The 52252-nt window shown below is 31.6% G+C and overlaps 5 protein-coding genes across 11 annotated transcripts; 3 read left to right on the top strand and 2 right to left on the bottom strand.

Moving 5' to 3' along the window:
- The first annotated feature begins 1590 nt into the window (after window positions 1–1590).
- Window positions 1591–14591, top strand: LOC109800099 (protein SWOLLEN 1). Of its 4 annotated transcripts, XM_029271818.2 has the most exons (18): window positions 1591–1774; window positions 1865–1963; window positions 2993–5040; window positions 5501–5968; window positions 7637–8022; window positions 8246–8542; window positions 8663–8724; window positions 9096–9148; window positions 9241–9348; window positions 9428–11094; window positions 11318–11426; window positions 11891–12065; window positions 12738–12805; window positions 12922–13037; window positions 13112–13547; window positions 13644–13948; window positions 14092–14164; window positions 14282–14591. In XM_029271818.2, exons 3-18 carry the CDS (start codon window positions 3003–3005, stop codon window positions 14284–14286), a joined length of 6366 nt encoding a protein of 2121 aa, XP_029127651.2. In that variant the 5' UTR covers window positions 1591–1774; window positions 1865–1963; window positions 2993–3002; the 3' UTR covers window positions 14287–14591. The 4 variants fall into 4 exon arrangements, with proteins under 4 accessions (XP_029127651.2, XP_029127650.2, XP_082922315.1 ...); XM_029271817.2 differs by having other exon boundaries at window positions 8246–8724; XM_083066189.1 differs by having other exon boundaries at window positions 2993–4974; window positions 8246–8724.
- A 520-nt stretch (window positions 14592–15111) lies between these two features.
- LOC109801111 (O-fucosyltransferase 29) lies at window positions 15112–20294 on the bottom strand. 2 transcript variants are annotated; one of them, XM_020362104.3, is made up of 9 exons: window positions 19675–20294; window positions 19478–19568; window positions 18898–18974; window positions 18525–18613; window positions 18251–18440; window positions 17904–18085; window positions 17549–17651; window positions 17035–17363; window positions 15112–15729 (listed from the first exon to the last, which is right to left on the bottom strand). In XM_020362104.3, exons 1-9 carry the CDS (start codon window positions 19885–19887, stop codon window positions 15417–15419), a joined length of 1587 nt encoding a protein of 528 aa, XP_020217693.1. In that variant the 5' UTR covers window positions 19888–20294; the 3' UTR covers window positions 15112–15416. The 2 variants fall into 2 exon arrangements, with proteins under 2 accessions (XP_020217693.1, XP_020217692.1); XM_020362103.3 differs by having other exon boundaries at window positions 19648–20290.
- A 15363-nt stretch (window positions 20295–35657) lies between these two features.
- Window positions 35658–37349, top strand: LOC109801243 (Matrixin family protein). The gene has a single exon (XM_083066619.1). The coding sequence runs from the start codon at window positions 36167–36169 to the stop codon at window positions 37238–37240; it is 1074 nt and encodes a 357-aa protein (XP_082922745.1). The 5' UTR covers window positions 35658–36166; the 3' UTR covers window positions 37241–37349.
- An 875-nt stretch (window positions 37350–38224) lies between these two features.
- On the bottom strand, window positions 38225–40608 carry LOC109800540 (Pentatricopeptide repeat (PPR) superfamily protein). Its single transcript, XM_020361320.3, has one exon. It carries the CDS (start codon window positions 40293–40295, stop codon window positions 38505–38507), a length of 1791 nt encoding a protein of 596 aa, XP_020216909.2. The 5' UTR covers window positions 40296–40608; the 3' UTR covers window positions 38225–38504.
- Window positions 40609–42076: 1468 nt separating this feature from the next.
- Window positions 42077–45937, top strand: LOC109799932 (WAT1-related protein At5g47470). Of its 3 annotated transcripts, none has more exons than XR_014430793.1 (8): window positions 42077–42606; window positions 42931–42996; window positions 43253–43366; window positions 43516–43759; window positions 43851–44012; window positions 44533–44684; window positions 45171–45360; window positions 45622–45937. XR_014430793.1 is itself a non-coding variant. In XM_029271943.2 (8 exons), exons 1-8 carry the CDS (start codon window positions 42404–42406, stop codon window positions 45627–45629), a joined length of 1041 nt encoding a protein of 346 aa, XP_029127776.1. In that variant the 5' UTR covers window positions 42077–42403; the 3' UTR covers window positions 45630–45937. The 3 variants fall into 3 exon arrangements, 2 of the variants coding, with proteins under 2 accessions (XP_029127776.1, XP_082923257.1); XM_029271943.2 differs by having other exon boundaries at window positions 45171–45262; XM_083067131.1 differs by lacking the exon at window positions 45171–45360.
- The last annotated feature ends 6315 nt before the right edge of the window (window positions 45938–52252 follow it).

Consider the following 52252-nt stretch of genomic DNA (forward strand, 5'->3'; position numbering starts at 1 on the left):
AATATACAATTATATCATTAATTTGAATATTCAAATAATGAAAATCATATTAATCTATTATCTTAATTTAAATAAAAGTTAAGAAAGTAACATTTTGTTTTGAAGCTTTTGAGAACGTGATAAAACGGATGAATGAAATACCAATTATTTTCAAAATCACATCCATTCAATAGAAGTGATCAAAGAGTAAAGAATGTAAAATATAGTTGGTATCACTTGAAAAGGGTTAATAGTGATTTCTTTCCACTTGTGCTTTCTATTGAAACTTGCAGAACCTAATGAGAATTGTTGAATTATCTTCTTCCTTCCACACAACCTATTCCATTATTGATAAGAAGTTCCTGTTATATTTATTTGTTAATTTATGGTTAGTGCTCTTAAGAATGTGAAAAATGCTTGCATGTACATATTTGTGTCAGATTCATATTATTTCGTTGTAGATGTGTGCTTATAATATGATGTTATTACCGTTTTTGTTTTAAAACCTCTAGCTATGTTGAAAGGTGTTGTTTATGACACACTTGGTAACATTTCAACATATTAAAATGTTTGTTATAATAGACAATTAATTAATATTATAACTGCGTAATTGTGATTTATGGTTAAATAGTTTGATTTTAATTTAATCTTATATGCATGTTTTTTTTAGATTAGTGTGCATATAACGGATTAAAATTATGATTTTAATCAATAAAATTTAACAATAAATTGTTTAAATTTTAAGATTGTCTATTCATACTTAGTATTTAATCATTTCAATTAATTGAAAAATTTAACTAATCAATTAAAACATATGACAGTGTATTCATGATCCATTATTTTTTATTTTAATTCATTTAAAGTACTTAGTAATTGATTCTTTTATACATAATTCATGATTTGTCATTTTAATTGATTGATTCTTTTTAGATATTGTCATTTTAATAGCTTAAAATTTATCAATAATTTATTGAATTGTTTTAATGTTCCTCAAACACTTTAAAACATGTCATTGTCCACTGAATTATGATTTAAAAAAATAAAAATAAAAATAAAATATGCTTATTCCCTTAATTTATTTTCTCGCATTCAATTTCACCAAAAACAACTTTACAACATTATTTATTTTATCTCTTACTTCTATTCCGTCTAAGCCAAATAATTGAAAATTATATTTTATATCATTTATTTCTTTTTAATCTATTTTTTTTCTTTACGGAGTGTAAAATCAAGTGCATTGCAAATTAAAATAATAAAAATATGTTTCAGTTTCAGTTTCAGCATTATTTTTATTCACCTCTAATGACAGAGAAAAGTGATAAAACCAATGTGAGCGGTCCCGATTTGCGATTCATTTATCTAAACCTTTCGGAAGCGTTGGATGAGAGCAATCTGAATTTGACGAGACACCTTTTCACCCAAACAACCAATCAGCCGTGCACACGTGACACTGTTTCGCACAGATACCGGTTCCCTGCTTAACCCTAGAAAGCAGATACTTTCCGTGAGCGAATCAGAACCGTCCACGTGTAACCTTTCACCCTCTTTGCCCGTTGGATCTCGACTATTTACGAACAAACCCACTTTTTTCAATTTTGATTCCCGTCGCTGACACTCATTTTCTCTTCCTTAGGAAAAAAACAAAATTCCCCACTCACTCACAGCCACAACCCAACGAACAACGAAACAAATCCACTCTCAGTCTTTCAGTTTCGCACTTCTTCGCGTTTTTCTTCCTCGTTACTCTCACCGTCACTGGAACCCTAATTCGATCCGTAGGAACTCGAATCTACTGGTGAGGTTCAATTGTCTTTGTCTTCGTTCTATTTATTTGGTTTTTTCTGCGCTCAAATTACGCTGACGGTGACCTTTTTTTGTGTTGGAGGGAATAAATGACTGTACGATTGAGGAATAGGTGAGATCAAACGGGTTGGATTTCCTCGCCGGATGGAGGGAGGTAGCGTCTCTAGACTTACTTATTCTGGTACTGTTCATGTCCAACTTTGGGTTCTTAATCTTTTCCTTGCTATGATTTGGTTAAGAGTTTTGCTTCCTTTCGTTTTAAATGGTGAGTTTTGGTTGAAAAATGTTTACTTTCTGCGTAACTACTCTGACTGGCCAATTCAGGCACAGAATATCTGTTCAACTACTCTTTTAAATTCAGAAGGTTGTTAATCTCTGTGTGGAAACCGTAAACTGTTATTTTTTTTTTCCCTCTCAGTTGAGTCAGAACTATTGAATTTGTATTTCTCGATTATTTAAAGGAATTGCTTATGTATTCATTTTTAATTCTGTCATTTTTTAACAAGACTAATAAGGAGGCTGCTGAACGCTATTATGGCAGTGTGCCTAAGAAGCTTTTCCTGTATTACAGTGAAGATTAACCTGTCTGAATAGTATATGGAATCAAAATAACTTGGATTCTTCCGAATATTTAGGTTTATCTTATGTTCTGTTTTCTCCCACGTGTTATTCTAAAATATAAAAATCAACCTTGCATATCAACAGGCAGCCTAAAAACCCCAGGGATTCTTCTCTTCTCATTATCCTTCACAGTGAACCATTTGTTGATTAGATAGATAAATTTCCATGGCGGAACCTATATTATTTGTGCCATGATATTTGTTCTTTTTATTCAGCTAAACTAGGTAGTGGCCTTAAAATCTTGAATTATGGGGTAATAATAGTTAAATGTTTCAATATATGTTGTTTTCTTGCACTATTAAATTGAGCTTCTATGTTTACCTTCTTTATATATGGGCAGTAATTTGTTACAACAAGCCAACATTTTTTTTTAAATTAATTTTTGAATTTCTATGAATTTGGGCTTCCATTTGTCTTTGTATCATGTACTTGCTGATGCTTGGATGATGGATGCATATGTCTTATGCGCATGTGGGGGATCTTGTATGCACCTCCATCTTCTTTTGTATTTCTCTCTATGCATGCATATATTTAGGCTAAGCCCACTATTATTGTTGTTTCTTTTATTCTAATGTGCTTACTGTTTTAGGGATTCACCCATGGATTATGATGACAATGATTTTCAAAACCAGAATCTCCATTTAGTTGGTGAAGGGAACACCAAATTTCCTCCAGTCTTAAGGCCATATGCTCTCCCCAAGTTTGATTTTGATGAAAGCCTTCAAGCGAATTTAAGATTTGATAGTTTAGTAGAAACGGAAGTTTTCCTTGGCATTGAAAGTAACGAAGATAACCAGTGGATTGACGCATTCTCCCGAGGGGGTAGTGGCATAGAGTTCAGTTCAACTGCAGCTGAGTCTTGCTCTATATCAAGGCATGTCAATGTTTGGTCTGAGGCCACTTCCTCGGAATCTGTTGAAATGCTTTTAAAATCTGTTGGACAGGAGGACTATATTCCTAGACAAACAGTTATTCAGGAATCAGATGCCTGTGATGAACTGGCCTGCTTAGCTAAGCAAATGGATACCAATCCAAAACTTGATGATAAAAATGAATTTAAAGATACTGTTACAGATTCCCGTCCACCTGGTGGTACCCGTGCAAGTTTTTCTGGATTGAAAGAGGATGTAGGAATGGAGAAGTCTCAGGATGGAGTGTTCCAAGGTCATGAAGATGAATTATCCATTGATGGAAGTTCAAGTAATCCTGAACTAAGTGATGTCTACAGAAATATAGACTTGCCTGTGTCTGACAGGAGTCTGACTCTATATACTGATGACAAAAATAACAATACAAACCAAAGAGAAGTTGAGACTGTTGCTGATGACTCACATCATGGCAAAACACGAGATGATTCATCTGCAGTGCAAACCAATAATGCTGAATCAGCTATGCAAAATATGGGTGATGAGAAGCAAGGTCCTTTACAAGTGCACACTAATAATCAAGATTTGGAATCTCCTGTGATGAATAAAGAAGCTGCCGTAAACACACAGACTCTGGATGGAGATGCAGTTGGAGGTGATGCACATCATCTGGATAAATCCCTTTGTTCAATCCCCAGAGCAGAAACTTTGGAAGGTAGGGGTGTAGTTGAAGGTCTTGAGACCGGGTTAAGTAATTTAGAGGGTGCCTTGAGGATGGAATCAACAGATGTTTCTGACATGCAGAAAGCTGAAAAAAACAGTGAAGATATTTGTTTCAGTGTTCTGTCTCGGAACAGTGCTAGTGAATATGTAACGTTGATTAAAGATGTGGTAATGGACGATCAGGCTGACCCAAATACACATGAATTGCCAAAAAAATCAATTAGAGATGATTCTATCTCTGAGGGGCAAGTGGTTGAGGTTAGTAATTCTAATTGTGAGATTTGTCCTAATCTGCAGCAGAATGTGGATGCCATGGAGAAAACAGCTTACAGTGGGAGCAGTGTTACTGTTACTAAGGAAGATGAGCTATTGAACACTGGTGATCATGTGGACACAGTGATTCTGTCAAGCAAATCTGAGGCATCTATGTTTACTGCAGAGGAAAATAACATTTCCACTATTAGCCAACAAAATAGTGACAATAATATAGGAGTTTTGTCAAGTAGCACTGTGACGGCTTTTTCAGCAAAATCTTCCATTTTGGAAGAGTCTACTCAAATATGTATAAACAATGAACCTGACAGGCAGAATGACAATGGAAAATGTGATCAAGTTGTCTCTGTCAATGAACAGGATGAGCTATTGAACTCTGGTGATCATGTGGATACAGTGATTTTGTCTAGAAAATCAGAGGCATCTATGTTTACTGCCAAGGAAAATAACATTTCCACTACTAGTGAAGGAAATAGTGACAATAGGGTAGGAGGTTTTTCAACAAAATCTCCCATTTTGGGTGAGTTTACACAAATATGTGTAAACAATGAATCTGACAGAGAGAATGACCATGAAAAATGCAGTCAAGTTGTCTCTGTCAATGATCAAGAGAGTAAAAGGATTCCCTCTGATTCTAGCCAGATGCACTGTGATGTTGATCAATCCCATCTTGTTGATAAGGCAGTTGTTTCATCATCTCTTAGTGAAGGTAGTATGGAAACTGAATTAACAACTTCCACAGTATCAATCCATGTCATACCTGCCAATAATTTAGGTACATTATAAAGATTTAATCTTGATACACTGACAGGCTAAATAGTTGTACACTGTTGGTGAATCATATATAATGCCACCTATTTTGAGAATTGTTTAAATTTGCACCACCATCGAAAATTCTTAGGCCTGTTTGGTTTGAGAAAATGCTATTTCCTCTTTTCACGAATTACAAAAATTGTCATTGTTTTCATATTGCTTCCAATTTTGGTGTTTCCACCATTTCTTGTACGTAATTTAAAACAGGAAACAAGGTGAGATTTGTTTAATATTTTTTTTATTTTTTTTATATTTATTAGTGAAAACAGAAAATGGAAGTAAGAATAATTTTCTAAAAACCAAACAAGCCTTTAGGTACCACATTAATATGTCACTTTCTTGTTTGCTGATATAGAATAGGGTTGTGCACTGATCTTGGTTAGCCCTCTAACTTAAAGGTTTATTTTCATCTTAATTTTCAGTTCCACAAGTTGTTTCAGAAAATATTAGTTTGATATCACATGAAATAATAGACATTTCACCTTCTAGCAAAGTTGTTTCCACCCATGAAGTTACAAGTCACAATGATTTTCAAGGGATAACTCCTGTTGGATCTTCTTCTGCCAAGGAAAAGGAAGCTTCTACAGTAAAAGAAGCTGAGGAAGCAGGCACATCTACACTTGGATCTTCTGAACAGGAAATTGCTCCTTGTCATGTCACAGCAACTGAAAAACATTATTCTTCTAATACTTCTAGTGGTGCTGTAAAGATTGGTGAACCTCAAGGAACAACAAATGAAGTTATTCAGGAATGTGCAAAAGAGACTAGTATGCCTCAAGTTCCATGTGCATTATCAGAGGAACAGAGTGATGGTGTGACAGTTTCTGTAATTAAGGATGACAAGGAGACCGTGCAGGAGAATCCTGACAAGTCTTTGTCAGAAAAATCAGGTAATCTTTAATCCAGTCTTGTCCATTTATAAATATCCCTTAAATTCTGTATTTTATTATGTCAAATTAACATATCACTTCTAGATGGAACTAACCATTCAAGTTTTGTTTAAAATTGAATGATTTTATTATCGGTTTTTTGTGGATGTACTTATTGTCAATTTACTGTCTATCTGATTATGCCACACAACTTTTAGGAAGACTATGATGCATGTTTTTGTTCATTACTTGTTATGTTAAAGAGCATCTCATGATTTATCAAAATTTCTTATTGCTATGTGAAGTGAGAATTGCTGTTTGTGTTCAGTCCTTCCTTTAGTGCAATTGGGTTATCTTAGTAAATTTTCAACTAAAAGGCATTATCTTGGTGTTCTCTCGTGAAGGGATGTTTTCCTTTTCTGTAACGATGATATTGTGGCTTTACATGATCCAGTTTCTCAGCTATCGAGCTAATTCTGTCTAATAAACTTGTACTCATATTATGTACAATCAATTGCATCAGCGAAGAAAACTTATGACTGAAATTTTAAATATAATGCAATTTAGAATATGATTGTGGACTATATGAGCTGGTTGCAACGTACAAATTACTAGTTATATGAGCAATGCAATTTTTTTCTCTCAATTCTTCTGAAGGTAATTCTCTTGTTATTGAAATTTCAATTGTTTTCCTTATGCCTAAGACCATCATGATGCACAGTAGAAAATCCCTTTGCATTATGATGCTATTATCCAAGAATCTATTAAGATAAAACTGTATATCTGGTGAGTAAAGGAGTCCTCTTAAAAAGAAGATAAACATAGCAGGTAAGAAGGTAATAAAAATGACAGAGGATTATCATGGTATTAATAGAATTATCCAATTCCTTTGATTACATGATAAAAAAAGCTCCTACCATAAACTGAAACCCAGAGAGGAATGTTTATGAACTAAAAACAATACAACATTATGTAAAAACAAGCCTATTATGTAAATTATCAGGACATAAATGTTTATTAACTAAAAACACTACAACGTTGTTCACTACTTCCTCTCCTAAAACTCAGATGAATGGATAGAAAAATAGATATCTAAATTGAGGGTAGGGCAGGTACTCCATAAATCCCAAACACCATATTCTACTGCCCAAAACATAAAGGGTATTCTGGGGAAAATAAAATTTCCTAGAGGAAAGAAGTCAAATTCGCATGGAAGGAGCTCTCTACAGAAAAGAACAGAGGAATTGGAGTTGTGTACAGGTAGAAAGGTGATAAAACTGAAATTTTTCTTGAAAGTAGATTCCCCCCTTGACTACACATCCTTTCACAAGGAAAATGAGAGCAGACTCATCCATAAAAAAATCAGATGGTGGAAAAAAGTATGTTGAAACCAAGAAATGAGTCTTCTGTGTTTCTTGTGCATAGTATTTGTGTCGGTCTTGGCAGCTCAACCCCCAACCATTCTGATGACCATATATTTTTAATCCATAGCCTTATGTTATTCATAGTTTCCTTTTAATTAACATGCCACATTGCTACCCTTATCAATGGCGATAAATAACCATGACGTGATGATAGTTTTGTTTATATTGTCTAATGCTTAGAGGTTGTTTTTTCCTGGGTGATCTGTATTGCATGTTTGAAGTTGCTTCAAATGTTTCCATACATATTATAATATGGACTTTGTAGGTGACATTTTACTTGGAAACCAAGTTTCTGTATCTTCTGCTTCTGTACCGGACTCTTGCATTGAGTTGCGTGAGACTGGAGTTGGAAGCTTTCCTGCTAACAGTGCTTGTAATCCCTCTAGTACATTTGGAAGCCCTTCCCAAACTGCGAAGGACAAAACACAAGTTACTCAGAACAAGCCAGTTTCTGAGTTCATTAATGGTGGTGCAGAAAATGTATTCTCTACTGCTCAAGATATAAAGGACAGTAATGCATCTAAAGAAGAAAGAAGGTCAACTCCTGAAGTAAATTCAGTGATTGATTTAACCAAAAAGGATGCTATAGATGAGAATACCGAAGATGTTGGCAAGATGAAATCAATTCCTGTTACTGAAACCCTCAAACCAGTAAGTCTTGTTGCAGTATATAATCCAAGCTAAGGAATTGGTATTTGTATGTTATTACTTTTAATACCTATATTTCCTGTTGAGTGTCTTCTGAATGTGCAAAGTGGCTTCTCAGGGGTTCATTATGTGAAGTGCATGGGTGATATATTCTGTTGTTTACATTATGAATGACAAATGATCTTATAGACTTCATTTTTTTTCTCCTTCCACTTCATCATTGAAGGCTGTGGAAGGATCTCCTTCAACTTCTGGACCAGGTCCTTCAAAAACCAAAACTGTAGGAAATATCTCCCGTGGAAAGCCACAAATATCAGATGTGGAGGTATCACAAAGTGCTTCTAAAGCTACGCCTGAGCGCAAAACTAGGCGAACATCTAATAAGTCAGCTGGAAAGGAATCTTCTAGAAGAGGAAGTCATGCAAAAGACACTACTCTGGCTAGACAATCTAATAGAGGTGATAAATCAGCCAAAGTTTCGCTGAGCCCATCTCCTGGTTTCCAGATGATGCAGTCAAATGAGGTGCAGCAGTATGGGAACATTGACTCAAATAGTACAAAGTCATTTACTTTTGTAAATACTTCAACATCTAGCCTTCCAGATTTGAACACTTCTGCTTCTCCACCTGTTTTGTTTCATCAGCCTTTCACAGATCTGCAGCAAGTACAATTGCGTGCACAGATATTTGTCTATGGAGCTTTGATGTGAGTTCAAATGTTTAATTTTTTTTAAAATTATTATGGATTCTACACAAATGTGATGTGTGCATGTGCTTATGAATCCTCAATCATGCATTTTTTGACTTATTCCCTACAAGATGCCTGACATAACACTCACACTCCCTGTAGTTAATTGAAAATTGGAAAATCTTGGCTCATTGTATACTTTGCCTTTCTGTTTTAATTGGTGTATAGAATTTAGACTTACTCCATACTTGTTCAATCAAAACTATTTGAGGCCAAGCTCACCCGATCCATTTATATCTGCTTTCTGCATGATATAGTTATTAATGCTCTAGATTTTGTGGCATGGTAATCAACTCTGCCAATTATTTTGTCTTTTGATGTTGCTGCAGTCAAGGCACAGTACCGGATGAGGCATATATGATATCAGCTTTTGGAGGATCAGGTTAATTTTTTGTTTATCATTATTCTCTTGCATGTTCTTTTCTGTTATTTGTGCATAATAAAATATTGAAGCCCTAGAAATTGTGTTTTTAGATGGTGGAAGGAGCATTTGGGAGAATGCTTGGCGGGCCTGCATGGAAAGGCAACATGGTCAAAAATCTCATCCTGCTAACCCAGAAACACCTCTGCAATCACGATCTGGTATCTCTTAAGATATAACTTTTTCTGTGATTTTGTTATTTGACTTGTTTGGTTAACTCCTGATAATTGAGATTTGCAGTTGCTAGAACCTCTGATTTGCCACTTAAGCAAAGTACTGTTCAAGGGAAAGGTATCTCTTCTCCTCTTGGTCGAACCAGCAGCAAGGCTACTCCAAATGTTAATCCATTAATACCTCTTTCATCCCCACTTTGGAGCCTATCAACTCTAGGTCTAGGTAGTGATTCCCTGCAACCTAGTGCCCTTGCAAGAGGCTCTGTTGTGGATTATCCACAGGCAATTACTCCATTGCATCCTTATCAAACTACTCCTGGGAGGAACTTTCTTGGACATAACACTCCTTGGATATCTCAAATTCGAGGACCATGGATTGCTTCTCCAACTCCTGCACCTGACAATAGCAACCATATATCTGCATCACCTGCCTCAGATGCAATTAAGTTAAGTTCAATCAAAGGATCTCTGCCTCCTTCCTCTGGTGTAAAGAATGTCACTTCCGGTCTCCCTACTTCCAGTGCAGGTTTGCAAAGTATCTTTGGGGGAACTGCCTCTCTGCTTGATGCAAACAATGTGACAGTACCTTCTCAAAATTCTTCAGATCCAAAGCCCAAAAAAAGAAAAAAGGTTGTGGTATCTGAGGATCTTGGCCAGAGGGCTTTGCAATCACTGTCTCCTGTGCCTACTTCTGTTGCCGTTGTGGCCCCTGTTGGGAATGTGGCAATAACTACTGTTGAAAAATCAGTTATGTCTGTATCTCCTCTCGTTGATCAATCCAAAACTGACCGGAATGTTGAGAAGAGGATTATGTCAGACGAGTCTCTTATGAAAGTTAAGGAGGCTAGGGTACATGCAGAGGAAGCGTCTGCTCTCTCTGCTGCTGCGGTGAATCATAGCCTAGAGTTATGGAATCAGTTGGATAAGCATAAAAATTCTGGATTGATGCCAGATATTGAGGCTAAATTAGCTTCTGCAGCAGTTGCAGCTGCAGCAGCTGCAGCCATTGCAAAAGCAGCAGCTGCAGCTGCCAATGTTGCATCAAATGCTGCTCTTCAAGCAAAACTAATGGCCGATGAGGCATTACTGTCATCTGGTTATGATAATTCCAGCCAAAGTAATCAAATTTCTCTTCCTGAGGGTACCAATAACTTGGGAAAAGCTACCCCTGCTTCCATCTTGAAAGGTGCTAATGGAACCAATAGTCCTGGCTCTATCATTGTTGCTGCCAAGGAAGTTGTTAAAAGGAGAGTGGAAGCTGCTTCAGCTGCCACCAAAAGAGCTGAAAATATGGATGCTATTGTTAGGGCTGCTGAGCTGGCTGCAGAGGCTGTATCTCAAGCAGGAAAGATTGTAACCATGGGTGATCCTCTGCCATTAAGTCATTTGGTAGAAGCTGGCCCAGAGGGATGTTTGAAAGCAACCCGGGAGTCTTCTCAGCAAATTGGATTATTCAAAGACATTACCAGAGATGCGGTGAACATTGACAGTGTGAGAGATATTCCTGAAACTTCTTATACACATAACAGAGACATTTTGCCTGGTGGCATTCCTGCTTCTATTAAGATCAATGAAAAGAATTCAAGAGGATCAAAGGGACGCAAAGTTTCTGATGTAGTTAAGCCTGTTGATGTGGTTCCTGAATCTGAGACTGAAATTCAGGCTCCTTTCGTTGTTAGTAATGGATCTGAAAATCTGGAGAAAAGTAACATCAAAGAGGGCTTACTCGTAGAGGTTGTTTTTATTTATTTATTTATTTTCATTTTAACTTTAACTGTTGAAAGTGGCTAGATTGATGACCATGGGTTATTTTTTCTGATGTCAACTTTGGTGAGGATTAGGTACTAGTTTTTAATTAAACTGACATGCATCCTTTTCATTTTTAAATTTTTGAATAGTAATATGTTGCTATTAAATTATATATTTCCTGGTAAACTGAAGCTATTATATGAATCAGGTTTTTAAAGACGAGGAAGGGTTTAAAGCTGCGTGGTTCACTGCCAATATTTTGAGTGTGAAGGATGATAAAGCTTATGTATGTTACACTTCACTTGTAGCTGCTGAAGGTTGGTCAAGCGTCTTTATTGTATTTGATGAGAATAGAAGTATCTTATTAATTAGTTGGCCAGAAAGAAAAATGGCATGACTGTATCTCCAATATTTGGCTATTAATGGAAATGTCAATGGACTTGAGTTCATTTGATTGTAAAGTTATGAAGATTCTTCTGAAAGGGGAACATCAGAATGCAAATGCTACACTAGGCCAAATCATATAAATTTTTATTTATTTATTTATTTTCCAAATTTGTCACAAGTTCATAAGTTAATTCATATTTTGAGCTTGAAATGATTTTTGGATAAATCATAAAAAATAGTGTTTATTAGATGGTCATGTTTTCTCGCATGGCCTGTATATATCTGTATGGATGATAATGACTTGCTGGCCATCTTTCTTTGAGTTCTTGTTCAATTGTGTATTAGTGTTTATTCATTGATTATGATAAAAAATATTGTTCTCCTTTTGGTGCAGGGCCCTTGAAGGAATGGGTTTCACTTGAATGTGAAGGAGACAAACACCCCAGAATACGTACTGCTCGGCCTATGACTACTATACAAAATGAAGGAAAAAGAAAGAGACCTAGAGCTGCTATGGGAGATTTTGCATGGTCTGTTGGGGATAAAGTTGATGCATGGATACAAGAAAGGTCTGGTTTGCTAATCTATTGAGTTTTCTTAATTAGCTATCTATTGATAGCCAGTTCTTCAATTCCCTTGAGTTGTTGTGTATGGATTATACAATATGATATGTTTATTTATTGTTGATTTTCTTCATTGTAGACATGGGTGTTTGTTGGTTTGTTTGTCTTGCAAAATCAGGATCATTTTGCACTTCCTCCTGTTCTTTAATTTAATTACATCATTTCCCATTCTTTCATGGTTCAATTAAATATCGTAGTAAAAAGTGAATTAGCAACTATTGCATTAATTTTAACAGTGTTTGGTTGGAGGGGAATGGAAGGGACAGGAGGAGAGGGATTTTTATAAACTTTTCTTATTTTGTTCAATTTTTAGGAGGATGAAGGGGAACAAAAACCCTTCTCATCTAATTTTAGCTCTCCTATATAATGTTAAAAAATCCTTATGTTTTTTAAATTATAATAATACAAAGGTAAATTGACTTTTAAAATCTCTCTTATCTCCTTGTGAACCAAGCAAGAAAAGAGATAACTCCCCCCTCCTCTCAGCCAAAAAATTTATAACTTCTCCTCTCCCCTCCTTTGAACCAAAGAGACTCTAACTTAAAAATATTATTTGTAATAATAATTGAGATAATAACGTGTTTAAAGTTCTCTCACATGGTACTTTTTTGTCATCAGCTGGCGGGAAGGAGTAGTCACAGAGAAGAATAAGGAAGATGAAACTACATTTACCATCCACTTTCCTGGTATGTGCATAATTTGAATAAACATTTTGTATTTTATGTTGTTTCTTAATCCTTACCAAGGTATAAAAAACATTAGCACCTTATTGGAAAATGCATAATATTGGTTTTCTATGCAGGTAGTGGAGAAACGTTGGTTGTTAGAGCTTGGCATCTCCGTCCGTCCCTTATATGGAAGGATGGGAAATGGATTGAATCTTCTAAAGTGGGGGCAAATAAAAGTTCTACCCATGAGGTACTTCGTTTTTAAGTTCGTTTACTGTTCCAATTTCATGGTTGTTTACGCTAACTTTTACATTTTGCATACAGGGTGATACACCACACGAAAAGCGACCTAAACGCGGTAGTCATGCGGTAGAGGTAAAAGGGAAAGACAGGATGTCAAAAAGTATTGATGCTGTGGAGTCATCAGCAAAATCTGATGAGATGAAATCACTTAATTTGACTGAAAACGATAAAGTGTTTAACATTGGTAAGAGCAGCAAGAATGAAAATAAACTGGGAGCACACAGAATGGTGAGGACGGGTCTCAAAAAACAAGGATCAAAAGTAATTTTTGGCGTTCCTAAACCTGGGAAGAAAAGGAAATTTATGGAAGTTAATGAAAGCAGTAAGATAGATAGAAATGATTCAGTTAAACTCGCAAATTTCTTGATGCCTCAAAGTTCAGGACCCAGAGGATGGAAAAATAGTTCTAAAAATGATGCCAAGGAGAAACATGGAGCTAGCTCCAAGCCTAAGACTAGTAAGTCTGGAAAAATAGTATGTGTTTTGAGTAGAGTAATCCCACCAAAAGACATTTCTTTATTAAATGCGTTTTCTCTTACCAATGCGTTGACAGGTCATACAGAAAGGATTAAGGATGCTTCCCAGAATGAAAGTAAGGTGGAGAGAGCACCCCAGTCTGCAACTGAAGGAACAACAGAAGGGCCAATCTTGTTTTCGTCGCTGGCAACTGCAGTGGATGCTCATCATCCCACTAAACGGGCAACCACAACAAGAGCAAGTAAAGGAAAACTTGCGCCTGCCCGTGATAAATTGGGTAAAGGTGAGATGGAAAAGGCTTCAAATGATAATCCCATGAAATCAGCATCTGATGTCGTTGAGCCCCGGAGATCCAATCGCAGGATCCAGCCAACGTCCAGAGTAAGTTTCTCTCGGTTGAGTCTAATGAAATATTTTCTTCATCACCGCTAAGTATGAAGCCATTTTTACTATTTGAAGATTGTATTTTGTATATATCTTTTGTTTTGAATCTGATCTGGTGTGGTGGCTTGGATCGGTGGCAGCTATTAGAAGGATTGCAGAGCTCTTTGATCATTTCAAAGATTCCTTCGGTTTCGCATAATCGTAATACCAAGGGTGAGTATCTGTAGAATTTATATTTGGGGTCAATTGGTTTTTATTTTATTTTATCAGAAATTTTTTTATTTTTTTTGTGGATAGAGTTATTATTTCATTTCAACCGTGTTATAACAGGTTAAAAATGGAAGGAGCTTCCATTGCAGTGATGCGGTACAGTTAAAAGACCGGCCTGTTATTAGATGAGAGGGACATACCTAGCTAGCATAGATGTGTATATTTATAATAGAGGGAACCTAGGAATGAAAATTCTTGCTTCCTATGTTGTAGGCAGACTGTAGCTCAGTAGACGGTCGGTCATATTGATTTTAGTATATTTTTTTCTTTAAAATGTGATTTGATCCCAGTCTTGTGCTATATGTGGAAATTATCCATGTTATCTACCTTGTTTGTTGATCAAATGATAACGTCATGCTCTACACACCAATGGCTGTCGACTAGTAGTACCTCTGCTAACCGCTCTAGTTCGCACTTTTTTAATAACTTGTTAATTATAAATTGAAAGTTTCTTTTATAGACATCGATATATTAAAATTTATATAATTGACCATTAATACATACATTCATTTGTCAATGAAGTTGAGACGAGAGCAAAAAGATTGAGTTTTAACTCTAAAATTTAAATGGGTAATTAAAATTAAGATTTTTTTAAATACACTACAAAACATGATAAAGTAATTGGTTTTATAATCATTGTACGGTAGGGTATTTTAGTGAAAATAATTTAGAAATTAGTGTATAAAATAACAAATTATGTACACTTATCTTTTAATTCTGACCATTCAAATTACAATTTAATGGTCTCTAGCAAAAAGTTCTGATTTAATGGCTTGAGCTTTTTATGGTTTTTTGAGGAGTAAAACTCGTTTGAAGTTGCACCTGACCAATGGATGGTTTTATGTATATCTGAATCTACTATTTGACTAGAATGGATTAGGCTGACAGAATGAGAGAAAAAGCGCAACTCAATTTTGTACGGAGACAATGTGGCGAAAATAGATTAAAAGCAATCTAAGCTAAGCATGTATATATCTACATTTTGCATCGGATTGACATCCTTAGGACCTAAACTGAGCCACCCACCTTAGAACTGGATCCCCTGATGATTTACAAAGATCAATCATGTGACAATGGACGCATTGCCATAGCATTCAATTTTCAATTGACGTTCAGTTGGCATCAACAGCGCAAGTGACAACTCTTTCGATTTTTTTTCCCTCACCGATAACCTAGGTGGTTCAAAGTAATTTCTTCATGTGCTGCCTCTTCTAATTCCATTCGACAAGGAATCAGCTTTTGTGAGGTTTATTGCAACGAGTTTTGGGGGACGGTATACCTCTTTGCTTAGTTCATCCGCATATGGTCTCTTGCACACGCAAGAGCTGGGAAATTCATGAAATTCACCTCGCCCAGGTCTCATCTCATCTGGCTCTCCCATGAATCCTCTCTGGCATGCCTTAACCTTTTTGGCAAAGGTGTCCCAGTCCATCTGATGCCTTGCTGAAAATAGCGTGCTAAGCTTCTTTGCATTTGGTCTAATTGTTCTTTTGTGACCCATGTATCTCCTATTGTAAACAAAATCAAAGGTTACTCTAGGAGGCACGTTAGACAAAAATAAAATAATAGAAAGATAGAGCGGTAGTCTGTAAAAGCAAGCATTACAAGCAGTAGCACATGTGCATGGAATTTACTACCGCATCAAGTTTTGAATTTTGTGTTTGTAAAAAATAGCCGAGGCAAAGACAGGCTTTACAGTAAACCTACTGAAACAAGTTATACTTTTCATGGGACCACTTTTGCTTTAGGAAAAGATAACTGAAGTGAAATCAATCAACTACATGACTGCCTAATTATTTGTAAATGAGGACGTGAAATCTCCCAAGTATTGATCCTTGGGAAAAACAAACATTGACAGAAGATTAGTACGTTAATCAAGTCTTGCTTAAATGCCTGAATAAAAAGCCTAGTAGTTGTTTTTTTGTATAATACAACTTCACAAACTTTGACATCAATGTTAATTCTAATTTCTAACATCAGCATATCAGATTTAGTGTGTGTTTGTTTTATTATTAAAATTTGACAAACGTACGTTGAACGGAAAAGATAAAAATAGTTGCTTTGTATTTTGGTGCTTTGGAAAGTGTGTTTTTTTTTCGTTAAAAAAAATGGTTTTCCAAACACGCTCTTAGCTTCTCAACAAGTTTTGCTATTTTCAGTTAAATGAAGGTGCCAAAGGTCTAAAGCATGCTAGGAGAATGGTCCTTGGCGAAGAACATAGTTGGATATGCTAAATATATTATACAACCTCTATTTATCTTGAAACTTCCCAACATTGTCACTATAGTTAGCCGGACTTTGTTAACTCCAAACAACACAAAATGCAATTTTAGTACCAAGTAGAGTAATCAACAGAAGAGGTGGTGAAGAAATAGTATATAGATCTTACCTTATTTGTCGACATTGCATCATTTTACCCTAGATCAATCTTTAACCCAATCTAATACATATCCTATACTCTGAATCTTCCAACAACGTTGAAGTTCATGTTCCAGATGATCCTAAATGTATATATTATCCCTTTACTTTCTACAAGATTACCAGTGAATAAGTATAGAGTAAAATATAACATGCTTCCCTAAGTCCAACTAAAAGCATACATCTCTCCCACCTATTTGGAATATAGTTCAAGAGCAAATATGCGACATAATTGCCACATTCCATAAGAGAACAATCATAATTATGCCTAGAATTTCCAATACTAGTTGTGGATAATCATTTATTCATTTTCTTTAGTTTAACTTTTAGAATTAAGTTCATTCACTAATGTACTAAACAAACAAAAGGAGGATTAGAGAGATTCTATATATTACCTTCGACCTGCAAGAATCTTGGCCATGTTACCATTGTTGTTAGTGGCAAATACATCACTTTCATCACAAACAATGTAGTCAATAGCAGCAAGGCGGGATGAAAATGGAAGGAAAGGTTTCAGCTCTTCTTCAGCTAGCATCTCCTTGGTATAGATGTTGGGGAAAAGATCTCTAAGAGGCTGCATAGTTTCATCCCCTCCGTATATTTCTCCTGATGCAACATAGAGGTATGTGTCATTTGAAAAGCCAAGTGCCCGCAGCATCAAACCCACTTCATGAGGGGTAAGAGGACATTTCCCTCGTCTCCGCTCTCCATCTGGGCTCAAATCCTGTTTTATCATGAGGAAATAATTCATTCATTTCATCACAGCACAAAAATAGTTATTTTCAAATCTAAGAAGTCTTGGACAGCAGAAGTTAATTTACAATTAGAATGCGTATCAGGTTCAGGAAAATGTGTTTCAATGGCTTCAGATAGTCAGCACAGTTAAGAAAGGATAGAATGTAGTCTTACAGGTAATGTTGTCCACCTTTTTCTGATTTCACCAAGCTCGTGTCTCTCTTTTTCTCCCCCACCAAAATAACAACCTGAAAATGCTAGCATATCTGATTCAAACCTGTCATAAATAAATCACAAATTCTGTCATTAGAGGCAATTACCATGGATCCTCCTTGCTTCCCTTATTCTATTTCATACTTTTGAGTGAAACAAGCTTTTATTGTTATTATTAAGTTGCGTGAGAAAGTTGAATTTGAGAGGTTCCCTGCCTTAAGACCCCAAACTAGAAGTTAAACAAATATTTCCAATTACAATGATTTTCAAATTTCAGAATGCTTTAACGTTGCAAAAAGGGAAACTTCAAACAAACCTCAAATGGACTGCTATGAAGCGGTGTGCCATCTTGTGCATTCTCATAACAATACTTTGACCAAGTTCTTGTATAGGTTTTGTAAATCTCAGAGCATGAAAATTAACACGGCAACGTAGCTTTTGTAGATCCTCATCAAGGTTATTTGCAAGTCTGTAGTCAAATTTTGTCAATTGAACAACCTGTAAAATCTCCTACATGTTAGTTAGTTGTCCGAGTCAAATTCAGAGATATTCCAAAATTGACAAAACGAGTTACTAATGTTTCATCTTGAGAGTTATTTAATGAATCAAAACATCTAGAGAATTAAGAAATTTCAAACATGTATCAGTAACAAATGACCAAACCTGTCTTCTCAAAAGTATAGGCAAAACTTGATCAAGATAATAATCGGGCTCTGATTTCCTTGGGACACGCATTGTATATGGTGGCTTCTCCATTGACCGCATGAACTTATCAGGAACTCTTCTGACAATAGTAATATCTTTTGCGAGATAAGAAATGAACCAATCAACATCGAAAATATGGACGAAGTCACTGTATTCAAACAAAAATGTTTTTATTATACGAATCAAGGAACTTGATTCTCATGGTGAATGTGTGAAAGGAACTGCAGATTACCTATCATCCTTCCAAAAAGAATGATGATCCAACTCAGGTACAACTAGTGTGGCATTAAGAATTCGCGCAACAACAACAGCATCTGTTATCTGGATGCAGGAACATGATTGTCATTTCCACAGAAAGCACTTAGTCATTATTATTTTAAGAAAATAAAATTATCTACATGACTAGGAAAGAGAACAAACCAACCATCATATTCTCTGAAAAGAACTGAATCATAGCAAATTGTTTAAGAGAAAATTGTATATAAACTCTTATCTTTTCCATGCTTTTAATCGGTAAGCATTAGGCAAGCAACTAAGAGGACAGATCTTACACGATATTCAAATGATCATGATGTACCATATCATAGAACTTATGTCCTACTCACCCCAGTTCTTTGTTGGTTCAGTCCTCCGCTAGTTCCAATAAGCAAGTACCCATTTGACATCCGCTCACTCACAGCAGCTACATTATCCGGTTACCAAAATAAGAGAGAAGTTGACACATAAAAGTTAGTATCTTCTCAACCCAATTTTATGAGTTAATTCATGCACAAACTAATCAAAACATAAAACGAAGCCCTTCAATCTGTTCACACATCCCTTAAGTCACCTCATAGAAAACATCCTAAACCCTAAAATTCACATACATAGCTTAACAATAAACAAGAGCAAGTGTTGAAAACATTGAACAACAACACAACACAACACCCCTTCACATGCATATTAAAAAGACGATTCCACTTCCCGCAATTAATTTCTTTCGCAGTGCCATCACCACGAGGGAGTAATCACGTCATATCTTAGGCCTTGTTTGCACAAACTTGTCCAAAAGAAGTTACAAAAAGAAAAATGTATCTAATTCGGGTAGAGCCAATGCAAGAAAGAAAAAAAGAAACGAATGATTGGCTTGATAACAGGTAAAATTGAGAATGGCAATTGACGAAAGAAGATGCATTGGAAACTGACGAGCATAACGGCGTCCCCTTTCACAGCATCCATAGTAGTATTGAGAATACTGGGATTTCCAAACATCGATTGGCGCACGGTAGTTGCCATCCTAACAAAGAGGTGGAAAAAGAATGACATTGAGAAGATTGCGTTTGCGAGAATGGAAAGGAGAAGGGAAAATGACGAACCAGCGTAGAGTAGAGAGTGCGACGGACCAATCGGTGAGAGTACCATTCGAGATCAGAGGCCATGTGGCCCGTGAAGAGGGAAATAAGGCCCAGCCCGAATAGCATGAAGCCGCAAAGCAGAGACCAAGGTATCTTCTTGCGGTGGTGAAACGACGTCGTGCAGACGTGCTTCCTACATTTATTGTTGGCTTGCGCTATGACGGCCAGGTTCGTCGTGAACTTTCCCACACTCACACCCATTCTTAGTTCTTACATCCACACTCACATCCTCACACAAACCCTAATTTAGTACCCTCTTTCTTTCTCACTTGTTCAGTAATAATCGATTGGACCATGGACGTGCACTGCACAAACAAAGACTTACTCACACTCACTCACTCTCCAACTATCCTAAACACAAATCTCCTCTCCTCTCCTCAATATCATAAACAAACAAACAATGCTCTCTCCCTCTTTTAAAAAAAAAAAAAATTACTAAAATAATTGTGATTATTTATTTGTACTGTTTCGCATGAACGTAGCCCTACATATCTGATCCGACTTCCCAGTCCAGAAACAACAAATTATGAAAAAACAAACAAGTTTTATTTATTTTATTAGTTAGTTAATTTGGAGTGGAATATAGGAAACACAAAGAGAAGGGACCCATGCAGGATCATCATCAAAACCATCATATTTCTTCCTCGCCGTGACCATCAAATTAACACAACGTCAATATATTTATATTTATATATAAATAATTTTAATTACACCTATTTTTTTAAATGAATTTTTGCATTTGAAGTTTTGAACATTATGAACGTAATAAAAACGGTCGGTAGAGAAAATTAAACGTCAATGGGACTGATTAATAATTTAGTCAAAATAAAAGACGGATTTTAATTATAAACAATAATTATTTATAAAAAATTCCTATCTGGAAAATTAAAATAATAATAATAATAAATAATAATAATAGAAAGTGTGTATTAAAGAGAGCAGCGAAGACGTTAAGAATGTTACTTGTTAAATTGTCTTGTAGTTGGTCTCGATATCTGTCTCCTTCCTTTTGGATCCCTCCGCTACCAAAGAACAAACTGCTTCTTTCCTTTTCACATAATACTAAATTGTCGTCATTATAAACTAAACTGCTTCTTTCCTTTTCACAAATAAGGATAGGTAAAAAAAACTGAACTAAATCGGTAGTAAACTGAATTAAACTGTATTATAAAAAATTGAATTGTTTGTAAAAAAATTGAACTGAACTGTTTAAAAAAAATTGAACTGAACGATTGGAAAGTTAATTATACTGAACTATAAAACTGAACTGAATTATAAAATTTGAACTAATTTTATAAAAGAATAAAAATTAAATATGTCTAACATGTTATGTCTTAATGAATTAACTCGATAGTCTAATAACCAAAATTTTAGGAAAAAAGTGAAAAAAAACTGTATCAATTTTATCGAACCTAATGGATCAATTGAGCTATGTTGGACTATTTATTTTTAGGCTTAAAATTCACTAAGTTTGTTTGACTTAATTTTATATTTTTTTTCTTTAAAAAATTTAAATAAAATGGAAAATAAAGTAAAGTTGGCAAATGTATCCTATTTTGATAAATTAATGAGTCAAAATTGTTCAATTCAAAATATCATAACAGTTCACTGCAGTTTAAATTGCAGCTTAGTTCAAGTTTTTATAGTATAATTAAGTTCAGTTTAATGACACAAAAAAATAGTTCAGTTCAGTTCATCTAAACTAATATTTAGTTTAGTTCAGTTCATGAGAACTACTTTTAAGTTCAGTATAATTTTTATAAATTCAGTTTAGTTCAGTTCATTTTGCCTACCCCTACTCACAAGAGTATATACACCCATGCATGCTTTCATTATTATGCCTTTCTATTTATTAATCCTCCATCGATATATAAATGCTATAGGCAACCTATTCCGTTAAACAATTCTTTTAGTCAAAACATGGCAGCACAGAGATACAAATTCATTACGTAATTTTCATAATTGGTAGTAATTTTGTTGGATTAAATCCTCTTCGTATCAGCAGCCATTTCTAAGTGTTCTCTACCACCTCCTAGCCGTAACCATAACTCCCAATAATCACAGCCAGGCGTATTCTTAATTTAAAACTTTGTATAAAATTAAAAGTAACTGAATCTTATTTTTATTTTTCATTTCTAACATATTTTTAATATATGTGTGAGAGAGAGAAAGAGAAAAGAGTCTTCAAAACATAATTATTTGTTTATTTTCTATCCATTATAAAGGTGAAGTTTTTTATATTATTATTCAATAAAAATTAAATTAATATAATTTTAAAATTATTTATTATATAAGTCAATAAATTTATAATACATAACTAAAATATTTATTATATAAATCAATAAATTTACAATATATAAGTGATTGTATGAAAGTGTAAAAATTATTCACCCTGTAATTGATCATATTTAATTATACAATGTTTATTGAATGCCATATATGCATACAAACTCGCACGGGCACGGAGATCTCATTAACCCTGATCTTGTTATTTTTATTTTTTTTTGGTACATACGTTATCCTTTTGTAGGAATAGTTTACAGCTTCAAATCTTGGAAATGGAAAATTCCTTTATCTATATAACACGTAAAATGCCTCCGATCCTTTGCTCAAAGGGATTAAAAGATGGATGTAGAAAAGAAAAGCAAATATACCACTCTCATAGCTCACTTTAAAGTTTAAACTGGAAAAGTGTACGTAATGCGTTCTAAAGTTCCATATTCTAGATTCATCACCGCGCGTTCTTGTTGCGCTTTTAAACAGAAGATGGACCCATGTTAATCGAGTACTCCGTGGTGGCGCCAAGAATGTCATTGATTACTGATTAATAACCTAAAGCCATGAATATATTAGAACACCAATAATGAGCGGAAACTAATAATAATTATTGGTCTAGTTAATCTCTTGAAGGGCACACGTGGTATGTTAGTAATTTTTTTATTCATTCAAATTTATTAAAATCATAGATGCATAAAATTCATTAAATAAGAAATACTCTTTAATGTCTTGAATATAAGTAATCAATGGTGAGTGTTTGAGGTAGTATACAAACTGTATTTGAATTTTAGTACTATAAATATAGTTTTAATGAATAAAAATAAATAAATAACTCGTATCCATGTTTCAAGTTTTGTTTTGTTGATTAGGCGGTATGTAAGAGAAAGATAATTTATAGTCTAACGGAACTGTCAAAGATATGTAGAAAAAAAAAAAATATATATATATATATATATATATATATATAATAAAATTTTATTTTTAATCAAAACAATTTTTTTATTACAGGAACAGAAACACTCAAATAAAACAAGTGATTTGAATTTATGACAGCCATATTTCCCATGGTTCGGATTAGGATTCTTAAAAAGTAACCACAGGTTACATTCTCAAGTCAATCATCGTTTAAACATATTTATCTATACTAATAAAAAAAATAGAATACTTCTTTTTTTTCATCACAATTTTAGACCATTACAATCTAAATACTAATAAAAAAAGAAAATATTTTTCTTTTAGTAATTATCGTTCACGAACTCTTTAAATAACCGCTTAATTTATTATTATTTTTTGTTTTATTTTTAAATTCTATAATATATTGAGAGACACTAAATATTTTTTGTGAATAAGATTTTATTCACACATATTTTCTACAAGTTATCCCCTCCTACATCATGAGTATTTAACTTCTCCAGAAAAACATTTGTAAGGAGCTTGAGAAAATGATGAACTCTTATTAGTGGGATTCTATGTTTGGTCAAGATAAGGGTTTGAATTGGCTTCGTTGGGATAAGTTGACTATATATGAAGAAAGAATTTGGTGGCTTGGGTTTTAGAAACCCATGAACTTTTAATCTTGCTTTGCATCTAATAAAAGGACTTAACTCCATTGTAAGCAGGCTTATTAAATCTAAATATCATTTGAAAGTGGATCTTATTAATGCTCCTCTTGGTAACAACCCTAGCTATTTGTGGAAAAATATTTGGAATTCTCTCAAGTTGGTGAAGGAAAGTCATGGTGGAAGGTGGGGAGAGGGGTTGAGATTAGTGTATGGAATGATCCTTGGTTAAGGAATTCTAAGGGCAATTGTGTGATTCAGACAAAAGTTAGTGAAGGGCTTCAAGATCTCAGAGTGGAAGATCTTATAATCAAAGATACTGGTTGTTGGAATATTGATTTGATCAATGATCTTTTTCAACATAAGGATAGGAAAGTTATTCTCAACATACCCCTCTCGAGTGTAAAAGGCAAAAATCAACACATCTAGCGTTGGAGTAAGGATGGTAGATTCTTAGAACAATCTACGTAGAATGGTTACATGAATCAAACGGTGGATTCTAATTATTCAAGAGTTGATGGTCATTAGAATAAAATTTGGAATCACCAAGTGCCTACAAAGGTTAAGACATTCCTTTGGTGGATTTGTAGAGATGTACTCCCCACGATAATTAATCTTCAGTGTAGAGGAGTGAATTGTTCTAACTTGTGTATTCCATGTGAGCATCAGTTAGAGAGTACTTGACATATTTTTTTAGATTGTAGAGTTGCGCAACAATGTTGGGCAACTTGTTCGTTCAGATTACAAGTGAATTCATTAAAGGATAAATTTGATAGTTTAATAGTTTTTGTTTTTGCATTGTTGTAGTTGTGGGATCCCAAGCTGGTGAGGGAGTTGGTTATGATCATTTGGAGTATCTAGTCTTGTAAAAACAAGAAACTCTGGGAAGGCAAGGAATGAGACTGCCATGATGCACTGTTTAAAGCGAATGATTCTTTTACTTCATGATCTCAAGCTTGTCAACTATCTAAAGATGATCTTCGTATACCCTTTCCTTCCTTGAAGCCGCAGTGGACTCTGCCTCGTCAGGGTATGTTGAAGTGTAACTTGGACGTTGGCCCTCTTCCCTTTGGATCATGGTTTCATCACTGAAGTGTGTATTTGAGACAAGGACGACTCTTTCCTAAAACTAAAACTAATATGTTTACATTTCTCCCTACTTCACATGAGTGTGAATCCATTGCACTCCAAGATGCTTTTAATTGGGCATTGGATCAACAACTGGATGACATTATTTTCAAATCAGACTATAAGCAGGTTGTTGACTGTGTTAATGGTTCAATTTTGAATATTTTTGAATTTGAGACTATTATAAGAAACTGTAAGTATCTTTTGAATAGATTAAATATTGTGAGGTCAGTTTCACTTCTAGATAAGCTAACTCGATTGCTCATATATTTTAGCCAAGTCATTCGAGCCTCAAGCTAGTCATCATGATTACAATCATATCTCTCCTAATATTGTTTACCATATTGTAGATGAAATGAGTTAACCTAATTTCTCTAAAAAAAAATTATTCACACAAAATTTATACATCTAAATTTAATAAATCTAGTGAATTTAAATATCAAAGAATATACATTTTAAACGGCAAAAAGTTATTGTTAATAATTATAAAATTAATGATCAAATTTTAACTATATTATTTATAAAAACATGTATATATATATATATAGTGGGAAATGACAAATAGGTTTATTGGTTCCATATAATGTAACGAACTAAGGTTTAAATAAAAAGATGAACATATTTAATGTAAGAGTAAATTAATCAAACAAGTATTTCTTTAAAAAAAATGTGATTTTTTTTATAGTCAACATTTATAATTATTTTGTATCATATAAAATAAAGGCTTAATTATGTTTTTGATCCCTCAAGTATTACAATCGTGCAATTTTAATCCCCAAAATTTTAATTAGGTAATTTTAGTCCATAAAAGATTGTAATTGTGTGATTTTAGTCATTTAATTTTTAATTGAACAATTTTAGTCTCTCAAATATCATAATTGTGCGATTTTAGTCTCTCCCATTAAAAATTTAATAATTTTAACATATAATATATATATATATATATATACAATATTTTAAAATTATACAATTATTTGTCTATTCAAGTTAACGTATATTATAATTTTTGTTAATATATCAAATGATATATATTTATTATTACTAAATAAATAAAATATATATTATTAGTATTTTAATATTATTGATAAATTAATATCAATAATATTTTTAGTATATTTATAGATAAACTAATAATTTGATAAATATGACTTAGTATATATTAATATATTTTTACAAAAAATATAAATATATAAGAAAAGATATGTATATTTTTAATTAATATACTTATATTTTTGTAAAAATATATTAATATATAATAATTTATATTTATCAAATTATTAGTTTATTTATAAATATATTAATAATATTATTGATATTAATTTATCAATAATATTATAAAAATAATAATATATAAATTTTATTTATTTATTAAAAATAAATATATATCATTTGATACATCGAAGAAAATTATAATATGTGTTAACTTGATTAAACAAATAATTGTATAATTTTAAAACATTATATATATATATATATATATTAAAATTATTAAATTTTTAATGAAAGAGACTAAAATTGCACAATTATGATATTTGAGGGACTAAAATTGTTCAATTAAAAATTGAAGGACCAAAATCGCACAATTACAATCTTTTAAGGACTAAAATTATCCAATTAAAACATTTGAGATTAAAATTGTACGATTGTAATACTTGAGAGATAAAAAACGTAATTAAACCTAAAATAAACATCAAACTTTATCCTTTCCGGCGATGAGATGAAAACGGTTGTAGTTAGCATTTTAAAATAGAGATATATCTGGTGAAAATAGTTTTTGTTTAAAGAATGGGAATTTTATGATAAATTTGATTCGGATTATATAACTAATGATTAAAATGAAAAATTAATTAATATTTATATGATTACTTAAAGAGATTACATTGATTTATCTTTTAATCTTATAATTCAAACATAATTTAGTAATATATATATATATATATTATTTTTATTTTTCACAATAACCAAAAACTCTCATGTGATACGTTAATCTTAATTAAAAAACCGCCTTTTTATGTTCTAAAAAAAAACTTCTCATGTATAATAATAATAATAATAATAACTTCTTGTAGTTGGTATTATTATATTATTCCTCAAATGAGTTAATTTGTTATTAATAAAGTCCAACATAATTAATAAATATGTTCAGAACTAGCTTAATTCACTTATTTTGTATATACATGTGTAAAGTCGTGGTCGTGGGTTTGGAAAAATTAATTACCCAAAAATGTCAAACTCTTCATTTGGCTATCATATTGTGAATGTTTTTCTACTAATCACTTCCACTTTATGCGCCATCTTTCTTTTAATTATTTGGAGAGCTCATAGTGAGTTGGTTTTCCAAAATGTTAGTTGGTCACCATGGTATATCCAAAACCAAGTTATGCGCATGGTTTTAAGGACAATCAGTGCTCTCCTAGATCTATCTTAAGGTTTGTCTCTTGGAAGCCCCCACATGCTATTTTAGTACAATTAAATACTAACGAGAGTTCTTTTGGAAACCTTGTAGTTCAAGTTATGAAAGTTTAGTATGTGATGGGTTTGGTAATTGGATCATTGGCTACATAGGCCACTGTGACTTTAGCACAAATATGAAAGTAGAATTTTTGTAATTTTTCATGGACTTAAAAGTTGTAAAGGAATAAAGTTTTGTAATTGTACGTTATTTGCAAGTCAGATTCATTATTAGCTTTACAATTTATAGTTGATGGAGTATATAATATTCATCCTAATTGTTAATGCCATTGACAGATTGAAGAGTGAACTTTTAACACACCTTTAGACAATGAAACATCTATGTTGATGTCTTGGTAAAGATGAGTACAAATACTTGTAGTTCATTCACGTTATTACAACAGTGCCCAGTTGTACTGCTTTGTCTGTTATTAACAGATGTAACCCTAGGCCTTAGTTTTTTCCCCCCCATTTTTTCCTTGGTTTTCATATCTTGCTTTTCTTTCTCATGAAATAAATAAATAAATAAATTATTGGTCATAATATGAAAAAAAAAAAAAAAAAAAGACAAAATTTACTTTAATAAAACATACACCTATACGTCTCGAAAGAAACTATTGATTGGAGGATATTTTTGGTGAAAAAAAAAAAGCTAATTTAATTCTTAAAAAATATTTTTTGAATGACACAAAACATAATATTTTTTGAATTATGTAAACTTTTATAAGAAAATCTTAACTTGAGAAAAAAAAAGTCTTAACCTCACTTATAGTAAATAAGAAAAAGTTAACCTTGGTCTAATTAACATTCCTCACCATTCACCAAGTCTAAGACGTTGGATTACTACAATGCTAATTTTATTATATTTAATTCTTCTAGAGATCACATGGATTTTTCACATAAAATAATTTTGTTTGAGAATAATATTTTAATTTTTTATTATTAAAAATAAACGAGCGAAAAAGAAAAACAATACATGTTTAGTGGGAAATTAACAAATGACAGGTTCCAAAAATTAGTTCGGCTCATTGTACCGAGATTAAATCCACTTAAAATCCACCAGTATTGATTATTTTTTTTCTTTCAGAAAACTGAGAAGAAGATTGCATAGAACAAGTTAATTTATATTAATTTATTGTAAAAGTGAATATCATATTTTGCAATGTATGCACATGGTATATGATGTGTGACATTAAAATGTCTAATGTCTCCAGATATAATAACAGGAAAATTATTAGTATATACAGATTTGTCAAATAAAAGGTTAAATTTTTAATTGAACTTTATAAAACAGTGCAGCTTTATCTGCGATGTTATATTTGGGCCAAATTCCAGTAGGCCAATTTCCATTGCCGAGGTTAAAATGGGCTTTCATGGCCTCAAAAGAGAAAATACTATGTTTTCCGCACTTCATAATCTTAGGTTTTTCTTCTATACATCTCCTTTTTTTAAAAATAATTAAAATTTTAATTTTTTTTAATTTTTTAATTTTGTATTTTTAATTTTTTAATTTTACATCCACAACATTTAATTTAATACTTTTTTTTTACACATCTTTTTTTTTTTTTCAATTTTTACATGCACTCTCTTACCTTTCTTTCACTCTACCTATTTTAGTAACATATAAAAACTAAAAGAAAAAAAAAATGTGTGAAAAAAAAGAAGAAAATAGCAAATTGAAAGTTAAAAGTGTAAAATTAAAAAATTAAAAAAAAACTACAATATTTTATAATTTTTTTAAAAAATAATAAAGGAGGTGTATATATCATGAGCCTTTTCTTCTTTTTCTAATGGGCCTATTGCTTTCTAATTAGTCCTTGTCAAAATAAAAGTTTTAGCATGGGGAACTGTTATTTTCATCCATTTTTATTTAAATTCATTCTCTTATTTTTGTTTACGTTTTTATCATAACAAAAAAAAAATCTACAATTAACAATGAGTTATTTAACTTGTCTTTGTAGTGGTGAAAAATTCTTTGCAGTATAGATATATAGGTTATCAAAATAAATTAGTAAAGTTAAATGTCAATTATTTTTGTTTATATAAATTTTAATCAATTTAATCTACTTTAAATGAATTTCTGATTTGTGCTTTCCATTATTTAACTTTTTACATTTTACGAAAACTATTAAGTGACGTATGTGCTAAAATTTAACACATGTATCAATTGATTTTAATATACAGATATACTATTTATGATTTTTTAATGTTAAAATACTTTTTAAAATTTATATAAATTTATTTATTTTATTTTTTAATTTTTATAATTTAAAATAAATATTTTTAGTCATATATTTATTATTTTCAATCATTTTTAGTCCGTTTAAGATTTTTTTTTTGTCCATATCGTTAATTTTTTTGGAACTTTATCTCTTTTATGCTAACATAAAATATATATTAATTTAATTTTGTATATTTGATATCAAATTCATTTTGGTAAAGTTATTTTATATTAGATCTTTTAATGTTTTGTGTGTTTTTTTTTACCATCACTTGGAAATTTCTAATGTACATTGTTGAGATATCCTTTTATCCTCACAAAATTGAAAACTTGTATCTCCTCAACACAAAATATAATTTCAAAAAAGAATTAACAATAAAGACTTGAAAAGATTACAAAATTATAAATATAGAGACTAAAAAAAATATATCTTAAACATATGAACTAAAACAATTAAAAAAACTTAAATATAAAAATTAGAAAAATGTATTTTAAACTATAAAAATAAAAAGATAAAGTAGGTGAAATTATAAACTAAAATGAAATATTGTTTTTTTTTATAATACCCAAATCCAAAGTGTAATTATTTTTTGATAAAAATAAATATAAAATGTCCTTTAGATTAACTATTTGATTAATTTCATTTGTCTTAATTTAATAAACAGTTAATGGAGTAAGTATCTCATCAATGTTAAGGAATAATTAAAAAAAGGATAAATTTAATTTAATATTATTAACTAAATTAACTAATAAACATAATGATTTGAACAATTGAATCTCATTAAAAAGAAAAGACGAAGGAGCATATAAGAATGTTAATATCAAAATAATTTAGATGGTAGTAAAAAAAAATAGAAGGAAAATGGAAATGAGTGAAAAGATGCTCCAAAAACAAATATTTCCCATTCGTAATCAACAAAACAAGCACTAGATCTTCAAATTTAATAATTACGCAATTGAATCTTACAATGTGACTTTCAAAATCATGGCAGATTTGTCACGCCCACGTTAGTGTTTCCATTATATTCTACCGATTCAATGCGTAGTGATAAAAATTAAGATTTTTTCCAGTTAAGGGTTAAGATTTATTTTTATATTATGTACCAAAAAAATATTTATTTTTAAATTGAGTCTAACATTACACGTGTCGTGTATTACGTTTTTGTTAGATTGAGATTAATTACTTCATGCTGCAAAGGATCCTGTTATGTTTTTTTACTAAGGCCGTTAGTGGGTTGTTTGTTCCGTTTGATGTGAAGGCAAGACTTTAATTAAGCTAAATTTGAAAACTGCTTTTGTACGTAGAAATAAATTAGAATATGAGAGAAAAGATAAAAAAAAAATACGGTTTATTTCAGGAAGAAAATATGAAAGAGCAAAAGATATTTTTAAAAATTCATTAGAAAACATTTATAATTTTTTTTATGTATCAAAATATCAAAATCAACAAACAGAAAATCAATTGAATCCTCTAGGGGTTTCAATTCTCATAACATTAGTTAGAAAAAATAATGTGAATTTAACTGGACAAACATCTCAAACAAGTAATAAGTTGATAAAAACATCAAATTTAACTAACCTATTGACACATTTATTATCATCTCTATATGAATGTGAAAAAGATAATGACCAATTTTATCATTAGAGAGACCTAACCTTCTATATGATAGGGATATAAGGATGTGTGAGGATGACATCCTTCTCAATCAAATTTAGAACAAACTTAGAATCAAATTCACAAATTAAATATCTAAATTCTTAACTCCAAGCCAAATTTAGACCATGATAATTGACAATAAGTTTAGCATTTTGACTAGTAGAGACACCACAACTTCATGAGAATCCTTTTATCTAATTTTTGTGATGATCCCTAAGATTGCCACCATAACCAGCAACTCTAGAGTTACCAAAAGAACTTTGGTCTGTATTTAGCTTCACCACCATTAAAGTAGGATGACACTACCAAACACTAATGTTACCTTTGACACACTTTATGTCAGTATCCTCTTGAAGAATGGATAGCAAACTATAGATATTAGTTGGGATCTGACACTTAGGCCAAATAACATCTTGAAATATTTTCATATTTCTAGCTCTCCATAACATTCAACACATAACAGTAAAGAGAATTTCATCCTTCCTTCCAGCATGAGTTCTAAGCCATGAAGTCACATTAAGATTATTATTATTATTATTATTATTATTATTATTATTATTATTATTATTATTATTGTTATTGTTGTTGTTATTATTATTATTATTATTATTATTATATATATATATATATATATATATATATATAATATTCAAGTGAGGTCTTAGCTTAAACCAAATATGTACATACTTGTGACAGTCACGAAGCACATAATAGATAGACTCCTTCAAATGGTCGCATCTATAACGAAGGGTATTTACAGAAATATGCCGTTTAAATCAACACAGGTTAGTATGAAGGGATTGTGTGTAACACAACCAAAGAAAGTGTCTAATATTTTAGGAAATTTTAAAGTCCAAATCCAAGAGACATTTTCAAATGCTTGACCTTGAATGACACACCCTCTAGACCACCAATGGTAAGCAATTTTTGATGAATAACAACTTGAAGTCGAGGGTTCTCAAGTGATTACATCATCACAAGATAGATTCAACAAAAAAAAAATTGCTTATTTTTTGTTTTATGGCAAGTGGGACATTTGTGTAAACACCTAACCATTCCCAAGTATCATTCCTCCAAATATCTTGAACTCGCATGTGAACACCATGCAGGAGGACACAATTTACATGTTGAGAATAGGGTCATCTGAAAGTCGTTTATGAAATCACAAAGAAATATTTCCTTTTCCAATCCTAATACAAAAGCCAGGTGTAATGATATTAGTTGCCTTTACAAGAGATAGCCAAATATAAGATTACCCTTGTTAAGTATTTGCTTGAAGGATACCATGAGAAAAAATGTATTTTATAAGCATGAATTTTCCTTTATAGTTTATCATAGTCATGCTAAGATTCCAAATGTGCTTCCTAAGTAAAGTTATATTTGTTTTTCGACTCATGCAACTGTCTAGATCTCCTTTATTCTTGAGAATAATTAAGGTGTTCTAATTAATTCAATGAGTAGCATTAGTCCCCTATATAAAATGTTTGACTGAAGAATCTATCGCATCATATATAAGATCATCTAGAAATCCAAAATTTTTGCATGGTATACAAAAGGAAAAAACATAACTTATGTTTTCACCTTAATACTATTAACATGGTACAAAATATAGAAATTTTTTTTCTTTCACATACTTAATAAAAAGATAAAACTCTATATATTTTCCAATATTTATTGTATGAAGCATACCAATGATAGTTAAAAATGGAATGAAATAAAACAATATTAACCTTTTTTTTCTTTCAAACTTTTTGCTTCTTTTTTAGAATTATAATATTATTTTGAAAAATAATAAATAATTTTATATTAAGAAAATTAAAATACTAAAATTATATATTTTAATTATAGTAAGAATATATTTTTACATAATTTATTTCACTCTTTTTTTCTCATTCAAACAATTAGAGAGAAATTGTCTCACTTCTTGCTTTTTTATTTATATCCATCAAAACAATATATATTTTTTTATTGATCTATTTCTCTTTCATTTCTATGATTCTTATTTATTTTCTCTTTATTTTACTCCTTATCCAAACTAAGCTCGAGACTCAGTTTGTTATTATTATTTTTTTAAATCCCGATTTAAAATAGTCTAATAACTTTTTTTCCCAGAGACTTACAAAAAGTATATGCTAACTTATCATTGTTTTTAATCATAGCAAAAAGCTAGGAATACATTATTTTTAATGCCTACATTATTATTGATTAAAATGTATTAAAATTAATATTTTAACTAGTGTAATACACATAATAAATATTTATTTCATATAACAAAAAATTGTATTAAATTAATGTTTTCAAATACATAAATAATTTATAATTAAAATTCATAAAAATAAACAATTTTTGAATTTATAAATTTTATTTTAGATGTATACAATTTATATTGTCATATAAAATTATTTTTAACCATTAATGATAACTGTTTTAAAAAATATTAAAATTCTAATTAAAATAATACAAAAAAGAGTAAAATGATATAAATAGAAAGTTAATAAATATCTCGCTAATTTGTTTCTAAAAATGTTTAAAAAATAACTCTTAAAATCTCTCATTGAATATAACTATTTTAATATATATATATATATATATATATATATATATATATATATATATAATTATTAGATACTCGATCAATAAGAAGTTTGACTAACAAAAATTATAATTACCAAAAAAAATTAGTTAATAATAAAAAAAAATGTGATTAAAACGACGTTGATAACGTTTCTCGATTTTTTTTTTAAGTAGGGTCGAGTTAGAGACTTAGAGTAATTCACCACGTCAACAAACAATATTAAAGAAGTTAGGATGAGGGAGCAACTACATCGATTTAAAAGAAAATAAAAAAATACGAGAACCAAACTCATCAATTTAAAAATATAGGATTAAGATCAAATTTAAAGAAAAAAATAGAAGGGCCTAAGATATCCCTTACCCATATTCTAGTGACGTTTATACAGATAAAGATTTTTTCTTCTTCTTTAGTTTCATGTTAATGGTTTATAATTAGGGTTAAAGGAAAACTTAGTTTCCTTATTTTGACATTTGTGCAACTTTAATCCTCATAATTTTAATTATGCCATTTTAGTTCTTGAATTTTATGAAATGATAAAATTGGGACTCTATAATTTTGAAATTAAAAAATATAACATAATTCTTTGACATGAAATATATTTTATTTTATTAATAGCCTGACGTGTAAATAATTAATGACATTGGAAAATTTCACATCGTAAACAAACATATAAACCACGTTAAAATTTATGTGTTTTAAATAATATATTAGAATGTCATTTTTTTTACAAAAATATTTACACATGTGAATGTTTTCTACATCATTGGTCAGTTATATATCACTATTAATTAAGTGAGAGGTAACTAATGTTAGTTAGTTCCGTTAGATTTTAGATATGAAATTAATAAATGGGCATTTAATACAACTTAGCAACAACAAACAAATCGCTTGATTAAAAATATATGAACCAAAATTGTACAAATACATCAAACATGCACTTAAGCCTTGTAATTATTTTTGTTTCTTGTGTACGTCCCATGTACTACGTAGTAGTTTACAATTTACATAGTAGAAGGCTAGAAGCAGCGCGTTTGGTTAAAAAATTGTGGTCAATCTTTGATTAATATAGTCAATTCGTATACCAGAAAGTGAAAGAGACCAATTCCAGAGTCTTTGGCCGGCTCAATCCTATGCTCTGCCTCGTCCACTTCGTATAAACATACAACTTCGTTTTTACATCGCTCATGTTTGTGTCTGGCTTCCGTTAATCGTTCGTCACAATAGCAACAGCGTCACACATTATTATTGCAATGAAAAAATCAAATTGAAAAAATAGGCCCAGAAAGCAACCCCAAACGAAGTGTGTGCGCGCGAGAAAAAAGTAGGACCCTCTATTAAGAAATGAAAATGGGATAAATAATTCATATATGGCTACCACCACTTCCATCATCTAGATAACCTAATGCCGTATTGAAAGCGAATATATATATACATCACTTGTTGATAAACCCTCCTTATATTATAATAAAACAATAACCCATGTCATCACCAAGAAGCAAAATACATAACCATCTCTAATTATCTTCTAGTTTTGGTCATCTTCTCAACTTCACTCTGCATGCACCTAACACAAATTTGAAAAATAAAATGCACCAATCCCGTCAGGTTTAAAGTCTGCTTTGTGCTTACGTGCTACGTTGCGTTGACCCTCATCCTGTTTTACGATACAATCATTCACTATGTTGTCAATTATTAATTACTTTTATGAATTTGAATTTATTTGCTTTAAGAGTTAAAAAGAACTCCCTCTGCGGGCGAAAACGAGAGATAGAAAGAATGGTAAACGATGAGGACAGGAGATGAAATAGAAACCACCTCTTCCCAAAGACTAGACCTAATAATTAACTAGTCATGTTCGTCCATATGCGCTTGCGTTTCGTTCAACATAGAAAAATTAAAATGCTCTTTAGACCGGAGTTGCAGCACTTTCTTGTTAGCTTCATTCAAAGTTTAATTTGACTAAAACCAATTCACAAAAATTGAATAAGCTCAGATAAGTGATCCCTGGTCATCCTACATTCAATTATTCAAATATGATTCAATTTTTTCCAATTAATTATAGGGCTGCAGCGTATAAAGAGAGTTTTAGTTGTGGAATTAAGCCTTATTTGTGTAGTTATTTATCAAATATTAAGTCTTTGTCGTATCTCACAAGCTAAAACCTTCCCTCTCCAGTCTCCACCAAATTCGGTCAACCAACATAAGTCTAGTTCGATCTTCAACCCAACTAAACTCGAACAAACCGTATCCGATTAAGCCTTCTCGTTAACCTGTTCTTTGCAATTTCAATCACTCACATAAAACACAATCAGAGGCAAACAAATTAAAATATTATAATTTAAACAGAAACAGCAGTTTACCCACTTGAAAAATGTCACCATCTCCCTTCCAAAAAGTAAGAATCTTCGTATTTTTTAATCCTAATTAACTTCGATCACACCAAAGACAAACTCCATACGCATACATATATATGATTCTAAACTCACACTTATGATAATACCGCTCATCACATATTCTTTTTTTTTTTTTTCCTAGTCTCCATAACGTTTCGTTTATAATTCACCTCCTTTTTCGTTCCCCCGAAACATAACTGTCATAACGAATTAATAGTTATGTTTCCGTTTTTTAGTTACTTAAAGTTCTTCATCCTCTGTGTGGCCCTTTTTTGGCGTCCTTGCTTTCCCGCCAGGATCGTACCAGAATCCGTAACCGTCGTAACCTCCGAATCCGAGAAAACCGAAACGCACAACGCCACGTGGCACGACTTCTCGAAATTCCTGCACGCGGAGCGAGGCAGCCACGTCAGCGGCATGTCGGAACTGAAAAAGTACTTTCACCGCTTCGGCTACCTCTCCCTCCCCGAAACGACGCCGAATTTCACTGACACCTTCGACTCGCAGTTCGAGTCCGCGCTGGTTCATTACCAGAAGCGCCTCGGATTGCCGGTCACCGGAAAACTCGACTCCGAGACTATCTCGGCGATCGTGGCGCCGAGGTGCGGCGTCTCCGACGCCGCCACGCACGGAATTCACGCGACGCGGCGGTACGCGTACTTCAACGGGAAGCCGCGGTGGACGCGCGGCTCGCCGATGACGCTGACGTACGCGTTCTCGCCGTACTACACGATCGAGCGCGTGAGCGCGGCGGATATACGCGTGGTGTTTGGGCGCGCGTTCGCGCGGTGGGCGGCGGTGATTCCGGTGAGTTTTCAGGAGACGGCGGAGTACGAGAGGGCGGACATCACGATAGGGTTTTATTTGGGCGATCACGGCGACGGAGAGCCGTTCGACGGCGTTTTGGGGGTTCTGGCACACGCCTTCTCCCCTCAGAACGGGAGATTCCACTTGGATGCGGCGGAAACGTGGTCCGTTGATTTTGAGCGCGAGGAGTCAAGGGTGGCCGTTGATTTGGAATCTGTGGCCACGCACGAGATTGGTCACGTGCTTGGGTTGGGTCACTCTTCGGTGAGGGAAGCGATTATGTATCCGAGCCTGAGCCCCAGGAGAAAGAAGGTTGACTTGAAGATTGATGACGTGACAGGGGTTCAAGCTCTTTATGGCTCTAACCCCAACTTTACTTTTAGCTCTTTGTTGCAGTCTCAAAATTCGTTAAACGCTGCCGTTGGATTGGAAACCGGTTTCTCTATGTGGACACTCGCCTTGTTCATATTATTTTTATTTGCTTGATTTTTTTTATACATGTATTTTCATTCATTGATCATATGTGTGAAAAGAGAAAGAAAGGATAGAAAGTAAAGTGCAATCACATGGGCAAAACCCTAAGTGATTCATCTTATATGGTGGTGTCTTAGATTTTTGGTACAATAGATATTTATATACATGATACAACTTTTAAGAAGGGAAAGGGGAATGCACTTTTGATTGGATTGAAACAACATCGCAGGACAAGACCCATGGAAAAAGGGCAAATTGAAAATGTTGGGAGAATACATAAGAAAATCCATGAAGAATATGGAACAAGATTCCGTTAAGTGTATGTCCAGTGGGGGAACTAAGGAATCTCTTTGTGTCGAAGATATGTATAAATATAACTAAATCACATGGACGTTACGTAATAGGTATCAATGTTAACTAACATTCCCGCCCAAGGCTACTTTCTTCTTACTTGGGTCCAAATGAAACTGATCCAATGGAGTGGTCCAACTTGACAATGAGGAATTATTCCTCATCCATTGTTCATGAGGATTGAGGATCAAGTAGTTAGAGACGGAAAGTAATACCTGAAAAGACACTCTACAGTCTACACTCTAAACTCAAGTTGATATAAAAATGAAATTAAAAAAAAACAAATATATGCCTAAATATCTTTTAATATATAATACCTGATTGGAAATTTGGAAAACTCCAATCAGCCAATATGGATAACGAATAAACTAAAGTCTGACGAAATTTAGTAATTTTGAAATTGGCATATATATCCCCTTTCAATTCTTATGACACAGACAGTGAAACATTGTCCAGTCCATTTCAAGGCCCAATAATTTGTAATAATTTTATAAAGAAAAAAACAGTATATTGATGTTGAGTAATATATCAGGGTTTTTGTAAAAATATAATATAATTTTGCGTATATATAAATCTAAATTAGCATCACATACACCTTTAAAAAATAGTATAATAATGATATAAAATATTGTTTATAATAATATCTTTATACATAAAAACGTGACTTGTATATATTATATAAAAATATATGTGCATATGTAATGGTAAATAAAAAAAAATATTTTTTAGTTTCAAATCCGTAAACTCTTTTGTTGGGGGTGGGTGGAAGTGGAATCGTGAATTTTGATAGGAGAATCGAGCAAAGAGCACCCCTTTGGTTTATTAAAACCAACAGGTACTCTCTACTTCACGTCTCTCTTCCTCCAATAACTTTCCTTTTCACGTTTTCTCACCAATTGTAATGTAAAAACAACTCAACTTTTGGTCATCTCTCGTTTAGAAAATCCGAGAAAGATGCGACATCTATTTCTATCCAACTAGAACCCGCTTCTTTCCTAACTCTTTTCGTACTCATGAGTCCCCTAGTTACATTTGCATCTTCCCATCTTCCAAAAGATGCATACATATTAGACATCACCACATAAACATAACCTTCATCCTTCTCCAATTCAATCACCTTGGCAGCAGCGATCTCTGCTACTTGTAAATCTGCTTGAGTTCCACAAGCACCAAGCAAAGCCCTCCAAACCACTCCATATGACTCAAAACCAAGTTCATATATCATCCTTTCTGCTCTCCACAACTCTCCCTTTTGCCCCATGAGCCGTATCATTGAACAACAATGCTCAATGGATGGTGCAATCTTATATGCGTCAATCATAGATTCAAAGTAACTAATAGCAACCTCAAATGGTATTCGATTATGGGAACATGCTGATATAAGGTTAAGAAATGTGATACCATCAGGTTTCATATCTCTTACCATTTTCAGCAACTCAAAGAGGTGGATAACTTGCGCAGAATCACCATTGCGAGCATAGCCAGATATCATTGCGTTCCAGCTCACTAAATTCTTGTTAGGAAGTGCATGGAAGATTGATTCAGCATTCTTAACCTGGCCACATTTTGAGTACATGTCAATTAGAGCACTCCCAACAACTACAGAAGCAAATAAGCCGCACTTTATTGCACAGCAATGAATCAGCAGCCCCCACGTTAAGGCAGACAGACCAGCAATTCCATCTAAAATGATTGAAAATGTGAACTCATCCATTTCTACATTTCTTGAGTGCATTTTACAGAACATATCCAAAGCTTCTCTGGCTCGGTTCCTATTCACAAATCCTGTAATTACAGAATTCCAAGAAGACGAATTTGGACTAGGAAGGCTTGACAAAATCTGAACAGCATCTTCCATTTTCCCCGCCTGAGAAATCCCATTTATGAGCCCATTATAGGAAACAGTATCAGGGTTGGGCATAAGATGCAAGAACTTATAAGCAAGTCCAATGTGTCCGCTGTTAGCGCTTGCTGCTATGACTGAATTCCAAGAAATAACATCCTTGTCAATGATCTCATAGAACACCCTTACAGCATGTTCAACAGACCCACATTTCCCATACATGTCAATCAAGCAATTTGCAACCACAGTGCCATTAGCCATGCCAAGTTTCACTGTCTTGCAATGAATTGAGCTTCCCAGTTTGAAGAGACTCAGTTGGGAACAAGCAGACAAAGCAGACGTAATCGAGAATGCGTCCGCGCAAACGTGGGACCTTTCTAGGCCGGTGAAGAAAGACAAAGCGTATCGAAACTGACCAGCATGGACATACCCAGATATCATAGTGTTCCAAGTAACGACGTTCGGTTTAGGAATTTCAACAAACAGTTTGTGTGCGGCACTAAAAGAGTGCATTTTGACATAAAACTTAACGAGAGAGGTGGAGACATGGATGTGGGAAAAATAGCCTGTGCGTAAAACATAACTGTGGAGTTGTTCTCCGAATGATGGGTAGTTTAGGTCACTAGCTAGTCCAATTTGGTTAACAAGAGTAAAGGAATTTGGTTTGATTTCACGAGAGGCCTCAAATAAGGTTAATCCAGCTTTGGTTCCGCCTTGGGTCTGAATCCCAGGAATATCGACCCAATTCAAAATACTGTCTCCGATATTATGAATATGATTGATGGAAGTAATATATGCGACGGGTGATGGAAATGCAAGGGGACAATGATGTTTGTGACACTTTTGTGCTTCGTTGCAGAGAAACCTTCGCATGGCTTTCCCAACTACATTAGTTCATTTTTTATTTATAGGAGGTAAAATGTGTGTACGAGTGTAACCTGTTTGTTATATTTAACAAAATATCAAAGAAAGTGCTTCGAAAAGAAAAAAACCAAATAGTTAAAACGTAAAACTAATTGTATTAAGAGCTTAACTAAATAGAATAGCCGATGATTCTCCCATTACTATTATGATTTTACTGGTGGATTATAGTTGGTGCGTCTATATTTTATTTAAAAATTTAAAAATAAAATAAAATAATTAAAATTAAATAATAAAATAAATTATTAACAATTTAAGTGTTACATATACTGACAGATTCATATGACAGACAGTGGGGGCAGTTACCAAATAACATACATAATAAAAAATATAATAGTAAAGATTGCCGGTATATTCTATTTAAGATTTTTATTATAAAATATATTTTTAAATAAATTATGATCTCAAATTTTATATTAAATATTAAAAATATATTTATATCATAAATAAATTAAATTAATTTTTTATAAAATTTAACATTTATTTTTATGTTTTCTTAGTCTTTAATTACTAAAAAGTAGACCTTTAAATAGAGTTATAGTTCTAGCCAAATATTTAAAGAAAATGTTTATGATAAATAAATAAATCATATTTAATATATGTATTTTCAATAAAGGTTAAACTCATATCTAATAAATCTTAATCTAACCTTATTTATTTTCACCTCTAGTCTTAGCTGTAGATATAAAATCTTGTAAAAAAAAAATTATGATATATATATATATTTATATTTTAGAAAGTGATATCTAAAATTTTTAATATTATAAATATATGAATAAATTATTTAAAACTTTTAGAACTTTCACTAGTTACATGTAATTAATTTATTTGAATGATCAAAATATAAGTAACTTATGATATTATTCTTTATTATTTAAATATTTAATAATAGAATCATCTTAGATAAAAGTGGAAATGAAAAATAGTCATAAATCAAACTATCCTCTTCATACATATGCATGGATTTAATAAAGTGTGAAAGAGGTAACTTATTTTAAATTACCAGTAAAATTTATTTTGATGTTCTACTGTTATTTTATGTTTAAATAATGTGTAACCTGCCTGAGTTATCTTTATTGTAACAGCAGTGTTGCTATTAAAATTATTAAAACTTGAAGAAAAAAAACATGTTTAGATATTCTCTTGATGATTACGTTATAATAGAAAGTTCAGTTAAGTTAAACTTATTTTCCTAAATCAACGTTAAATAAATGTGACAGTCTCCTTACTTTTAATTAGTTTCTTTATAATTCACACTTAACTAAACAGAAAATAAATAAATAAATAGTACTAATGTGAGATAACTGTGGTTATTATAAGATGCAAATATATCATTAAATATAGCCTTAACCGACCATTCTAATTTTTTTCCCTCTGTTTTGGTTACCAAAAATAAGTTTGTATATAGTTTTTATTTTTGACATTTAGTTCTTGGATTCAGGATCGGTCCATGTTGAAGGGTGGAATTGTTGCAGGGCATAAGGCATGAATGCCTGCACGGATATACATTATTCAAACTTACTTCCACACCGTTCGTTGCATGGGCATCTTTCCAATATTGAAGTTTTAGAAATATCTATCAAAATTTATATTTCATCTGTTGAGTAGAAAACGAGAGGGATAATGATGTTCTATTTTTAAGGAACAAATCTAGATTTAGAAAAGAGAATCTTCTCAATTCTGAACGCGGACCAACCAATCACCACTATTTATATATTGGAAAATCTAACAATAACAAAAATGGTTAGACTATAGAGAGACAGGGTTGGTATGGACACGAACATCGTCAAGGTTAGCTTGGTTCGAACAGAATCAAAGATTTCCCAAAAGAAGCAAACGCGGAAGAAGCATAGCAGCTTGCATACGCATTACCATTTCCTTGAACAAATAATTGCAATCTGAGTTTCGAGACACAATTGGAGGGGACTGATTGATTTAAAACAAGGGCTAGCTGTGGTGTTGAGAAAACGCAAAAGAGAATGAAGAGAGGATAGGATGCAAAATAGGTATCCTCTCTTGGTAACAGACGTCATTTTTGATCAATTTGTTTGGAGGAAAAGATGAACATGGAAAAGATAAATGGAGTAGCTTTGGAAGATGCAGTATTAATCGGAGGATTGATAGGAGTTCAACTTGTCTACGCGGGGAATGCTGTGTTGATGAGTTATGCTATGTCATTGGGTTTCAGCTCTCATACCATCATCTTTTTAACTTCTCTCGCTACATTCATTATTCTCTTTCCCGTTGCCTTTTGTTTTGAAAGGTCCTTTCTCTCATTTTTCCCATCTGCTTCTAAATGAATACTAAAAATAATCAAACTTGTTGTCTAATAGTTGTAAGACAAGTATTAACTTGATGCTCTCAGGATCAATTTTTTTTAAATAATGTTTAACCAACAAAAAAAAATATTTTAGGAACTGTAGATTAATTTTTTTATCGTCAACTTTAGGATACGGTATACATCATGTCCATTAGAAGAAAAAAAATTTGAATCCTAGAAATTAATGACATTTTTACTTTCTATGTTCAGTTGGGATGGGAATTATTTGAAAACTAATGTGATTATGTTATTATGTATCTGGTGCAGGAGTAAATGGCCACGGCATCCCAGTTTCAAGTTGATTGCACAGATATTGTTTCTTTCATTTGGAGGGTAAGTAAATCTAATTTAGTTTCCTTTTAACATTATCAAAGTGATTGTTTTGTTGGGTCTTTTGTCCTTTCTTTTAGTGATTCAGCAATCAGCAGTCAATGATCATGATAATGTATTAGTTCCATTGGAAGGTTGGCTTGATCCAAATACAAACATAATGTCGAAATGGAAATAATGGCTAGTTATTAATAACATAACAATCCCATAACTTTAAGGTTTATCCAATTTGTAATATTAAAAATCTTTTGTTGTGCAGACTTGTCTTCCAGTTGTTTTTCCTCAAAGGAATCAATCTAACTTCACCAGCAATGGGAACTGCCATGCCAAACCTTGCCCCAGGTCTTATCTTCGTCATCGCTTGGATTTCTGGGTAATCTTATTTTATTAGGGTTTTGGTAGTTTTATTATTGCATTAAATCATCCCCAAATAGTGAATGTGATAGGAGACAAAAATAAGGAATATGTTTAATGCTCCTTCTACTAATGAATTACCCCTTTGGAAATTATTGTATTGGACAGGTTAGAGAAAGTCAACACAAACCACCACTATAGTAAAGTAAAAATCTTTGGAACATTGCTTTGTGTGTGCGGAGCTCTCACATTGAGCATAATGCAAAGCATTTCTTCTCCAGCAACCGTGATAAGTGGCGCACTTCAATTGTCACGGGTGCCATCAGATTTTACCTTTGACATTCACAAGATAATCGGTTGCCTCTATCTCGTTCTTGCAGTCTTGATTTTGTCGAGCAGCGTTGTCCTGCAGGTAACTTACCCTGTGATCAAAATACTAAGAAAGAGGATACAATACAAATCTTCTTAATCTCATAACTCAACAAAAATTGTCTTTGATGCAGGCTTTTGCTCTCGGAAATTTTCCTGCACCAATGTCCTTAGGTGCAATAACGTCCTTGTTTGGGGCATTCATGACTGCAACTCTTTGGTTACTTGAAAGCCACAAACTGAAAAGTAGATGGATTCTTGTGAGTTCAGCAGACTTGATAGCCTATTGTATTCTGGTAATTCCCACTCTGTCTCATCATTTTATTTGCTAGTTTCGAATGTCTGTCCAAAAATGTGTTTACATTTAGTGCACATACACTAAGGTACTTCCACCTCGATAAAGTATTTATGATCTCAATTAATCTTTATGAGGTTATCAAGTGTTTTTAACTCATTACATATCATGTAAATATTAATTATATACGATATGATCCAAGATTATTTAATAATTTCTCCTTACACAATTGTTTTCAAAGAAAGATAAGTTTGAGAACTAAAATGTCATTTGAATTGTTGTTTTTGGTGCTTAATTCAGTCTTCCTCTTGCATGTTGAAACAGTGATAACCTGGGCAAAACAATTGGGTTGAATATTCTAGCTATAAATTTTCATTATTACTCAGCAAAGCATGACATCTCGTGAAATGTTTGCAAGGATACTGTATGGTCATTTGATTTGTACCAACCATGTGTGGAACTTTTTATATTCTCCCTGTGATGGGTGTTAAGTTAAAGGCATAAAAATTGTAAATTCACAGGCAGGTGCTGTGAGTGGAATTTGCCTGAGCTTCAACGGGTGGGCACTGAAGAAGAGAGGGCCAGTGTTTGTCTCCATGTTTAGTCCCATTGGTACAGTGTGCTCTGTTGTTTTCTCGGTAATTACCCTTGGAGACACTATTAGAATTGGAAGGTATTATTAAGATTCCTAACTACTTATTTCTGACCTTTGCACACGAAAATGTTTTATAGACACTGCTACAAGACAAAAATACCCCTCCAACACTCTTTAAAAAATATTATTTTAATAAATTATAAAACAAAATATTTGTTTGACTTAAAAATCTTAGTTATGTGGACCGACGTTTCTAAAGAAATGCCCCTTCAAAAAACCAAACTTTTTTTTTATATATATTATTCTTTCCGTTCCATTTTATTTGACAATTAAAATTTTTGCACGTGGCTTGAAAAATACCCTTTTTTTTGTTTTTGAATTCTTACCAATAATTAAAGAATGTATAAATAATGGTTAAGGGCATAATAAAAAAAAATTAATGTTGAATTGATATTATAAAATAACAATCAAATTGAATCACAAAAAAATTATTAAAACGTTGAACAAAATGAAACGTATACATATAGTATGTTATTAGTCCTTACTACAAACACCTCATTGCAGTCTTGCAGGCATGTTTCTCCTGTTCACTGGGCTCTACTTAGTTCTTTGGGCAAAAGGGAAAGAAGGGCACCCAGAAGTAGATGGCTTAGAGAGTGAGTTTGATGCAGAGAGGCAGAGGCCTCTTTTATCTTAACGTGTTTTTCAAAAATGTACTTGTGTCATGGCGCTAGAAGCAGAGGAAAAAAACGAGGTTTGGTTAAATCAGTTATGAGATGAGAACAAATTGCTTAAATATGACCACATGGTTAATTCAAGTCCTCAATGAACAAGTAATGCATTAAAAAAAAGGGTTATGTCAAAAGACAATAAGCATGTATTAAACTATTCATTAATGAAACAACGTGGCAAAGCAATGTGTTTTATTATGTGCTCTCAACAATGATCTTTAGAATGTAAAGGAGTGTGTAAAATAAAAGCACCCACATTTTCAACTTTTTTTTTCTTTTTGCAGAATCTTGAAACAGATGCCACATTGACGTGTTGGTGACAGAGAATTCCCAAGAGCACATAGTGAAAAGGTAGAGGTCTCTTGGGTTCGAAGTAAGGACACGACCCCGTAGATTTTCTTTTCTTTGCTTTATAAAATTTATGGGTCAGATTTAGATAGGTGCAACTTTTTAAGATGCAAGTGAAGGAAAATTAGCCCCTAGCTTCTGTTTTTTTTGTTGTACAATTAACCCCTAGCTAGGTACAAGGAAAATTTGTTGTTCTTGCTTACGGTGACTTTCTGGTTAGAGAATATGTGAGGACAACACCTTTTTGTTTTTCCCGTCTTGGTCCTCAATCATGATTCCTCATTAGTTTAGACCCCAGGTTTTATATAGTTATCCGTTATTGGTCATAGGCATAGCACTTTTTGTTTCTCTCTGAAATTACTAGCATTTTATTTTCTTAATTTTTAATTCGTAAAATTGAGTTCTTAACCTTGTTTTTTTTTTCCTACGAATATTTATTCAATTATTAAAAATAAAATAATTAATATTTTAGTATATAAAATAAATTTATTAATATTTTAATATGTACAATGTACGTCAAATATCTATTATCTATAACTAAAGCTTGTATTTCTTCCATCCAACAATAATTAGAGTTTAAGGTTTCTACACATATAAAAATAAATGTGTCATTTTTGTTATACAATTTTATCTTTTACTAAGATAGTCCACATTTTTAATAAATATATTATGTTAAACTGTGGTGGTTGAATAATTTGTGAAATGACAAATTAAAAAATAAATAATCAATATTATATTAAAAAATATAATATTATTTATTTTATAACATTTTTCAATGTTAAAATTATACTGTGAAACTAATGGAATAATAATAAATTACATAAATAAACAGATATATAGGAGTATTCAAAATTTATATAAATAGATTCTTTTAATACATAAATTATATTTTAGATTTATGATAAATAAGTTATAATGTGACATGGAATTATTTCTAATGGTTAATAATTTATTTTAAAATATTAAAGTTCAATTCATATTATTGATATTTTTAATTATTTAATATTTATTTATTATAAATTAATTTATATAAAATAAACATTTATTTTATACTACACAATATACAAAATAAATTGTGTTCCTCTTATTTAAGTAATTTAACATGTTTAAAACAAAATTCTAAACCTTTAAATTAACATACATATATGTAGTAGTGACTTGGTGTCACTATTAGATTAGATTGAATTAAAAAAAATGTGATAAAAATAAAATTTGGCATGTTGTAAAAAAATGAGGACTAAGAATCAATATTTTAAAAATGAAAGACTAAAAATAAAATTTTATATATTTATTCAGACAAAAGAAATAGTTAACCTAAAATAAATTTACACAAAACTTAATTACACTAATATAAAAAGGGTAATTTATGTCGGTTATTTTAAATTTTTTATGTCAGAAAAAGGTCTGACGTAAATGCGGGAGACTTAAATTTACGTGGGTTGTGATAGCTGACGTAAATTTACGTCAGACATTCACAAGAGCCGACGTAAAAAAGTTGAAAACAAAAAAAAAACATAACGCGTGCAAGCAGAACAGGCCGTTTCCTAAGCAGAACGACCCGTTCTCCAAGCAAAGCGCAGAACGGCCCATTCTGCTTGGAGAACGTCCCATTCTGCTTGGAGATTCACCCAAATGCAAAGAATTTTCTACTTAGTATTAACTAATATATTAACAAACAATGATCCACCCAAACGCGAAGAAGAGGATAATATTAACTAATATATTAATAGATCAATACATACATTTATTTTCAACATATTAGCTAATATATATTAAGAAATGATTTTCCAAACTAACCTCAAACGTGAGCCTAATGCAATCAGTCAAAAACTCAAGAATCACTCAAACGCGCAAACGTACACTCAAATGCAATACACTCAAACAAAATCTTAACTCAGAAGACTCGAATTGCACATACACTCAAAGCTCTCTTGTTTAAATATTGACGCGCGTGCGAAGAAATTTGAAATTTGTAGATATTTTACATCGGACCTTGTAGGGACCGACGTAAATTAGAAAATCTACGTCGGACACAAGCTATATCCGACGTAGATTTTCTTTTTTACGTTGGCCCCTATGAGATCCGACGTAAAAATCTTGATTATAATTACAAAAATGTCACTGCATTTTTTTAACGTTGAATTTTTCTTTGTCCGTAAAGAATACAGAAACGTAAATTACCCTTTTTCTACTAGTGTTATCATCGCAAAAATTAGTGATTAAACTCAATAATTTTAACCCAACCTAAATTTTGAAGGTTTTATATAAGAATGAATTAAGTAAGTGGATTAATCCTATATATTTTAATTAGTGTCTTCAAACTTTATTGAGAATTTCCTTTATTTAAAAACATAAAATCAAATGGATGAAATGTGAGTATGGTGATTGTACGAAAAAAATAAAATTAGAAAATTGACTTCTCTCAATTCTCAATTTCTCATTGCCCACCACCTCCTTAAAAAAATGCAAATTGAAGATGACAGGTATCCCTTGGTAATAAATTGTAGATCCTCCGGTTGGGCTGCTGATTGACTTTTCGGCACCAACAGAAATAACAATATTTTTTTATAACTAATAATTTTAAACTTTTATACAAATCTCAGCTATTTTTGTTTATGTAATACTCTGAATATTCTTATCTCAGTACGATTTGCAAAGACAAACGAAACCAAGATATTTCAGAGCAGAACAAAATTGAAAATATATACCCGGCCAAGTTTATGCTTGCTTCTTCGTTTCTTCTTTTCTTTTCTTTTGGTCAAGTTCGGTTCTTCTTTTAGTGGTTGGTATGTCGCTCTTTATATACAACATTTCTTTATTTTACTATTTCTTCGATCCATTTCTCTATTTCTATTAACTTAACAATGAACATTTTTTTATGCGAGTGACCTGATCTATTAGAAGTTAACTTAATTACATTTGAATTGACTTTATTATATTTAAGTCGACTTAGTAATAATTAGGTCGACTTAGTTAGGCTGACTTTATTATGTTTAGACTAAACAATTCATGTTAACATAGTACACTTTGTAATAAATTGTCCATGTATGATAACAATTATTTTTCTCTTACTTCCCTCTTCGTTAGTTATAAATAGAGAATCACATCAAAGGTATAGACAAGCTTTCTCATTCTCTCATATTGTGACTTTGCTAAAGTCTTTGGTTACTTAGGCATTATAGTTTTTATGAGTGTCCTCCACCACCAACCCTCGTCACTTGGACGTTGATTTTTTGGAGGTTGCTTGGAGATACTATTCATACTCCTCATTCAAATTGAATCGAACTATGTTTTGAATAATTAAATTGGATTTTTTTTTCTATGCAACGATAAGTATAAAAAAAGAGAGTGAATTTTACTATTATAAGAATAGTTTAATTTTTGTATATCAGTTTAATTAGTTCAATTTGGTTCTTAAATAGTATAGTTTGATTTTTATGAAAAAACAAAAATAGTTCAATTTAATTTTTTTGTGTGAAAATAGTTCATTCTTATGCTACAATTTAAAAGTTTTTTAAGAAATAAATATTCATTTTTAATCTTCAAATACATAACTATATTATCTTAAATGGGTCGCTTAACTATCAAATGATGAGAGATTGATTCCTAACTTTTAGGAATGTAAAAAATTCAAGTTGAGAGTAGATATTTACTCAATCGATGACTGTCAAACTCCTAAACAAGAGTAATCCTTGTATTCAACAAAGAGATACTCCTTGACAATGAACAAAAAAAAATTAAAATGACACTTATAGTGTCAAAATAATATATACACAATATTAAGTTTGAACTCTAATATCATTATAAGTTTGACCAATCACAAAAAATATCTTCTTACATGTTCATCAAATTAATGTCGAATTATAATTAGTTTCTAAAGTGAAATCATGACAATTTTAAGAGGAAGAAATTGACTTATCTTTTTTATTGTATTTACAAATAGAAAATGGTTGATGAGCTTATAATAATTGTAAAAAAATATCACATATATATAGAGAGAAAAAATATTTACTTACTGTAAAAATAAGCTTTTATAGATTTACTCTCTTCGATAACATATATTTAATATCAAATTTTAATAATTCAACTATTGAATTAAAAATTATAAATATATAAATCAAGTTTAAAATTTTAAAAAAAATTAAAAAATATTTAATACTTTATTTCATTAATTCAAATTGATATATAAACATACAAATATTTTATATATTAATTTAAATCTGTATAACAAAGTATCGTATATTTTCAATAATAATGTAAATGCATCAATATCATTATCTCGTATTATTGTTACCGTGTATACAAAAATTAAACTAACTAAATAATCAATTTTTACACTAATATCATTCTAATTCTATTCTCAATTCATACAAAATATAAAATATTTTAAAATATGAATTTTTAAGAGTTGTAAAGGAATATAATTTGTTTTTTCTGGCTTTAATCAACCATGGTATCCCCAGACGGCCAGACCCTACACAACCCTATCCCCAGATCATGTAACACACTTACCACCACATATATATATAATTACTCTTGTTGGTGTCATATAATTAAAATATATATAGTTGAGCATTTGCTAGCTTTCGTTGGCGTGGGATATATATATACGACGAGTCACTACTAGCTTATCTGGTTATAGGGAGTTTGTATAGTTCCAGTTCCAGCAGACAGGAATTAATTAATAGAAAATGCCATTAAGCCACTCGTCTTTTGCAGTGTAGGCCATTCTATAATCTTCATCTATGTCTCTCAAATTTACTCCATTGCACCAAATCGTGGTCCCTCCTCATTCTCTCCCCGTTTCCTGCGGCTTATTATAAGAAATATTAACCACACTATTCTTAACCCTACTAATTTTCTTCTTATTATTTTCAAAGTTATAATAAATTTTAAGGAGTGTATTAGATTAGGATTTCGAGAAACAATTTTAACATAAAAAAATCTTATGAATTTTTAAAAATTTTATAAAAATGTCATGACTTTTAGGATTTTTTTAAAAGACTTATAAAAATTGGATTTTAATTAAAACTTTGTAATACAGATTTTGATCAATTTATATTATAGATTTTAAAAGATTTTATATATTTCATAAAAAAAATATGAATTTTTAACACTATAAGATTTAATAAAAAAATCTAACATAAATAATAAATAAAAAAAAGTATAACACAGTTTTTTTTTTTATCTTTTTACAAATAATTGCCTCTATATTTTGATAAATAATTGGTATTAATGTTCTCCTAACTAATTTTTCTTCACATTTCTAAAGTTATATGAGTCATTTATGTATTGACATTTTTTTTTTCATGAACTTGAGTCTAAATAATGGTCAACACTATGGTATTCATTAACTATTAGTATTAAAGATGAAGATTCATCCACTAACTCAATTAAAAATTCATCATAACATTCTTTGTAAAGAAAGTTATATATGTAGTGTTACATGCTAATACAAGTTCATCATGTGTTTAAAACAAAAATAAAAATTCTAGCTTAAAAATTGTGAAACGTGATTTTAAAATATTAAATATTTTTTCAATTACATTTCTTAAAGATGTACAGCGTAAATTAAAAACTTCATTTTGATGGTCGTTATCATGACCTACAAAGTATTTTTTAGTATGTTTTAAAATTTTATATTTCAATATTAAACTTTATTAAAAATATTAAGCTAAATTTTAATTATTTTAAAAAATTAGCAATAGATAATATTTAATAATACAAAAATTACTTTAAATGTTTAATAATTAAAAAATAAATATTAATAAATTATACATCAATTGATAGATAAAAAAAATATAGGAAAAAAGAGTGAGAAAAAAGATAAAGAAGAAACAGAGAGAGAGAAAGAAGAAAAAAGGTGAGAGAGAAGGAGAGAGAAAAAAATGAGACAAAGAAGAAAAGATAAGCAAGAGAGAAAAAAGGGGGGAAATGAGATAAAGAAGAAAAGAATAGATAATAAGCAAGAATGGCAAAAGAAGGAGAAAGAGAGAGGGAGAGAGAAATATAAAAGAGAAGCAAAAAAAAAGGTAGAAATAGAAGGAAAAAGTTATACAAAATCTCAAATTTTTTTGTGAAATTGTTTTTTGAGTGAATATATAATTACAATTAATAATTATTAAAAAAATATTAAAGATAGGTGATAAAAATAGAAAAGGAATATATAATAATAATTATTATTATTATTAGTCAAGAACTAAATCATCTTTAAATTATTTTAAAATGTCAAGTCATGATTCTGTGAACTATAAATTAAATAAATTGAATTTGAGAATAAATTTTTAATTAAATAAGCTAAATAGAGTATAGTCTATGATATTAATGAAAAAGTTTAACTTTTTTTATTCATATAAAAATAAATTTAATATTTTAAAAAATTATTTAATATAAATTTATTTGTGTTTGACTTTACCAAATTTTTATTGACTGAATTCAAACTGACTTAACTTTTTTTTTTTTAATATTGTTCCATTAGTTCGTTGTGATCTATTTTTGTTATTTATTGTTTGTATGTTTTAAAAAGGAAATGTAATAACAAATTTGACTTTTGATTTTGAAATTATA

This window comes from Cajanus cajan, chromosome 11 (genome assembly GCF_000230855.2).
Source record: "Cajanus cajan strain Asha chromosome 11, NIPB_CcT2T_4, whole genome shotgun sequence".
NCBI classification, from domain to species: domain Eukaryota; kingdom Viridiplantae; phylum Streptophyta; class Magnoliopsida; order Fabales; family Fabaceae; genus Cajanus; species Cajanus cajan.

What these genes read in the sequence shown, in the direction of transcription:
- LOC109800099 (XM_029271817.2), top strand. Translation starts at nt 3,003, where the DNA reads ATGGATTATGATGACAATGATTTTCAAAACCAGAATCTCCATTTAGTT. An exon ending in AAGAGGGCTTACTCGTAGAG is followed by an intron (nt 11,095 to 11,317) that starts GTTGTTTTTATT and finishes TATATGAATCAG; the next exon opens with GTTTTTAAAGACGAGGAAGG. An exon ending in TTCACTTGTAGCTGCTGAAG is followed by an intron (nt 11,427 to 11,890) that starts GTTGGTCAAGCG and finishes CTTTTGGTGCAG; the next exon opens with GGCCCTTGAAGGAATGGGTT.
- LOC109801111 (XM_020362103.3), bottom strand. Translation starts at nt 19,887, where the DNA reads ATGGGTGTGAGTGTGGGAAAGTTCACGACGAACCTGGCCGTCATAGCG. An exon ending in GCACTCTCTACTCTACGCTG is followed by an intron (nt 19,569 to 19,647) that starts GTTCGTCATTTT and finishes CCTCTTTGTTAG; the next exon opens with GATGGCAACTACCGTGCGCC. An exon ending in CTATACTTTTGAGAAGACAG is followed by an intron (nt 18,086 to 18,250) that starts GTTTGGTCATTT and finishes GAGATTTTACAG; the next exon opens with GTTGTTCAATTGACAAAATT.
- LOC109801243 (XM_083066619.1), top strand. Translation starts at nt 36,167, where the DNA reads ATGTTTCCGTTTTTTAGTTACTTAAAGTTCTTCATCCTCTGTGTGGCC.
- LOC109800540 (XM_020361320.3), bottom strand. Translation starts at nt 40,295, where the DNA reads ATGCGAAGGTTTCTCTGCAACGAAGCACAAAAGTGTCACAAACATCAT.
- LOC109799932 (XM_029271943.2), top strand. Translation starts at nt 42,404, where the DNA reads ATGAACATGGAAAAGATAAATGGAGTAGCTTTGGAAGATGCAGTATTA. An exon ending in GTTGCCTTTTGTTTTGAAAG is followed by an intron (nt 42,607 to 42,930) that starts GTCCTTTCTCTC and finishes TATCTGGTGCAG; the next exon opens with GAGTAAATGGCCACGGCATC. An exon ending in GTCATCGCTTGGATTTCTGG is followed by an intron (nt 43,367 to 43,515) that starts GTAATCTTATTT and finishes TGTATTGGACAG; the next exon opens with GTTAGAGAAAGTCAACACAA.